The sequence below is a fragment of the Capricornis sumatraensis genome, chromosome 9 (assembly GCF_032405125.1).
Source record: "Capricornis sumatraensis isolate serow.1 chromosome 9, serow.2, whole genome shotgun sequence".
NCBI lineage: Eukaryota > Metazoa > Chordata > Mammalia > Artiodactyla > Bovidae > Capricornis > Capricornis sumatraensis.
This window is the reverse complement of record NC_091077.1, coordinates 41,471,361-41,543,449: the sequence shown is the minus strand read 5'-3', so window position 1 is coordinate 41,543,449 and position 72,089 is coordinate 41,471,361. Positions and strand designations below refer to the sequence as shown.

The window sequence follows — 72,089 nt, the reverse complement described above, 5'->3', positions numbered from 1 at the left end:
ATAAATAACTTCACCATTTACTTGATCTCTGTTGGCATCTCCAGGTTCTGTTGTTGATCCTCAGATATAGCTGATGTTAAGTCACATCCCTAGAATCCCGAGTGGCATAATAACTTGAGAATCCCTTATTCAGAGTGCTATAAGAACTTGAAGTCTCAGCTAAAGTTGCTTCAGTCGTGTCCAACTCTGTGCAACCCCTATACTGTAGCCTATCAGGTTCCTCTGTATGTGGAATTCTCCAGACAAGAATACTGGAGTGGGTTGTCATGCCCTCCTCCAGGGTATCTTCCATACCCAGGGACCTAAGCCACATCTCTTAAGTCTAATCTGCATTGTCAGGCGGGTTCTTTAACACTAGTGCCACCTGGGAAGCCACTTCAACCATAAGATTCCCTAAATGGAAAAAAAAGAGTAACTGTTACTGATAAATTATGTCTATTATGAAAATAACAGAAATAATTATTTTAATTTGATCTCGATATCCAGGAAACATTAACATTTATGCTTTAAGCATATCGGGAAAATATTTGGAAACAGTGAAATTGTAATACTGAATGACCAGTTAAACAGCTTTCATTTTTATTACCACATAACAAAGAACCATTTGGTTTACAACATGTCAGCAAAAAATAAATGCATTTGAAATCAGCGGGGAAAAATTGAAGAAAAAAGAATGACATTTGAAATTACATATATACATATGTATATATATATACACACATATGCATATATACAAATATAAATTATAAATTTGTCCAGACATAATTTTCTTATTCTCCAGATTAAACATAGTCCTTGAACATATGATAAAATAATTTACATTTCTGTATATTGATGAATGAGTTTATACCTAAGATGTGGGTACTCATGCCAAAATATTTGTTGACAATTTCACAGAGCAGAATCTATGAATTAATCTTCTCAGTGCTCCAATCACCTCTTTATTTCTCAGGCTATAGATAACTGGGTTGAGCATTGGGGTCAAGATGGTGTAGAAGACAGCCAGAGCCTTGTCCTCGGCTGGAGTACGAAAGGATCTTGGGCGGAGATAAGTGTAAGCAAAGGGCATATAGTAGAAAGTCACCACAGTAAGGTGGGTGCTGCAGGTCGAATAAGCTTTCTTCCTCCCTTTGGTTGAGTGCATGTGATAAACAGCAAAGAGAACACGACCATAGGAACATGCAATACCAATAAAAGGCAATAAAAGGAAGAAGATAGTACTCATAAACACTGTATACTCATAGATCCAGGTGTCCATGCAGGCCAGAGTCAACATGGCTGGGACATCACAGAAGAAATGATTGATGGCCCTGGATTTGCAATAAGGGATACGAAAGGCATATGTGGTATGTGCACAGGAATTAATAGAGCCCATTATCCAAGAGCCTATTATCATCAACAAACAGACCTTTCTGCTGATTTTGATGGGATAGTGAAGAGGGAAGCAAATGGCTACATAACGATCATAAGCCATAAACGTCAAGAGCAATGTTTCTGCGCCTCCTAAAGTCAAGAAGAAAAAGCTCTGAATCCCACATCCAATGAAGGAGATAGACTTGTCTGCAAAGAGAAAATTGTAGGCCATTTTGGGAACAATGGTGGAGATGTAATTTAGGTCAATGAAGGAGAGCTGACTAAGAAGGAAATACATGGGTGCGTGAAGATGGGTGTCCATAAAGATGAGAAGGATCATAAAGAAGTTGCCAAACAGAGCGATTAGAAAAATTAGAAAAATAAGAATGAAAAGAAATTTGCCAAATCTTGATGAGGGGAACAACCCCAGTAAGATAAAATCAGTTGATGTTTGATTATAATTTTCCATTGGTCATTCATATTATTTTTCCTAAAGGAAGACACAAAAGCAAATGAGTTAAGTTTAAAACTAAAAGATATTTTTTGTTATTATTTTAATCGACTCTGTATTACTTAAAATGTTACAGTTCTTAAAAATGAACTGATTTTATTAATTTTGCAAAACTAAAACCTTAATATTTTGAGCCAGAATTAAAATTTGAAAATGCAAACATTTTTGCTCAAAGTGTTTTCCAAATGTTCCAGAGTGTTTTCTATTAAATAATTTAAAAGAAATATATTGCAACATCATTAGGATAAATATGTTTGACTGACCTACACAAGCTAAACTAACATTAAAAATGATGTCATTTTTAAAGTATATGCATAGGAAATTAATGTAAGTGCATGCACTGTAGAATTCCATTATTAGTAAATATTTATGACAAGGAACTCTTTTTTCACATTTAAGTTAGGTAGCATTAGCTGAATTATCTTTTGTGAAATCTAGAATGAATCCATACGTCATGTAACATTTAAAGGAAGATTTCTTCTGTTTCCTTAGAAGAAATATGTTTCTGAATGCTGTGGTTAATGTATTAACAAAATCTATGCTTGAAAATCTATGCATCACACTCCTTATAGCTTTCAAGAGTGTGCTGAAACTCCCCGAAATGACATGTATTTTATGACTTTTATGTGTTAGAGAAACAATGTTCAATTTCACTTTGGCTTACTCTTTCAATTTTTACTTTTTATTTTCTTGTATCTAAAACTTTCCAACTGTAGATTAGTATACAAACTTAATCACATATATTTAAAATATCTCCCTATTAAATCCCAATTCATGATAACAACATATAGAAATGTTATAAATGAAAAGAAAGCAGATGAGTGCAAGGGCCAATAAGAGATGAAATAATTTAGGACCTTTGAAGGGACTGCACAGAGTAATGCTCAGTCACTTAAATGGATAAAAAGAAAAAGGAATCTTTCCACGGAGATGGAAAGAATTCTCCAGAGATGCAGTAAGTGGATTATTTTCACAGATTATGTAATGATCTAGTGGTGACTTCCCTGGTGGCTCAGACAGTAAAAGCACCTGCCTACAATGCGGGAGACCCAGGTTCAATCCCTTGGTCCAGAAGATTCCCCTGGAGAAGGAAATGGCAACCCATTCCAGTACTCTTGCCTGGAAAATCCCATCAACAGAGAAGCCTGGTAGGCAACAATCCATGGGGTCACAAAGAGTCAGACACAACTGAGCGACTTCCCTTCCTTCCTTCCTTCCTAGTCATAAAATAGTTTAAGAGCCAAATGTTACCAGATTTTATGGAAGTTTTTATATGAAAGATGAAGACATGCAACTGCACATACACGTACACAAACAGAGATGTGTATTCACACACATAAACAATAAGCTGTTGTTGGTGATTGTAAATTGTGTCTGACACTTTGCGACCCCATGGACTGTAGCCCACCAGGTTCCTCTGTCCATGTGATTTCCCAGGCAAGAATACTGGAATGGGTTGCCATTTCCTTCTCCAGGGGATTTTCCCCACTCAGTAATGGAACCCATGTCTCTTTCATTGGCAGGGAAATTCTTTATCACTGATCCACCAGAGAAGGCCCATAAGCAAGATACAATGAGGTAAAATGGTTGGAAAAATATAGAAGTGAGCATGTTTTATTTTTAAAAGGGCTTGCATCTCAAACATGTATGACACATTTTCATTCCACTACAAAAATTTCATTAGATGTGTAAAAGAAAGTATCTGGTAATAAGGTGTCTTGCAAATTTTAAAATAATAATTGATAAAATATTTAATAAAATGTTATAGACAAATTGAAAGTAATTTTAAAAAATTAAAAGAAAAACTGCAAGAAAATTACATTAATACTGTCACTTGAATTGATAGAAGTCTTAAAGAATTAATATAAGGGAAGAAATGCATGCTTATTGGAATTCATAGAAATATATACAGTTCAAAATAATAATACAGTTAATAATACCAAAAAACCTATTTTTATCAGAATTGATACATATGCAACACAATATTCAGAAAATATAAACATAGTACTTGAATATAAATGTGAACTGTTTTTTTGGAATTGCTTCCATGAAAATTCTAAATGTCTTTTGAAAATATTTTTGGACAATTTTCAATATTTCTATTAATGTGTGGTTCAACAGTGTCTCTATTCAATACTCTGTAAAAAACTATATGGGAAAACAATCTAAAAAAGAATCGATATTAAACTCAATATTCAAAAAGCTAAGATCATGGCATCCTGTCCAACATTCATGGCAAACAGATGAGAAAAATATGGCAACAGTGACAAACTTTATTTTTTTGGAATCCAAAATCACTGTGGACGGTGATTGCAGCCATGAAATTAAAAGAAAATTGGAAGAAAAACTATGACAGACTTAGACACATATTAAAAAACAGATACATCACTTTGTCAACAAAGGTCCATATAGTCAAAGCTATAGTTTTCCCAGTAGTTATGTATTGATGTGAGTATTGGACCATAAAGAAGGCTGAACGCGGAAAAATTCGTTCTTTTGAACGGTAGTACTGGAAAAATCAATCCTGCTTACTCATTGGAGGGACTGATGCTGAAGCTGAAGCTCCAATATGTTGGCCATCTGATGCAAAGAATCAATATACTGGCAAAGACCCTATTGCTGGGAAAGATTGAGGGCAGGAGGAGAAGTGGTCAACAAAGGATGAGTTGGTTGGATGGTATCATTGAACTCAATGGAATAAAGTTGAGCAAATTCTGGAAGATAGTGAAGGACAGGGATGCTTGGCATGCTACAGGCCCTCACAAAGAGTCAGACACAGCTCAGCTACTGAACAAAAACTATGTATATGGATAGCTGATTTACCATGCTGTACAGTAGAAATACAATATTGTAAATCAAGTATACTCTAATAAAGCTTTTTAAAAATAAAATTTAAAAAAGTGTCTTAAAGAAAATACTACTAATAAGAAAAACTATTTTATAGCAATACCAACTAAAATATTCTTAGGTTTTAAAATACTGTGTATTTTTTATATTTTAGCATATACTATATGATGGTGAAATAGTCAGCCTTGCCTTTCCAGACACAAAGTGGGATGTAACTATGCTGAAAGGATGGAAAAATAGAAAAAATCACTGAAGGTTGTTGTGTATGGAGGAGGGAAGGTCTCCATCCACAATGTTCACAGCAAAGAACCAAGAGAGAGTATTTAATATTAATAATTAAGCATTAGAGATAAGCATATTGATGAAAAAATATGAATAATAAGGGAAAGGTATCAAAATAATATATTTTCTTTGGACATCAGGATTGGGTCATGAAACCATTTTTTGTCCTGTAGACACTTAAGATCATGTTCTTGCTTTATTTGAATTATATATTCACTTGATAGAAAACTGATGGCATGATTAAAATTGAACACACAACTAAGATTGTATTCAATGGAGAAAGACAAAAAACTTTTCCTTTAAGAAGATAAAGGGCAAAGATGTCCGCTTTGACATTTCCAATTTACAGAGCATTACATAAGTTTATATGTGTAAAACTGTAAAAAGTTCACCAAAAAACCTGTTAGAACTAATGAAGAAATTCCACATGGTTGCAGAATATATTTCTATACACTAAATAATATATAATACTAAGAGGTATTCAAGAAAATAACTATATTTGCAGAATTTGAAAAAAGAATAAAAGCCCTAGGAACAGATTTAACAAAAGAGGTAAAAAAATGTGTTCATTGAAAATCACCAAAAGTGGCAAAATAAATTGAAAAGACAAATAAAATGAAAAGCATTCTATGCTTATGTGTTGGGAAACTGAATATAGTTAATATGACAGTACCTCTACAAGAAAACTACAGATGCAAAGAGATGTCTATCATAACTCAAATGATAGTTTTTAGGTAAAAATATAAAAATACATCCTAAAATTCTAATGAACTCTCAAGGACTTGGCTTAATGGAAAGAAATCTTAGAATCAAAGAACACAATGTCTCTAATTCAAAACCTATTGCAAAGCTACAGTAATGAAACAGTGTAGTATTAGCATAAGACAGATGTAAACCAACAAAATAATATAGAAATATCAGGAAAAAAAGCACTTTACATTATGTTGTCAGTGAATTTTACAAGGGTCTCACAGCCATTTCGTTAGGTTACCATTCGATCAAATATTGCTGGGACCATAGAATATTAATATGCAATCGATAAATTTGGGTCTATGTCCTATACCATGTAAGAATTGACTAAGATGGATCAAAGAGCTAAATATAGAATTAAAAGTATAAACTCTTAGATTAAACCATATAGGAAAAGACCATGCCGTTGAATCCATCTGTGTTTTCTTAGACGTAACAATAAAAACATGTGCAAGAATAACAATATTAGATAAATTGGACATTATTAAAAAAAAAAAAACTTTGGGGCATTGAAAAATGGAGGGAATAATCAACTCACCAAATGGAAAAAATATTTGCAAAACATGTATCGGGTAATAAATTTATATAAGAAATATATGAAGGACTATACAAACTAAATGACAACAGAAAAACATTTTAAATTGGGGAAAGCGCTTGAGTAAATATTTAAATATTTATTTATTTATTTAAATAAATAAATATTTACTTGTAAATATTTACTTGTAAATATTTATACAAATGGCCAATAAACACAGAAAAATATCCTTCACATCACGAATTATTAGGGAAATTCAAGTCAAAACTACAATGAGATACCACATCTCACCCTTAAGTAATAGCTTGTATTTTTTTTTCAAAAATTAAAAAAATAAAACAAGTATTGATAAGGCTGTGAAGAAATTAGAACAATTCAATCAATCCTGGTGAGAATGCAAAATGGTATAACGACTGCAGAAAGTTCTATTATAATTTTTCAACATAGTAAACAGAGAATTACCACTTGATTCAGTAATTGCACTTCTGAGTATACCTCCAAAATAACTAAAAGCAAAGTATAGAACAAGTATTTGTACACCCTTGTGTTTAAAAGCTTGTTCTGAAAAGCTAAGGGGTGTAAGCAAAACAAATGTCCACACCTACATACACACATGTATGCAAATATTTATATATGTTTTTATATATAAATAAATATGTATATACATGCATATTTATATACATATATACACATATACATTATATGTATGCATATATATTACATACGTGAAATTTTATTCAGTCTTCAAAAGAAAGGAAATTCTCCTAGATGCTAACAAATAGTCAAAAATAGAATTTAATGTAACTAAAATTATTTCATATTTGGAACTCTATGTTGTACAAAACCTACATCAGAGTCCTTAAAGCATGCAGAGAAATTGATCTCCCAATAATATATGGCCTGTGAAAACTTCCAAAGAAAATGCAATAGAGCAAATTTTTTTTCCTAAATGTAGTTTGGATTCATCAGGATATAGCAAGTTAGACTATACCAGAATATAAAATTTACATTAGTGATTTAATTATTGACAGCAAAAATATAATTTTTGAAATTATGATCACTACAATGTCATGTATTTCTTATAGGGCTTTCTTTGAAATTTTTCATGAGGTCATTAATATTATCAAAATCTAAAGGTAAAAAAGATAATAATAGTAAGGGCCAAATGTTTTTTCCTTAGGTAAAAACAATTCTAACTAGGCAATTTTTCCCTTTAATTTTGTCTTTATCTACTGGAGGAACAATAAATAATTCATTTCAACTTATCAAATATTTTCAATCTCTGATTTTTTAAATTTCTTTGAAAGCATTGCAATCCAAGCAAAGGGTATAATAGTGTATAATAGAGGAAAAAAAAAATAATAATTCTGACTTGTTTTTGCCGGGAAAAATAAAGCCTTAAATCTGGACAGTGACTTACATAAAAGAGAAGGCAAAAAGTGTAAACTTCTATTGATGAATTTCATAGGATGACACATGAAATGTGTCACAATATGTTCCAGGATTAAATTGTGTCTAATCTTGACCAAGATAATTTGATAACTTGAGCTTGAAATCACCATTGATGTTTTATAGATGATAAAATGAGATTCAAAGATTTGAAGTGTTTACATTAAAAAACATATTTGCAGCTGGTTTCCCATGCCTATGTGTCTATCTATCTAGTCATCTAAAGGCACCTTCTATCTTTCCTATCGTGTACCTCAAATATTAAATACTTGCAGTTAATGAATCCGAAATAAGTGTGGGTCTCTCTTTGTTCACAAGCACACACACAAACAAAAATAACTGAAGATAAGAAAGAATAAAAAAGAAAGTGAGGTCATTAAAAAATAAATTTTACACATTGGTAGAAGGTCAAGAATGAATGTGTTTTAAGACTGTCTCTTAGAGTACATATAAAGAAAGTTACTTCAATATTTTGTTTATTCATTTTAGCATATTCTATTTAATCATATAATGGTTTTAACATATTTTCACTCACCGTCACGACAAGCACACATTATATTACAAAAATGTTCTCTTAACATCTCTAAAAAAAAATCCAATTCATGTGTTAGCCCTAATACAAAATTGTCCCTATCTAGAATACGCTTGCAAAGGAACAATCATATTTTCGGCTGTTAACTGAGATTGCAGATCCACATATTCTATATGATGACTAACTTGAACTTGCTGCGCTGTGCTTACTCACTCAGTCATTCAGTCATGTCCAGCCTTTTTGCGACCCATGGACTGCAGCCTGCCAGGTTCCTCTTTCCATGGGATTCTCCACATAAGAATACTGGAGGGGTAGCCATGCCTTCCTCCAGGGGATCTACCCAACCTGGGGATCAGACCCAGGTCTCCCACATTGCAGGTAGATTCTTTACCATCTGAGCCACCAGGGAAGCCCATATGATAACTAAAATCATATACAAACATGCCTGTATTTCAAAATGAATTACATCTGACCATTTTTTCAAGTCAGTATGTATCCATTTCACTGCCGACCTTTACACCATGTTTATAATTAGAGATAAAAATAAAATACTAAAAATATTTCATTTTAGTGATCCATACATTTTATATAAAATACAATTTTTAAATCTATAGTTTTATTATTAAAAAGTAAAAAATCAAATCATGAAGATATGAAGTGAAATATTCAAGACATAGTAATCTAGTGTTAGAATTAAAAACACTTTGGAAGCATATCCTCTAGAATCTAGACAATACAAAATTTCCCACTGAAGCACAGATTTTAATACCCTGTACTCACTTTTGATCTAAACTAATCTCAAAGATCATTCTTGATTACAAAATAAAACTAGTATGAATCTTTATAGAGGTGTAGCTGGAGTGTAGATTCACCCAAGAAGTTTTTGAATTGACTTTGCTGAAAGTGCTATAAGAAATATGATTATAGTTTTAAAATTGTCTAAACCATAAGACCCTCTTCACCAGTTTTCACAGAAATACATATCACCTTTCTTGGGCTTCCCTGGTGGCTCAGATGCATAAAGCATATGCCTGTAATACAGGAGACCTGGATTGATCCCTGGGTCAGGAAGATTGCCTAGAGAGATGAATAGCTACCCACTTCGGTGAGCTACAGTCCATGGGGTCTCAAAGAGACGGATATGACTGAATGACTAATACTTTCACTTTCCTCTTAAGATCTTTGAAATATCCTAAAAGTCTGGATCTCCCCAACTTAACTTGACTTTCTGTTATTAAAAAGAAAAAAAATTGTGTTTCCATTATTTACCTAGAATGACAGCTTTGTAACATGGCTGTGAATAAGTGTTTGAGTAGCTCATTATATATATATGTTTTTTCTTTTTTTTTGAGAAAGAAAAGAAAGTGAAGTCACTCAGTCATATTCAACTCTTTGTGACCCCATGGACTGTAGCCTACCAGGGTGTTCCATCCATGGGATTTTCCAGGCAAGAGTACTGGAGTGGGTTGCCATTTCCTCCAGGGGGAAGATATATTTTATTATAGATTATAACACTTGTTTAAGCAAACTTCACTCCAATAAAATTTACTTTCAAGCGTTTCCTGGCTAATGAGATGCCTGGATGTATTTATTCTTTATTATAAACGAAAGATCTTAATTATGACTAAACTTCTCTTAAGCACTTGTTGAAGAGTCTTTCATCTTCTCCAATGAATAGTCAAAATACAATTACTACTAGTACCTTCTACGATCTCTGTATTTTCACAAAATCATTGGCTTGATTAACTGCTAACAGTGCAGTAAGGTTCTTTGAAAATTGTCCAGACAAATGTATAGGTTAACTTTCTTCTCCACAGCTGACACTTTAAATATCTCATGGAAACTCAGGAGTATCAATGGTTCTAAGAATTCTTTACCTAGAGATCAGTTGAAGGCTTTTTTTTTTTTTTTGGCATTCAGTTAACAATTTCCACTGAGAATGAAGGTTAACAAGATCAGGATGGCCATATGCCAAGGCTGGGGAAGAAGCTCTTTTAACTTCTTTAGATATTTCCACAAGTGGGTTAAAAGTCTAATCAGTGGAGACATAAATAAATATATTTATATTTTTCCAATATCTTTATGTATCTAAACTTTTAAAAATCATATATTATATATATATACTTAGTTCATAATTGGATGATAATAATATATTTGCATATATTAACTTAGGATTTTAATATGTTGATCAAAATGTAACAAATTAAATTTAATAATGAGTTAAGTATATAAGCAGAAATGTGTTGTGTATTACACACATCAGAGTTATCATTCATCGATTTGAAACATTACATATTTCAAATTATTTCCATTCTGTTTGAAAACACATTAACCTATAAAACAATTTTCACTTGTTAAACAATAAAAATGATGATACTTTGGTGCAATGATATTTAGAAACCAATCATTAATGTAACATTATTCCATATAATAATTTAAATGATCTGACATTACAGGTAGTTTAATAGTAAGTGAATTAGCTACATCTTTTACTTGGACAGTGGTAATATTGATTCAGCCTAAATGCTTACAAAATCATTTTAAGTATTTTTAATTTCAGAATTACAATGTGTCTCAGTAAAGATATTTTTATGTTTATGTTATTGAATTCTTTGGGCTTCATGAATCTGAATGTTCACTTCTCAGATTTGGGAAATTTTGGTCACTACTTTGTATTTTTTTATGGGTTTATTTCTGTACTTTTCATTCAGTTTTTTATTTTAATTTTTTAATTGAAGGATAATTTCTTTACAGAATCTTGTGGTTTTCTGCCATACATCAACAAGAATCAGCCATAGGTACACCCATGTCTCCTCCCTTCTGGACCTCCCCACCCTTCAGGCTGTCGCAGAGCCCCTGTTTGAGTTCCCTGAGTCATACAGCAAATTCCCAATAACTCTCTGTCTTACACATAGTATTGTAAATTTCTATGTTACTTTCTCCATACATCTCCCCTTTTCCCTCCTCTCCTCTCACCTTGCCCATAAATAGGTCTGTTTCTCCACTGCTGCCCTGAAAATAAGATCAGTACTTTTTAAAATATGCTTTCTGTTCACTTTTTCTTTCTCTGCTCCTCCTGAGATTACCATAATGTATATACTGGTTGCTTATGAAATCCTATAATTTCTGTAGTCTTTGGATGGCATCATCAATTCAATGGACATGAGTTTGAGCAAACACCAGGAGGCAGTGTTGCAGTCCATTGAGTTGCAAAGAGTTGGACATGATTGTGTGACTGAATAGCAACATACACTGGTAGTTAATGAAATTCTGTAAATTCTGTAGGTTTTTTTAAATCAAGTATTGCTTTTGCATTATTTGTGTTCTTCTGATTTCATAGTTTCAAATAATCTGTCTTTGAGCTCACCCATTCTTTCTTTGGGTTGATTAAGTCTGCTCTTTAGTCCTCATTGAAGTGTTGTTTTTTTTCTGGCTTATTCAGTTTTCTTCAGTTCTAGAATTGTTTGGTTCATTTATATGGTTTAAAACATTTTGTTGAACTTATCATTTTGTTCAAATACTGTTCTGAATTTGTTTAGTTCTCTGTGTTCTCATTCAGCTCTCTTAAACTTCTTATTCAAAAGCAAAGACATTACTTTGCCGACTAAGGTCCATCTAGTCAAGGCTATGGTTTTTCCTGTGGTCGTGTATGGGTGTGAGAGTTGGAGGGTGAAGAAGGCTGAGCACCGAAGAATTGATGCTTTTGAACTGTGGTGTTGGAGAAGACTCTTGAGAGTCCCTTGGACTGCAAGGAGATTCAACCAGTCCATTCTGAAGGAGATCAACCCTGGGATTCCTTGGAAGGAATGATGCTAAAGCTGAAGCTCCAGTACTTTGGCCACCTCATGAGAAGAGCTGACTCATTGGAAAAAACTCTGATGCTGAGAGGGATTTAGGGCAGGAGGAGAAGGGGACGACAGAGGATGAGATGGCTGGATGGCATCACGGACTCGATGGACGTGAGTCTGAGTGAACTCCGGGAGATGGTGATGGACAGGGGGGCCTGGCGTGCTGCGATTCATGGGATAGCCAAGAGTCAGACACGACTGAGCGACTGAACTGAAATGAACTGAACTGAACTGAAGCTTCTTTAAGATACATATTTTGAATTATCTGTCAGGTAGTTTTTAGATCTCCATTTCTTATGTGTCAATTGTTTGTGCTTCAATTTTTAGTTTTGTAGTGTCATGTGTCTCTGACCCTCATGAAACTGTTGGCCTTGAATTTGTATTTGCATAATTGAAGTAGTCACTATTGTCAGTATTTATAGATGTGATTTGACAGGGAAAGCCATTCACTAGTAAGCCTAACCAGATTTTGGGCAGGGCAGCATGCAGATATCAAGGGCAGATTGCTCACAGTTTCCACAGGTCAAGTGGATTTGATGTTTGGGTCTATATTAAAAATTTATGCTTCTCTCTCTCTCTCTTTTTTTTTTTCCCCCCACTGGAATACTCTAAAAAATAGTAGCTTATCTTTTCCATGTGCTTCATGGTACTGGGGAAGGAGTGAACAGTTGAACTATTTTTCCTATCTACTTCTGTGTGTCTTTTCCCCTTTCTGTGCTCCACTTGAGTGATATAATTTCTCATTTGGAGTTCCTAATTTCGAATACATGTTTCCATGAAGGGATTCAAGGTGTAATTTTCCACTGTCTTCCTGACACAATAATCATGTGTGAGTAGGTCAATATACCTCTGTGTTGAGTCAGAGCAATACTGAACTTGTCCCTCATAGCCCACCCAATATAGTATGAGTTGATTTTGAAATACCTCTTTATTCCCCAAGAATACATCAAAATCAGTGGGTACTGAGTGTCACATATCTCCCACAAAAGACACTGCAAAACCAGTAATACAGATTACCAGGTCAGTTTAGGGGCAGGGCTTTGATTGCTCTAGCTACATAAGGCAGTCACAATTTCCAGAAATTGACTTATCACACAACACTCTAAATGTCTATAATAAGAGTGGTTTTGCATTAGTATCAATTATGTAGAACTGACGACATTGTAAAATAGCTCTCAGAATCAGAAGCAGAGTAGCAAGAAGTATGTCCTCTGAAGTTCAGACAAGCATGGTTTTCCACAATAAGCTTACATGGAGGCCTGTGTGAGAGTCCACATTCCCTCAAGTGTTTCCACAACAGTCTTTAGTAAAGAAGAGACGATGATTGCATAATGGCTTAAATTAATTTACTGGTTTGGAATTTTACTGATAGTATTTAAGTAATCAAGCCAAGTGTATTTTCAATTTTTGAAGCTGTACAGTTTGAGAACCATAAATTCTTACTGTATAAGTATAATTTATTAATATAATACACAGTGAATATTTGCATCTCCTTCATATAATCCCTTGAAATTTTACAATGAAAAATCAGCAGTAATAAAAAGGTAATATAATATATTGTGTAGCAATTATATTTTAAAATGAATAATATTATAGAAAGACATATCAGATTTCTAAAAGTTTCATATAATTTCTGAAACAATATCTACACAAACACAATGTAAAGAATGCCTAGTATTTTTGACAACTTTTCTCAAGAAATTAATATCAAACTAGACCAATTAATATAATATTTCTATTTTTAAAAGTGAGAGAATAAAATCTTTTGGGATATTAGAATATCCTTATGTGAAATCCTTAGTTTAATACGAAAAATCTTATTTAGTATTGATTTGGGGAATATGTCAAAAAGTATTAAAATATAACACTTGGTCAGGTAAAATTATAAATCACTGTGAAAAACTACTTAGCTCTCTATTTAACTTTAATGACAATTAACAATTTTGCTGGAAAATTCAGACTGTCAAATATTTGTTAAAAAAACAAAAGCAAAATACTTAGCCCTTTTAATAGAGAAGGTTTATTTTTCTCAAGTAATCAGAGATCTAATGACATCTAAGCTGCCAGGGAAGACAAATTTCCCTAGGCAGGGGGAAAAAAAAGAGGGCTCAACTAAGAGAAAAATACTTCACACATGGTAAAGGCAAATATAAAGTAAAAGCAGGAAATCATTCACACACAAATAGGATATCAAAACCAGTAATCATGAGGAGAGTAAAAATAAAGCAAATGGGAACTGCATCTGAAATTATGAGACTAGTAACTTGTGTATATACAGGAACAAGGAAGGCTGCTCATGATTATAAAGGGATCAATCCACGAAAAAGATACAAAAATTGTAGGCGCTGCTCAATATATAAGGTAAATACTAATAGGCAGCATAAAAGCAGAAATTGATAGCAACACAGTAATAGTAGAAGGCATTAAAATCCCACTTACAGCAACAGATAGATCATCCAGACAGTAAATCAATCAGGAAACACAAGCCTTAAATGACATATTAGAACAATTATACTTAATTGATATTTATAGAATGTTCCATTTGAAAGCAGTTAAATATACTTTCTTTTCAAATGCATATGGAACATTCCCCAGGAGTGATCACATCTTGCATCAGAGATAAGACTCAGTAAATTTAAGAAAATTGAAATCATATCAAGCATCTTTTCTGACCATGATGCTATAAATTATTAGAAAATAATTATAAGAAAATACTATAAAAATACGAACACACAAAAGCTAAACAATATGTAACTAAACAACCAATGAATCACTAAAGACATCAAAGAAGGATTCAAAAAATACCTAGAAATGACAATAAAAATACAATGACTCAAAACCTATGAGATGCAGCAAAAAACAGTTATAAAAGGGAAGTTTATAACATTACAATCCTACATCAGGAAATAAGAAAAATTTCAAATAAACAATCTAAACTTACACTTAAAGAAATTAGAGAAAGAAGAAGAACAACAAAAACAAAACTCCAACGTTAAAAGAAGGAAATAAATCATAAAGGTCAGAGCAGGACATATTGCATACCACAGGAAACTCTACTTAATGCACTATGGTCACCTGAATGAGAAGGAAGTCTGAAAGGGTGGGGATGTATGTATATTTATGGCTGATTCATTTTGCTGTGTGCAGTAGAAATGAACACAACAATGTAAAGCAACATCTTCCTTATATAAATGGCACATGATTTCAAACTTGAGAACAATGAGCAATGTAACTATTCAGTCTAAGAACTTCATGTGAGGATAGTGGATTTTATATGGAAGATACAGTCAATAGTATATCTGATACAATTGAGAACATAACATTTTTAGGTAGAAATGTGTGCTGTTTGATACTGCATATGTAGGGATGTACCAGCCTAAAGGAGTTGTCGCTAAGTCATGTCTGATTCTTTGCGATCCCATGGACTGCAGCATGCCGAGCTTTCCTGTCCTTCACTATATCCTGGGGTTTCCTCAAGCTCATGCCTTGAAGTTTTCTCAAACTCAGTGATGCTAAAGGAGGTGAGTGCTTACCATACTAAGGAAAGAAACATCATCAATTTGTATCTTGGTTAGATAACTTCAAGAGGAATTTCCATCCAATCTGGATTTGGAGAGATAGAAGAGAGTGAGAGATTTAGGAAATTACATTCATAGTAAAACAATCATCTCCAGATTCTCCTAGATTGTGAGAATAGGTGAAAACGGCAGTTGAGATCCTCCCCAGAAGGCATAATTCCAGAGAATCTGGAAGATGCATAACCTTTGAGATGTCAAAAAGAGTGAGAAATTTTCTGATATTGTTTCTTATATTGTTTCCACTACTTTAGTTTATTACTGAATTGTAGGGATGGCTTTTCTATGCAGCTCTGAGTCACATCAGATCACCAGGCCCTAGAGACACATATACTTGTTCACTAACTTCACAAATTCACAGTAAGCTTCCTCCTTTCTCTCTGTTTCACTCTCCTTCTCCCTTTCCCTCAGTCTCTCTGCTTCTTTTCATCAATTGGACCAGGGTCAAAAAATTAATTGAGGACTAATCAAAGAATAAAAACCAAATAATTTTTACTTTTTCCACCTGTCAGGTATCTCCCCCATTGTACATAAAACAGTCTTCTAAAATATTGTCTTAGCTCAGAGATAATGACCCCAAGTTGTAGATAAATGAGAGATGACTGGGTTTTTGCTAAGCTAAATCCTTTTTTAACTTTTCTTAGATAGCAAATATTTCAATACCTATGAGAAAAATCAAATGCTTGCTTTCCCCCCTGACTTATACCTATAGCAAACATGCAAGCCTGAACTATGCATTATACTTTTTATTTGAAGAATTTAAGTTGGGAACAGGTACTCAATAAACTGGGATAAGTGCTAAACGTCTAAGGGAACACAGATACAACATAAATAAACTTACTAATTTTCAATTTCTAATGCTATAAATGGCAACAAGAAGAGCCAAAAATAGCTAATGCACAATGCTCTTGTTCTTGTCCAACAACTAAGTCATGTCCAAATCTTTGTGACCCCATGAACTGCAGCAGGCCAGGCTCCCTGTTCTTAATCATCTCCTGAAGTCTGTTCAAACTCATGTCCATTGAGTTGGTGATGCCATCCAACATTCTCATCCTCTGTCATTCCCTTCTCCTCTTGCTTTCAATCTTTCCCATCGTCAGAGTCTTTTCCAATGAGTAGCTTCTTTGAGTTACATGATCAAAGTATTGGAGTTTCAGCTTTAGCATCAGTCTTTCCAATGAGTATTCAGGACTGATTTCATTTAGGATTTATTGGTTTGATCATCTTGCAGTCCAAGACCCTCAAAGTCCTCCAGAACCACAACTGAAAGCATCAGTTCTTCAGTAGTCAGCCTTCTTTATTGTCCAACTCTCACATCCATACATGACTACTGGAAAAATCAAAGCTTTGACTGTATACACCTGTGTTAACAAAGTAATGTTTCTGCTTTTTAATATACTATCTAAGTTTATCATAGCTTCTTTTCCCAAAGAGCAATTGTTTTCCAATTTTGTGGCTGCAGTCACCATCTGCAGTGATTTTGCAGCCCAAGAAAGTAAAAGCTGTTACTGTTTCAAAGTTCTCCCCGTCTATTTGCTAAAAAGTCATGGTACCAGATGCCATGATCTTTGCTTTCTGAATGTTAAGATTTAAGCCAGCTTTCTCTTTCTCCTCTTTCATATTTCTCAAAAGGCGATTAGTTCTTCACTTTCTGCCACTAGTGTGGTATCCTGCATATCTGAGGTTGATATTTCTCCAGCAGTCTGGATCCCAGCTTGTGATTCTTCCAACCCCACATTTCACATGATGTACTCTGCATATAAGTTAAATAATCAATGTGACAATATACAATCATCTTGAGGTACTCATTCCCCAAATTGGAGCCTGCCCTTGTTCTACGTAAAGTTCTAACTTTTACTTCTTGTCCTGCATACAGATTTCTCAGGAGACAGGGAAAGTGGTCTGGTATTACCAGCTCTTTAAGATCCCCACCCCCCACTTTTTTCTGTGATCCACACAGTCAAAGGCTTTAGCATAGTCAGTGGAACAAAAGTAGATTTTTTTTTTTTTTAATTCTCTTGCTTTTTCTATGATCCAGCGCATGTTGGCAATTTGATCTCTGGTTCCTCAGACTTTTCTAAACCCAGCTTGTACATCTTCAAATTCTCAGTTCATGAACTGTTGAAGCCTCACTTGAAGATTTTGAGCATTATCTTGAGTGAAATTGTATGGCAGTTTGAACATTCTTTCACATTCTTTTTTTTTTTTAATATTTTATTTTATTTTATTTTATTTTTTTATTTTTTATGATTTTCTTTTTTTTTTTAATTTTAAAATCTTTAATTCTTACATGTGTTCCCAAACATGAAACCCCCTCCCACCTCCCTCCCCATAACATCTCTGTGGGTCATCCCCATGCACTAGCCCCAAGCATGCTATATCCTGCGTCAGACATAGACTGGCGATTCAATTCTTACATGATAGTATACATGATAGAATGCCATTCTCCCAAATCATCCCACCCTCTCCCTCTCTCTCTGAGTCCAAAAGTCCGTTATACACCGCTGTGTCTTTTTTCCTGTCTTGCATACAGGGTCGTCATTGCCATCTTTCTAAATTCCATATATATGTGTTAGTATACTGTATTGGTGTTTTTCTTTCTGGCTTACTTCACTCTGTATAATCGGCTCCAGTTTCATCCATCTCATCAGAACTGATTCAAATGAATTCTTTTTAACGGCTGAGTAATACTCCATTGTGTATATGTACCACCGCTTTCTTATCCATTCATCTGCTGATGGACATCTAGGTTGTTTCCATGTCCTGGCTATTATAAACAGTGCTGCGATGAACATTGGGGTACATGTGTCTCTTTCAATTCTGGTTTCCTCGGTGTGTATGCCCAGCAGTGGGATTGCTGGGTCATAAGGTAGTTCTATTTGCAATTTTTTAAGGAGTGTCCACACTGTTCTCCATAGTGGCTGTACTAGTTTGCATTCCCACCAACAGTGTAGGAGGGTTCCCTTTTCTCCACACCCTCTCCAGCATTTATTGCTTGCAGATTTTTGGATCGCAGCCATTCTGACTGGTGTGAAGTGGTACCTCATTGTGGTTTTGATTTGCATTTCTCTGATAATGAGTGATGTTGAGCATCTTTTCATGTGTTTGTTAGCCATCCGTATGTCTTCTTTGGAGAAATGTCTATTTAGTTCTTTGGCCCATTTTTTGATTGGGTCGTTTATTTTTCTGGAATTGAGCTGGATAAGTTGCTTGTATATTTTTGAGATTAGTTGTTTGTCAGTTGCTTCATTTGCTATTATTTTCTCCCATTCTGGAGGCTGTCTTTTCACCTTGCGTATATTTTCCTTTGTTGTGCAGAAGCTTTTAATTTTAATTAGATCCCATTTGTTTATTTTTGCTTTTATTTCCAGAATTCTGGGAGGTGGATCATAGAGGATCCTGCTGTGATTTATGTCTGAGAGTGTTTTGCCTATATTCTCCTCTAGGAGTTTTATAGTTTCTGGTCTTACATTTAGATCTTTAATCCATTTTGAGTTTATTTTTGTGTGCGGTGTTAGAAAGTGATCTAGTTTCATTCTTTTACAAGTGGTTGACCAGTTTTCCCAGCACCACTTGTTAAAGAGATTGTCTTTACTCCATTGTATATTCTTGCCTCCTTTGTCAAAGATAAGGTGTCCATATGTGTGTGGATTTATCTCTGGGCTTTCTATTTTGTTCCATTGATCTATATGTCTGTCTTTGTGCCAGTACCATATTGTTTTGATGACTGTGGCTTTGTAGTAGAGCCTGAAGTCAGGCAAGTTGATTCCTCCAGTTCCATTCTTCTTTCTCAAGATTGCTTTGGCTATTCGAGGTTTTTTGTATTTCCATACAAATCTTGAAATTATTTGTTCTAGTTCTGTGAAAAATATGGCTGGTAGCTTGATAGGGATTGCATTGAATTTGTAAATTGCTTTGGATAGTATACTCATTTTCACTATATTGATTGTTCCAACCCATGAACATGGTATATTTCTCCATCTATTAGTGTCCTCTTTTGGAATGAAAACTGACCTTTTCCAGTCTGATGGCCACTGCTGAATTTTCTAAATTTGCTGGCATATTGAGTGCAGCACTTTAACAGCATCAACTTTTAGAATTTGGAATTCCATCACCTTCACTTGCTTTGTTCATAGTGATGCTTCCTAAGGCCCACTTGACTTCACATTGCAGGATGTCTGGCTCTTGAAGAGTGACCACACCATCATGGTTATCTGGGTCTTTGGTGATGGAATTATAGCTGAGTTATTTAAAATCCTATTTTTAAGACCTTTCTTGTAGAGTTCTTCTTTGCTACCTCTTCTTAATCTCTTCTGCTTCTGTTAGGTCCTTGCTGTTTCTGTCCTTTTCTGCTCATATTTGCCTGAAATATTCCCTTGTTCTCTCCAATTTTCTTGAAGAGATCATTAGTCTTTCTTTTTCTACTATTTTCCTCTATTTCTTTGCATTGTTCACTTAAGGCTTTCTTATCTCGCCTAGCTATTTTCTAGATCTCTTCATTTGGTTGAGTATATCTTCTCCTTTCTTCTTTGCCTTTCACTTGTCTTCTTTTCTCAACTATTTGTAAGACCTCTTCAGATAACCACTTTGTCTTGCATTTCTTTTTCTTGGGGATGGTTTTGGTCACCACCACTGAATTGCCATGTGTGTATATATATATATATATATATGTATGTATATATATATATATATATATATATATATATATATATAGCCAAGTATATGTGTATATATATATATATATATATATATAATATATATACATAAGCATACTCATACAGAATTACTTTGTTGTATATTTGAAATGAGCGCAATATTGTAAATCAATTATATGTCAATAAAAAACAAGCAAAATTAAATCAGCCACCACTCCTTGCAAACACACAATTGTAAGAGGTGCTTTAATATTGTCATATTAGTTAGGATTTTTCCTGTGGGATGAAGCAAAGAATTGGATTTTATTCTGGAATTCTGGAAATCTTGGTTGAGGAAGGGAACAGTTCATAATACCACACTGGAAACAATGGTTGAAATAGGCCTCTGTGACCAATCAGAGAGTAGTAGTAATCAGACCAATAGTAATTCTCATTTCTGTAAACAGGATCTGAATTGTTGGTGAAAAAGCCTGCAAAATGGTCTGGCACAGTATTTTACACTTACATATGTAATCTTCTTTCTATTCATGAAATTCTATTCACTTATCCACAACAAAAGACAGCCCAAAGTGCCAGTGAGTCCTAAGCCATTACCTCTTGAGGAAACCACATAATCTCTGAGTAATTTGTACTCTTCTCTTTCACAGGCAGGTATGGTTTCTTGCTCTGGCTATAGATTCTGTATCCAGTATTATTTCTGGTATCTTATGGTATCCTCACAAATATTTCATCTTATCTGCTACCATCTATGACCCACTTAACTTGTACACTGGAAACTATTTAATTGGTTCTCTGCAGTGTATGTGTCCTGCTTCTCAAATAGTGCATAACCTACCATCATAAACCTTTCATATAGAATAGAGGTTTACTTATTGTTACACTCTCAGTTTTCTAATATGTTTGCCTCTGGTGAGTTTTGAACCACCAACCAAATGCTCAGTTTCTTCCTGGACCTAATTCTCAATCTTATGTTTCTTCAATACTTCCTCAAAGTCATACACATTGACTTAAGATCACTGAATCTTGTAGTCCTAGGTTGGCAGAAAATATCATTCATCTTATTTCTGTCCTGGTATTGCCTTCACAAAACTTATGTTTAGTCTCACTTTGGCTATCGCTCATGCTATATAGACATTAAGACTGATTCTACCATGTCTCTGAAGTATTTTTTGGACCACTGAATTTCCCAAAATATACTGATTTTTCAGATCAGTAAGGGTAGCTCTTTCTCTGTTGCTCTCAGTGGAGGATTCTGGTTGAAAGAATCAGATTGCAAATGCCAGATTAGAGTGTGAAAAATCAAAATTCAAATGAGTAATTTGAAACTCCTAATTTACTTTATTCATCATTTCATGAATTGGTCAGAATCCCACCAATAATATATAAAGGAGCTTCAGGATGTCATACAAAATTGAAACCTTTTATAGCAGAAGAAAGCTAGGTAAAGAAGTTTTTCAGGCAGAGTGGACTATTTCCATCAAGGTCAACATTCTTTTGGTAAGTGATGCTCTATTAGGCAGATGATTTTATTAATTCTTACCAGATACCTCCAGACTGACTGGTTAAGATTACGTTCCTTGGAGAGATTCAAACTGCAACTAGATTAGTTGACATGGGTTTAACCAACTGAATATATTTGGAGTCTGTTGCCTCTTCCCCGCCCCCCCCCCCCCACTTTCATGAGACTCTTAGCCTAACTTAGAAAGGTAATCAAAATTTAATACATTAGTGACATTTTTAGCTGCTGCTCTATAGATCATGCAGCTTGATTTATCTTGTATGTGTGTGTGTATGTATGTGTTTCCCTGGTGGCTCAGATGGTAAAGAATCTGTATGCAATGTGGGAGACCTGGGTTCTGTCTCCGGGTTGGAAAGATTCCCTGGAGGAGTTCATGGCAATCCACTCCAGTATTCTTGCCTGGAGAATCCTCATGGGCAGAGGAGTCTGGCAGGTTACAGTCCTTGGGGTCACAAAGAGTTGGACATGACTGAGTGACTAAGCACATGTGTGTTGTTTGGGAGTTTTGTTTGCTTGTTTGTTTCTGCTAAATCTCTATGGTATTCTCAGGTCACAACTTTAGGCTCATGATTTTTAGCCGGTTTTCTTTGTTCCTTTTTTGACATTCCATTCTTAGGGATATCATTTACTTGCAGTGAGCAGCTGTAAAAATACATTTCAAACACTTGAGAGAATGCAGAACACCATGGGGTCTACTAAAACTATTATAAGTAAAAAAACTGTCAATGTCTGAATTGTAGTTTGGAGTAAAAAAAATGGAGTTATTCAGTTTTCCTGGCTCACCCCCATGTATATAGGAGGTATTCATGACATTTATTTTTTTTCTTATTTTTGTGTTAAACAGACCTGTGTTACAGGGGACATCTTAGTCAAGAACCTAGAATAGTAGAGAAAGATAGCTTTTCTTGCCTACACTATTTACTGATTCTTTAGGATACAAGGTTCCCATCTTGCTTCTTAGCTAACTAAGTCCAGAAATATATAGTTTTTCCCCCTAGTCCATGATGTGTCAGGGTCAGCAATAGATTCATATCTCCTTATTTCTTCTATTATTCATAACCTGAAATTGACAAGGAGACTGTAATAGACATCTCCACTCAACTCTATTTTTCCTTAGACTGTTTTCAATGATAACTGACACACACACACCAAAAGAGAGAGACACTACCATCATTTTCCTTGTTTGCCTAATGCCATTCCCTTTCTATTCACTCAAACTCCTCTTCCTAGGACGTTATACATTTAGGGCAAAAGTAGCTAAAAATGTTGCATGTGCGCTTGCCTAGGTTCTCACACTCAAAAGGATCTTTGCTTGTTTTAATACTACATTGATGCTATTAAAAAAAGTACACCGCAGGGTCAAAGAAACTGGTACCTGAACAGAAGTATTTGAGTGTGTCTTACACAATAGCAGATAAGGGTGTAGCCTGTTAAAGAATGCTCTTTTCATAACCGGCTTTTAATAAACTTCCTTGGGTTGCTCATCTGTCAGTTGAGTCACTCAGTCCTGTCCGGTTCTTTGAGACACCATGGACTGCAGCATGCCAGGCTTCCCTGTCCATCACCAACTCCCGGAGCTTGCTCAAATTCAACCATCTAATCCTCTGTCATCTCCTTCTTCTTCTGCTTTTAATCTTTCCCAGGATCAGGCTCTTTTCCAATAAGTCAGTTCTTCACATCCTGTGGCCACACTATTGGAGCTTCAGCTTCAGCATCAGCCCTTCTGATGAATATTCAGGACTGATTTCTTTTCAGAAAGCCTGGTTGGATATCCTTGTAGTCTAAGGGTCTCTCAAAAGTCTTCTCCAAAACCACAGTTCAAAAGCATTAATTCTTCAGCTTTCCTTATAGTCTAACTCTCACATGACTACTATGAAAACTGTAGCTTTGACTAGACGGATCTTTGTTGGGAAAGTAATGTGTCTGCTTTTTAATATACTGTCTAGGTTTTTCATAGTTTCTTCCAAGGAGTGATTGTCTTTTAGTTTCATGGCTTCACTCACCATCTGTAGTAATTTTGGAGTCAAACAAAAATGAAGTCTGTCACTGTTTCCATTGTTTTGCTACCTATTTGCCATGAAGTAATGGGGCTGGATGCCATGATCTTAGTTTTCTGATTGTTGAGTTTTATGCCAACTTTTTCACTCTCTTCTTTCACTTTCATCAAGAGGCTCCTTAGTCCTTCTTCACTTTCTGCCATAAGGATGGTGGCATCTGCATATCTAAGATTATTGATATTTCTCCTGGCAATCTTGATTCCAGCTTGTACTTCTTCCAGCCCGGCATTTTGCACAATATACTCTGCATATAAGTTAAATAAGCAGGGTATACAGGGTATACAATATACAGCCTTAACATACTCCTTTCACAATTTGGAACCAGTCTGTTTTTCTATGTCTGGTTCTAACTTTTGCTTCTTGATCTGCATACAGATTTTTTCAGGAGGCAAGTAAGGTTGTCTGGTATTCCAATTGCTTTAAGTATTTTCCACAGTTGTTACTATCCACACAGTCAAAGGCTTTGGAGTAGTCAATAAAGAAGAAGTAGATATTTTTTCTGAAACTCTCTTGCTTTTTCAATGATCTAATGGATGTTGGCAATTTGATCTCTGGTTCCTCTGTCTTATCTCAATCCAGCTTAAACATCTGGAAGTTCACAGTTCATGTACTGTTGAAGCCTGGCTTGGAGAATTTTGAGCATTACTTTGACAATGTGTGAGATGAGTGCAATTGTGTAGTATTTTGAGTACCTGATTAAATATGTATTTAAAATTACAATTAAAACAATTTAAAAATCAAAATTATTTTTTACATAGGAAAATAAATGTGTTTGAAATTGATTAGGAAATATATACCATGAAGTAAAAGGGTAAGGCTTGAAATTATACATATACATATACATATACATATATATGTGTATGTATAACAAGATACTTCCACGCATATATATATATACATATTTACAAGATAATATTGTCTAGATATGAGTAAATTTTTTCTCTAGATTAATTTTGTCCTTGAATTTAATGATTAGAACAGTGATAAAACAGTATGTTAAATCACTGTTCACTGATGTGTATACACACACACACACACACACACACACATGACCTAGGTACTTATACGTAAAGATGTGGCTACATTTTCACAGAACCGATTCTCTTAGTTAATCTTCTCAGGGCTCCCATCACCTCCTTGTTTCTCAGGCTATAGATAATAGGGTTGAGCACTGGGGTGAGGATGGTATAGAAGACAGCCAGACCCTTGTCCTCTGTTGGAGTTCAAAGGAATCTTGGACGTAGATAAGTGTAAGCAAAGGGCATATAGTAAAAAGTTACCACAGTAAGATGAGTGCTACAGGTTAAATAAGCTTTCTTCCTCCCTTCAGCTGACTGCATGTGATAAACAGCAAAGAGAACATGACTATAGGAACCGGCAATACCAATGAAAGGCAACAGAAGGAAAAAGATGGCACTCACAAACACTGTGTACTCATAGTTCCAGGTGTCAATGCAGGCCAGAGTCAACATGGCTGGGACATCACAGAAGAAATGATTGATGGCCCTAGATTTGCAATAAGGATCTGGAAGACATATATGGTGTGGGCTCAGGAGTTGATAGAGCCTGTCATCCATGATCCTATTATCATCAACACACACACTCTTCTGCTGATTCTGATGGAATAGTGAAGAGGAAAGCAAATGGCTACATAACGATCCTAAGCCACAGATGTCAACAACAATGCTTCTGTACCTGCTAAAGTCATGAAGAAGAAGCTCTGCATTCCACATCCAATGAAGGAGATAGCTTATTTCCAAGCAGAAAATTGCAGGCCATTTTAGGGACAATGGTGGAGATGTAGTTAGGTCAATGAAGGAGAGCTAAGTAGGAAATACATTGGTGTGTGGAGATGGGTGTCCAGAAAGATGAGAAGGATCATAAAGAGGTTGCCAAACAGAGTTGTTAGGAAAATGAGAACAATGATAATAAAAAGAAACATGCCAAATCTTGAAGGGGGAAACAACCCCAATAAGATGAAATCAGTTGATGTTTGATTATAAGTTTCCATGGGTTATTCATATTATTTTTCCTAAAGGCAGACACAAAAGCAAGTGAGTTAAATATAAATGATAGCTATTTTTGTTACATTATTTTAAATGTTACAGTTCTTAAAAGATGGACTGATGTTACAAATTTTACAGAAAAGAAATCTTCCTTTTGAGTCACTGATTAAAATTTGAAAATGAAACATTTTTCACCTGTTTCCAAGAAATATTTAAAATTGCTTTTAAAATTATTTTTTACTATATCACTAGGATAAGTATGTTTTACTGACCTACACAAGCTAAATTAATATCAAAATAGGGCTTCCCTGGTGGCTCAGAAGTTAAAGCATCTGCCTCCAATGCAGGAGACCTGGGTTCAATCCCTGGGTTGGGAAGATCCCCTGGAGAAGGAAATGGTAACCCACTCCAGTATTCTTGCCTGGAGAATCCCATGCATGGAGAAGCTTGGTAGGCTACAGTCCACAGGGTCACAAAGAGTTGGACATGACTGAGTGACCACTCATTAAAGATATATGCATAGGATATCAGTATAAATGCAGACACTGAAGAATTCTGAGTAACTATGTAAGGCAATTAAGAAATTTTTCACTTAAGTCAAAAACATTAGTTGGTTCCTGCATAGCACTAAGTCACTTCAGCTGTGTCCAACTCTTTTGACCCCATGGACCATAGCCTGCCATGCTTTTCTGTCCATGGGATTCTCCAGACAAGAATACTGGCATGGGTAGCCATGCCCTCCTCTAGGGAATCTTCCCAACTGAGGGATCAAACCCATGTCTCTAACATCTCCTATATTGGTAAGAGGTTTCTTTATCACTAATGCCATGTGGGAAGTCATTAGTTGGTTCATCTGTTGGGAAGTCTAGAATGAATCCATGTCATGCAATGTGTAAGCATATTGAGTTTCTTCTGCCTCCTCTGAAAAGAGGAGTTTCTGAATGCCACGGTTAATGTAAACCCTATGCCTGAATATCTATCACATTCCTTATAGCTTTCAGCAATCGCTCAAGCTCTGACAAACAGCATGTGTTTTATATGTTTCCAGATCTCTAATTCTTCTGTGTTAGAGAAACACTGATGGTATTTTATCTTATGAATTTAATTTTTACATTTATTTTCTTGTATTAGAAATTCTTTCCAACTGTAGATTATTGTGCAAATGTAAGCACTTCTATTTAAAATATCTCTCTGCTAAATCCCAATCATCCTGATGATAGAAAATACAAATGCTATAAATTAAAAGAGAACAAGTGAGAATAAAGCACAATAAGAGATGAAATACTTCGGATCACCTAAAAGATGAAATTTGGGCAGAGAAATAATAATCGACTAAAAGGCAAGAAGAATAAGGAATCTTTTCTTGGAGGTCAGAAGGAGAATTCTCTAGAGACATTGTAAGTATGCCAGGTAATAAAGTCTCTGTCAAATTAAACAATAATAATTGATAAAATATTTAGTGAAAGTTTCATAAACAAAATTATATACATATATATGTATATAATCAGAATAAAAGAAAAAACAGCAAAAGAACATAAAAAGATTGTGCTTTGGAAAGGATATGAGGCTAAGAGAATTAGTAGAAGGAAAGCAATGCATACTTACAGCTATTCCTAGGAAGGTACATAATATAATAATGATGGAGTTAATTGAACCATAAAAAACCTATTCTTTTCAGAATTTATATATTTCAGCCAACATATTCAAACTATGTAAACAGATCACTTAAAAATAAATGAGGAATGTTTTATTAAAGGTGTTTCCTTGAGAATTCTATATGTCTTTTAAAATATTTTTGGAAAATTCACATTTTTGCCTGTGAATACATGGTTCGAAAAGAATTTTGACAGAGAAAATGCCAAAAAGAACTATTTGTATAGAAATGCTAGATACAATATCCTTAGGTTTTGCAATAATTTATATTTTTATATTTTAGCTGTATATACTAGATGACAATGGCCAATTGCTGTCAACTTTGCCACCCCAGACACAAAATGTAATAGAACTATGTTGAAATTATTGGGAAAAAAAAGATATTGGGGGTGGTTGTACAAGTCGTGTGTAATGTTCATTCATAGAGTCCACAGCTAAGAGTCAAGAGATGGCATTTGATTTAAACACTGGAAAATTAGTATATTGGTGAAAAATACATGGATCAATAAAGGAAAGGATTAAAATAATATAAATTATTTGCCTTGAGGATAAGAAGGGGTGATTTAAGTAACTGCTGTTTTGTTCTGTATGCTATTGAGATCATATTCTAGCTTTACTTGAATGAAATATTTAAGTGACACAAAGCTTATGGCACGATTAAAAATTGAAATCACAATTGACATGATATTCAATAGTGAAAGAGAAAGCTTTTGCTTCAACAGGCAAAAAGTTATACTTTGACACTTTTATTTTGCATAGTAGTGGAAATATAGTAATCTTAGTTCACAGGTGACACAATCTTATATTTGAAAAATTGTAAAGAGTCCATGAAAAATCTGTTATAACTAATAAATGCAGCAAAATAGCAGAATATAAAATAAGCTGCATTTCTATACTGTACTAATATATAATACTAAGAAGTATTTAAGAAAAGTTACATTTACAACTTCATGATAAAGAACAAAATGCTTGAGAATAAACCTAACAAAGGAGGCAAAACACCTTATTCACTAAAGGTTACCAAACATTGCTGAAAGAAGTTGAAAAGACAAATAAATAGAAAAGCATTTTGTGTTTATGGGTTGGAAAACTGAATATTGTTACGATGGTAATACTACTATAAGCAAGCTAAAAGTGCAATGAAATGCTCTGCCCAGGAACTGTCTCAGGCAGGCCCTGGGTTGCATGCATTTTCCAGGTTTAAGCCATTCAGGTTCAAGTTTTTGAGTACTCCCCAAAGGCACAGAGTTGGGCCTGCGTTTTATGCCCTTCCCAGGTCCGAGCAGCTCAGGTGACCAGGTGCTTGGCGAGCAGTCAGCCCCAGGTGAGTGGTACATCTTATCGCCTCCCCCCAGTCCCTGCTGCTCGGTTTTCTGGGTGTACAAGGGGCGCACCTTCTCAGGTGTGCCCTGTCTCTCTTCTGGGGAGCTGACCTCTGGCTTTGACCCTCCCGACAATGTCAACCATCCAGAATCTCAAGAACTCTTGGTTAGCAACAGAGCCTGTTTGCAGTTTGGTAGAGGATGCCTCTCTGGGGCCAGGATTGCCCCTTTCTGCTCTGGCTGTTCCCCCCACCCGCCGCCCCCCCCCGCTTGCTTGTCTCCAGCGGGGGATGGGCCAGTCCACAGCCTGTTAGCTCTCCCCTGCTATTTGCTCAGTCCCTTGTTCTGTGAGCGGGCCTGGGAGTGCCTCAGGTTAGGGCTTTTCGCAGGATACTTCTCTCTCTCCCTCTCTCTTTTTTTTTTCTCTCTCTCTCTCTGGCTAACCCACAGTCTGGGTTGCTATCTTCTGTTAGTTCCCTCAGATAGCCCTCAGGGCATTCTGGCCCAGTCCTTACCCTAAGCAAAGCAGCCCACGCCTCCCTGTTCAGCCCCTGCTTGCTGGTGTGGCCAAGAGCGCTGGGAGTTGCCATTAGGCGTATAATCTGTGGGTTTTAATTATTTATTTTTCCTTCCGGTTATGCTGCCCTCTGAGGTTCCAAGATTCCCCATAGATCCGCCAGTGAGAGTGTTTCCTGGTGCTTGGAAACTTCTCTTTTAAGACTCCCTTCTCGGGGATGGATCTCCTTCCCTACCTCTTTTGTCTCTCTTTTTATCTTTTATATTTTTTTCTACCTCCTTTGGAAGACAATGGGCTGCCTTTCTGGGCGCCTGATGTCCTCTGCCAGCATTCAGAAGTTGTTTTGTGGAATTTGCTCAGCGGTCAAATGTTCTTTCGATGAATTTGTGGGTGAGAAAGTGGTCTCCCCGTCCTATTACTCTTCCATCTTAGGACCACTCCCCTCAATGTCTTTTCTTATAGAATTTTTTCTGAATTTGGTATCAGTGTAGTTGTGACCTCATAGAATGAGATAATGAGTGATACCTCCTCCTCTGGTTTTTGGGAAGATATGGAAAATGACTGACATTAATTCTGTTATATATGAATGCTAAAATTAAACCAGTGACGTTATCTGGTTTACAGATTTTCTTTGTTGGGAAATCTTAATTACTAATTTAAACTCCTTACTAATTATAGGTCTAGCCAAATTTTCTACTCACTACTCAGACTTCATAGGGTGTGTGTTTTGGAAAACTGTACAATTTTTTCTTGTGATGAGATCTTTAAAAGTCTATTCTCTTCAGTTCAGTTCAGTCGCTTAGTCGTGTCTGACTCTTTGCGACCCCATGAATCGCAGCACGCCAGGCCTCCCTGTTCATCACCATCTCCTGGAGTTCATTCAGACTCACATCCATCGAGTCAGTGATGCCATCCAGCCATCTCATCCTCTGTCGTCCCCTTCTCCTCCTGCCCCCAATTCCTCCCAGCATCAGGGTCTTTTCCAATGAGTCAGCTCTTCGCATGAGGTGGCCAAAGTACTGGAGCTTCAGCTTTAGCACCATTCCTTCCAAAGAAATCCGAGGGCTGATCTCCTTCAGAATGGACTGGTTGGATCTCCTTGCAGTCCAAGGGACTCTCAAGAGTCTTCTCCAACACCACAGTTCAAAAGCATCAATTCTTTGGCTCTCAGCTTTCTTCACAGTCCAACTCTCACATCCATACATGACCACTGGAAAAACCATAGTCTTGACTAGATGGACCTTAGTCGGCAAAGTAATGTCTCTGCTTTTGAATATACTGTCCAGGTTGGTCATAACTTATCTTCCAAGGAGTAAGAGTCTTTTAATTTCATGGCTGCAGTCACCATCTGCAGTGATTTTGGAGCCCCCAAAAATAAAGTCTGACACTGTTTCCATGGTTTCCCCATCTATTAGTGCCTTTCAAACATACAACATAGCATTTTTAACTGTAATCACCATGCTGTTCATTATTTCCCCAGGACTTATTTATCTCATAAATTCAAGTTTCCATATTTTGCCACCTTCAACCTTTTCACTTATGACTTTTTATAAATTTTTAATAATTTACTATAAGGTTTGAAATATCATTTTATAGTTTCATAAAAATACAGAAATCATATGAATTTCTCTCTCACATACATCATATATGTATATATCTTTATATAATGCGATTTTATCATAAAAGATAATTTTTACAAAGTTGTATGATTTTAGTGGAAAAATAAAATTAACCTTTAGTCATCTTTGATGTTCTATAATTGGAGGTTTGGTGATTTTAATTGGCAACATAGAGAGACAGATACAGTTTTAGATACATGCATTTATAAAACAAATATCTGTAACAACTTTACTATTATCAATGTTTCAGAAATATCCATTTTTGCACACTTGAAGAGATAAAAACTCTCTAGAGATTTGAATAACAGATATCCTCTGAATATTTATTGTGGAAATAGACAACAATATACACTTTAAGCTTTTTCCCTATAACATTTTATGGAGAAAATTACTTCTGAGCATATTTTTCATTGCATCTAAGACATCTTTATTCCTGATACTGTAGATAATTGAGTTGAAAGATGGTGTGAGGATGGTATAGAATATTGCCAGCAATTTATCCTGACCTGGAGTGTGGTACTTTTTAGGTCTCATGTATGTGAAAATAAAAGGCCCATAGTACATTATGACCACAATCATGTGGAAGAAGCAGGTAGAAAATGACTTTTTCCTGGCCTCTCTTGATTTCATGTGGAGGACAGTAAGAAGAATTTGGACATAAGAAGCAAAGATTAGAGAGGAAGGGATAAACAGGAAAATGATGCCACTTGCATAAGCTGCTCGTTCATAGAGTGTTGTGTCCACACAAGACAACACCAACATGGCGGGGACTTCACAGAAAAAATGATCAATGGCTCTTGAGCCACAAAAGGGAAAGTGAAGTGCATAAGCTGTGTGAACTATGGAGTTGATTATCCCAATAAACCAGGCCCCTGCAGCCATGAGAACGCTGACATAGTCATTCATAAGAATGGGGTAGTGCGGTGGGTGACAGATGGCTACATAGCGATCGTAGGACATTGCTGCCAGGAGAAGGCACTCACCACCCAAGAGGGTGAGGGAGAGAAATATCTGGAAGCCACAGGTTGCAAATGAAATCGTTTTGCTGCCTGACAGAAAGTCAGTGATCATTTTGGGAACAATGTTGCTAGTATGCAAGATATCCATAAGAGAGAGATGACTGAGCAGGGAATACATTGGAGTATGGAGTCTTGATTCCCTGTGGATAAGGATAATCATCATTGTATTTTCTGTTATAGTTATAATAAAAACAATGAATATAAAGGAGAGGAAAATCAGACTTGTTTGGGAAGAAGAGAAGAGTCCCAAAAGAATGAAGTCACTGCTGGAAGTGTGATTCTCACATCCCATCTTGAAATTCTTGCTTTACCTAAAATAAATAAACAAACAAACAAATATAAATAAATCAGAGGTAGAGTGAAAAGAAAGAAAAATTAGCATAAATCTCAACCTCCTTTACATTTAACTGTATAATAAGATAAGCATATTCCTTTTTTGCTGTATTTTCCAAGTAAAGCCAAATGGACTCTCAGAAAGTTTTTCAATTGGGCATGTTTTACACAATGGGCATTTATTTGCTGAACAAGTTAATTATTTTATCCATTATGAAATAAACATAATTTGTATATACTTTATTTATATAAGAATAAACTTAATTATATATTTAATTCCCTGAAATGTTAACACTGTTTTGCTGACATTTTAAAAGTTTTAAAAGATCAGCATATGAATGGAATTTGCAGATGTATGCATGGTTCTTGCTGTTTCTACTGGTTTGATCTACAGCTCAGTAAAATTTGGTGTAGACAGATTCTGTTTGAAGGCAGTGGTGTTTCCCATGAACTGACTGATTATAATTTAGTCTCTAAAATCAGTGAATATTACTGCAACTCACATTTAATATACTGATATCCAAAGTTGTTAACATTTCCCACTACATAAAATCGTTTTGTGCTTCTGGTTTTGCTTTTTCCATTAACAGTTTACTTCAATGTAGTCATCCTGAATCAAAACAACACTTCATTTTAGTGTTAAGAAGAATAGACAGTGTCTATTCACACTAAGTTCCTGTTAGTTAGTACAATCATTGGACCATGGTAGCTTCCCAGATTCTTATTAAGGAAATTTTTGACATGTTTCTAACTTCTCGGATATGAAAGGTCTTCAATGAGACATCAGTCATATTTATGTTTTTAGACAGTTTGTTTTGTCTACACAAGTATGTTTATTATTTTTATTTCAGATATAGGATGTACTCCATTATATATTCCCTAACATATTTATTATCTTACTTCTGTCATATTTCCCCTACCCTTAGGAGGGGAATACTTTTTAGGTATTATTTTAAATTATAAAAGCAGTATGTTTCAGTCTTTCCTTATAGGAAATAGAAATAATTTGTATTCTTCATTCAGTGAATGTACTACACTCAAATCATTTTAATCATTTTGCATTTATCAAGATTCTCAAAATATAGTATGTATCAATGCATTTTGACTAGACTCATAATACTTTTTTTTCATTTTCCCAGTAGATCTCTTATTCTATAAATTAGGTTTGCATCCCTCTGATGATTAGTGATAAATATCTCTTCTGTTATATGTAGGCTATTTACATGCTTTTTTTGTAGAAGTGTCCATCCAAGTCCTGTGCCCATTTTCAAAATTAGTTTATTAATTTTAACTATTGAAATGTTGAAGTTCCTTATTTATCTTGGCTACTAACCCTTTATTAGATTTGTGGTTTGAAAATACTTTCATTCTATTGGTTGCCTTTTTATTCTGTTGTTTGTGGTATAGCTTTATGAGATGAAATAAACATACAGTTTACCTCACCAAAAAAAAAAAAAAGAAGATAATTGTTTATGCGCTCTTATAATTGGTCTTTAAAGTTTTGACCAAAAAATAAAGATAAAAACTTGATACATTTCTATAAAAGATTTTTTTAAATGTTTGGTATGAAAATCCTTTGCAATATTAATTCTGTGGAAAGCATTTATATTTTATACTATATGACTGCTATTTTATTTTGTAAAACTTTCCTAAAAACTTATAATATCAATAACTCATTTGACATGATATTTATAAGCTCTATCAAAAAATATTGAGTATCAGATTTGGTTTGATATGCATATATTTCAAAATATCTCATTGTTACTAATAATTCAACTGATTACAAATGAAATTTCATGGAAGAGGCAGTAATCAGACACTGAATTCCCTTAAACATCAATAAAACAAACTCATTACTCGTTTTTACTAAGCTGATATGGAATAAGTTGAGCTATTTCAAATCCTGAAAGATGATGCTGTAAAAGTACTGCACTCAATATGTCAGCAAATTTGGAAAACTCAGCAGTGGCCATAGGACTGGAAAAAATTAGTTTTCACTCCAATCCCAAAGAAAGGCAATGCCAAAGAATGCTCAAACTACCACATAATTGCACTCAGCTCACATGCTAGTAAAGTAATGTTCAAAATTCCCCAAGCCAGGCTTCAGCAATACATAAACCATGAACTTCTAGATTGAAGTTGGTTTTAGAAAAGGCAGAGGAACCAGAGATCAAATTGCCAATATCCACTGGATCATCAAAACAACAAGAGAGTCCCAGAAAAACATCTATTTCTGCTTTATTGACGTGAAAAACCCTTTGACTGTGTGGATCACAATAAACTGTGGAAGAGAAGGGAATACCAGACCACCTGACCTGCCTTTAAAGAAACGTGTATGCAGGTCAGGAAGCAACAGTTAGAACTGGACATGGAACAACGGACTGGTTCCAAACAGGAAAAGGAGTACATCAAGGCTGTATATTGTCACCCTGCTTATTTAACTTCTATGCAGAGTACATCATGAGAAACGCTGGGCTGGATGAAGCACAAGCTGGAATCAAGATTGCCAGGAGAAATATCAATAACCTCAGATATGCAGATGACTCCATCCTTATGACAGAAAGTGAAGAAGAACTAAAGAGCCTCTTGATGAAAGTGAAAGAGGCGAGTGAAAAAGTTGGCTTAAAGCTCAACATTCAGGAAACTAAGATCATGGCATCTGGTCCCATCACTTCATTGGAAATAAATGGGGAAACAGTGGAAACAGTGTCAGACCTTATTTTTTTGGGCTCCAAAATCACTGCAGATGGTGATTGCAGCCATAAAATTAAAAGATACTTTACTCCTTGGAAGGAAAGTTATGACCAACCTAGATAGCATATTCAAAAGCAGAGACATTACTTTGCCAACAAAGGTCCGACTAGTCAAGGCTATGGTTTTTCCAGTGGTCTTGTATGGATGTGAGAGTTGGACTATAAAGAAAGCTGAGCACCAAAGAATTGATGCTTTTGAACTGTGGTGTTGGAGAAGACTCTTGAGAGTCCCTTGGACTGCAAGGAGATCATCCTGAAGGAGGTCAATCCTGGGTGTTCATTGGAAGGACTGATGTTGAAGCTGAAACTCCAATACTTTGGCCAGCTTATGCGAAGAGCTGACCCATTGGAAAAGACCCTGATGCTGGGAAAGATTGAGGGCAGGAGGAGAAGGGGATGACAGAGGATGTGATGGTTGGATGGCATCACTGACTCATTGGACATGGGTTTGGGTGGACTCCCGGAGTTGGTGATGGACAGAAATGCCTGGTGTTCTGCGGTTCATGGTATCGGAAAGAGTCGGACATGACTGAGTGACTGAACTGAACTGAACTGATACGGCATATAGGTACAATAAATGTATAAGAGATATTACCTAACCTGGTGGTTTGTATGCTTTTGACTCAAATAATTATCTTAGCAATGTAACAACATAAGCTAAACATTTCCTAATGCTTTGAAGAGATAAAAAAGAGAATACAATTCAGATATATATATTTAAATATTTATTTTTATGTCTCATTATAGAGCAACGCACCTATCAGACATTAAAATATATCTGAAATCAATATCTTTTAAATAGGGACGATAACTGTACCTTGTCATATAGTTGATTTTAAGATTAAGTGAGTCACATTAAACAATATATTAAATAACACATACACATGGGCATATGCACACATGAGAAGCAAAACTTGGCATATAGTAAATACTCAAAAACAGTGATTATTGCTCTTACTATTATTTGTATAATTAGTATATAAATATTTCTATCAGTATATTAGTATTTATATAATCAGTATATTATTTGTTTATAATTTAAACATGCATTTAGCAATTATATTCTAAGTAAGCTGAGAGGACTTCCCTCTTGTGTCAGACTGTAAAGTGTCTGCCTACAATGCAGGAGACCTGGGTTTGATCCCTGGGTTGGGAAGATCCCCTGGAGAAGGAAATGGCAACCCACTCCAGTACTCTTGGCTGGAAAATCCCATGGATGGAGGAGACTGGTAGACTACAGTGCATGGGGTTGCAAAGGGTCAGACAGGACTGAACGACTTCACTCACTTCACTAAGATGAGAGAGAGAGAGAGAATCTCTAGGTTATGGGAGAATATGACCATGGAAATAAAAGCAAATTTCAATGCAATGAGTCAGAAGTACATTGGCACTCACTACTTATTAAAATGGATCCAGGAGGTTCTCTAGGAATATGATTCCAAATCAACATATTGAATGAGAATGTGTGAGTTGGCTTCCTCACACATTTACACACATACAGGAATATATGAGAAAGCAAAACAACGCTTTTTATTCTGAAATCAAATCTCTGATCTGTTCACTATTTCATTTTATAATAGTCAGGGGTGGTGTCATTATGCACTTCTTGCCCTTCAGACTTTTCAGAGCACTGCATTATGTCCCAAGGAGTTAACACGGGTGATCTTACTTCTACCTTTTTTGCTGCCTCTCCAGCAGCACTGAGACTCTCAAGTAAGCCCCCTGAAACAGTAAGTGGTAGCACCATGTATAAGTGCCTCAGTCAGAAATCAGAAAATTATTCCAACTTCTCTTTATGTTGTCCATCTTTCTTGTGCTAATCACCATCTCCTATCTTATGTAAATCCTCTCACACATTATTCCTCGTCATGGGCTGCATATCGTATATGGCCATGGTGGTTCTAAGGCAGTAATTCTACTCTTCTCTCTTAATTAAATAGACCTGTACAGGTTCAGCACCACTAACATAATATTGCAAACTTTTTAACTCTCCTTAAGTCCAGTGAAGTGTGGCCAATTAAGTAAAATTTTGACATCAGAAGAGTGTTTGAACTGGAGACATGTACCTTTCTTGTTTCTTCATCCTGCTAGTTAGAATTTGAATGTGATGATGCTTGGTTCTGCAGTCTTCCTGGAGAGTTGTACAGGAAACAAAGTCTAGTCAATCAAGAGCACACAACTGTGGGTCATCGTGCAATTTACAATTGATCATGAAAATATGAGGGTATTAATGTGAAATAACTGACCAAACTATTGAATAAATTGCTTTGGGAAGGGAAAATGCAGAAGGGTACTCTGGGGTAATTGTTATCTTTAAAATTCCTACCAGATCATAAACTTTGGACATAATCACAGTGTAATTCTAGTATGTTTGATTCAAAATACTTAGCATTTACTTTATGAGATAGAAATTGAAATTATTATAATATCTCAATGAACATTAAAGTAATTTTCTACCTCCACCTATACGCCCCCACATCACTATATTTTTTCCCTAGATCAAGTTATTCTTTCTGGAACACCATTTGAAGAAGTTAAACAACCTGTTGGTTTACCTTTGTGACAGAGAGAAAGAAAGGAAGAAGAGAAGAAAGAGTTAAGAAAGGAAAAAGAAAGAGAGAAAGAAATAGAAAGAAAAAATAAAATTTCTTGTCTTTAGTTCCCATTTCCCAGAAAGCTGAATTACTTACAGCTTACAACATAGGTTTTTTGTACTTTTGCCCACACCCATATTCTTTCTTCCACAAAACATTTCATTTCAAAAGGCTTTGTGACATTTCACTCTCTAGATCTTTCTTCTGTGGAGACTTCCTTGCCCTCTTTAAATCTTTCTTGCTTGCTTTTCTTTCTTACTTAGAAATAGACAGCACCATCAGGATACTATGTTTGAGCCATAGCTTTACTGTCTAAGTTTATTTGTACTCTTTACACACTGAACAAAATCTATGCATTCCTTCTTATCCTGGTCCCCGAAGTCTCTCATGGCCCACATCTTACCCCATTTAATTTTGCCAGTTTCATAGCACCCAGAACAGGAAATTCTTGGTGAGTCTTTTCACATCTAACACATTAGCCTCACTGGTGTCTCAAAAGCTACCATCAGCTCCCTTCTGGATGATGCCTGGTCTTTGCTCACACCTTCAGCAGTCTGTTTCAATGTCATCTCTTCCAGAGTGACTCAGAGACATAGAATGATACCTCAATCCAGAAATTTGCTACAAAATAGCTGAGGGTTTATAGGGAGATCGAGAACAGATTTGGGAGAAGCAAGGAGAAACAGGGAGGACAGGAACCACCTTGAGTCCTGTAGTTTGTGGTTTCTGAGAAGGAAAACAGCTAACCTTTGATAAGGCAGCATAGAAAGTCATATCTCCATGGGACAGTCAAAGAAGGAAACAAAGGAAACATGATGAAATACTTTGTATGGAGGGAGGTGGAGTCATTGAGACAGAGCAGGTTTTCCCAAGAAGAGTTGGTGTAAAGGATAAACATTTGAAGAAGAAGGGGGGATACTACCTTCTCTGATCCCTTTCCCATCAATCCCTCTTTTCTTTGCATATTTTATTTCTACTCTTGGAGGCTTGAGAGTACACTGTCTTTTAATGTTTCTGTGTAAGGCCTGTCACTTACACTAGGTAGAAGCTCCAGGACAGGTCAGTTGGATGAACATCACTTGCTGCTGCATTGAGAGTCTCCTGGGAGTTTGGGTGTCAATAGATAAACCTGATTATTCCACAGACTTCCTATTTCAGGGAGCAGACTTAAAAGATGAACTCACATCCCCTAAGTGATTCTGCTTACTTTTATTAGACTCTTGAGTCAATTAAAGGATCACCAAATAAACTGACTCTATAAAGGAAGGGAGCAAAAACATTCAGTCAATATATTTGCTTTACAAATAATTATTTTGGCAGCTAAAACTTGTTCAGCATTTTCAAATTTCAGACAAGATTTCAATCGTTTTGAATTTATTAGCATGTTACAATTATTATTTAATCATCACAAACTGACTGGGACCCAAAGGCATTAAACAACATTTCCAAGGTTATGCAGATTAATCAAAAATACTCAAATTATCTAATTCATGCAGCTTCCTCTACATAAGAAAGCACACAAATCAGTAACCTGGGGTGTCACTATTTTGCGATTATCACTAATCATTTAATGCTTCACTTCATGTATCTCCCAGCAAATAAAAAAAAAAAAAAGACAGAAAAATCCTACCTTACTTATTTGGTGCAGTTCCTAAGAATTATCTGAGAGGCTGATATCCCAGTGTACTGGGAGATCTAACTTCATAAGGCCCCTGAACAGATCTAACCTCCTAATTACGTGCACTATTATTTCTGTTGATAATAACTAAAATTGAACCTTCTTCATGATGCTTGATAGTAATTAAAATGAGAATAAATGCAAAATGTAAAGCAAATTGAATTAACAATCTAATTAATGAATAAAATATACTTGTTTATTGATAATATAATAGTTATATTATCGTGGTAACTTGCATTTTTTCCATCTCAATGAGCTTTTAACAAGTCCATTTAATGTGTCTTAGGGTTTATTAAATAAAATATTTACTGAAATTATCCTTTGATCAAGAATGACTAAGTTTAGGGGAAATTAACAAGGCTTAAAGTACTATTAAATGTCTGGATTCCATTAGAGAATCTGACATTCAGGACCAAGACAAATTCACCAACAAGCCTTTCTTCTAAATCTCTAGGAGCCACCTACAATTTGAAACCTCAAACTGGTTTTGTCCCATATGATCTTTGATATTGTCTTCTTTAGATCATATGTCTCTTTAATTCATGTGAGATAGAGAAAACAATTCTGACAAAAATGCTATTCACAAAGAGTAAAATTTGAAAAGTAGGACTGAGATCATCAATACTGACAAAAGCTCATTTAAACATGTCATTTTAAACTATTTTGTATAGTTTACATTTAATTGCTTTGTTTTTGGACAGCAAATACACACATGCATTTATAAATATAAACATATATATATATGAGAGAGAGAGAGATGTACTCTTGCTGTTATTCAGTCACTAAGTCATGTCTGACTCTTTTCAGCTCCATGGACTGCAGCACACGAGGCTTCCCTCTCCTTCACCATCTCCCAGTGTTTGCTCAAAGTCATGTCCTTTGAGTTGATGATGCCATCCAACTATCTCATCCTCTGTTGCCCCCTTTTCATGCTACCTTCCATCTTTCCCAGCAACAGGATCTTTTCTAATAAGTCGGCTCTTCATATCAAGTGGCCAAAGTATTGGAGCTTCAGCATTAGTCCTTCCAATAAATATTCAGGGTTGATTTTATTTAGGATAGACTGGTTTGATCTCCTTGCTGTTAAGAGATTCTAAAAAGTCTTCTCTAGCACCATAATTTTAAAGAATCAATCCTATGGCGTTCAGCCTTCCTTATGGTCCAACTCACACATCCATACATGACTATTGGAAAAACCATAGTTTTGACAATAAGGAACTTTTTTGGCAAAGTAATGTCTCTGTTTTTTAATATACTGTCTAGGTTTGTCATATCTTTTCTCTTTTTTAATATAAATTTATTTATTTTAATTGGAGGTTAATTACTTTACAAGACTGTATTGGTTTGGCCATACATCAACATGAATCTGCCATACGTATACACGTGTTCCCCATCCTGAAACTCCCTCCCTCCTCCCTTCCTGTACCATCCCTCTGGGTCGTCTCAGTGCACCAGCCCCAAGCATCCAGTATCATGCATTGAACCTGGACTGGTGATTCGTTTCATATATGATATTATACATGTTTCAATATCTTTTTCTACAAGGAGCAAGTGTCTTTTAATTTTGTGGCTGCAGTCACTATCCACAGGGATTTTGGAGCCCAATAAAATAAAATCTGATAGTGTTTGCACTTTTTTCCCCATCTATTTGCCATGAGGTGATGGGGCCAGATGCCACAATATTAGTTTTTATTTGCAACTATTTGCTTTGTAGAATCAATGGCCTCTTTAAATATACCAAATATCTTAGCTGAAAATTATTGTAAGTATATAGTTGGAACATAAAGAAGGCTGAGTGCCAAAGAATCATTGCTTTTGAATTGTGCTGGAGAAGACTTTTGAGAGTCCCATGGACTCCAAGTAGATCAAACCAATTAATACTAAAGGAAATCCATCCTGAATGTTTATTGGAAGGATTGATGCTGAAGTCAAAGTTCCAATAGCTTGACCACCTGATGGGAAGACCTGACTCATTTGAAAATATCCCAGTGTTGGGAATGATTGAAGGCAAAAAGTGAAGAGCATGGTAGAAGATGAGATGGTTAGATTGCATCACTTGACTCAGTGGACGTGAATTTGAGCAAATTTTAGGAGATAGTGAAGGACAGGGGAGGCTGTGTGCTACAGTCCATGAGCTACATATGATCACACACACAAAAAATGATCAATTGCAGCTTTATTCACAACAGTTCCAGACTGAAAAAAAAAAAAAAAACAAAATTTGGACACAACTTAGCAACTGAAGAACATCAACTCATTTAGCAGGAGAAGGTAAGAAATATACCATATACACCCAAATATTAAATTTTTGTGTGACCAATTTTTCCTTCATCTTTGGGTAAAGAGCACCAACTAGAAAAATGTTTCAAATTTTCAATGGCTTGATTCCACCAGTAGAATTAAAGTATTTTGTTGTAATGAATAATTCAAATACACAAACAAATATAGTTTTAAGCCTAATGGAAGTGGTGGAAGAGATTCCTTATAAACATATCCAGTTTAAATAGAAAATATTCAATACTGAAGAATTAACTGAAAACCAAAATGTCAGAAAATATAAAATATAAGTGACCCAATATAATTTTATTTAAGAATTCCAAATATTTTGATGAATATTTTGTGTTGTCTATCAGTAAACAAGCAAGTTCTGTTTACTTTAGAAGTATCTGTATGTTTCTTGTTTGTTTTCAAAATATAAACAGATCATTCACAAAGGAAGATATAAAAATAAGTAATAAAGTAATGCAAAAGTCCAGAGCATCATTACACATGAAGAGGGATAGTAACACCCACAATTTTACCAGTTTGAAGCAACTGCTACTCATGTTCTTTTTGGTGGGAGTTTAAAATCAAATATCCAGTTTAAAAACAGAGTAGTAAAAAATTAATCATGCATCTACCAAAAGAAATAAAAACATATTACACACACACAGAACTGATTATTAGCAGCTTTAGTACAAAAGTTCCAGGCTGAAAAAACAAACAAAACACAGATGTCTATCAACAAACTGGTGTGTAAATAAATGATTATATATATTCTGACAAGAAGCAATTTAAAGAAAAAAAAAACTTACTGATACAGGTAAAAATATGATAGATTCTTTACATCATATTAAGTTGAAAGACCCAACATAGAAGAAAAGCACTGTATATTTTCATTGGTATGAAAGTCTAGTGTAGATTAACAGAAATAGGAGTCAGACCAGTGTTTGTATCTAAGTTGAGGGATTTCATCAGAAAACAGCATGAGGAACATTTCTGGTCTGGTGAATGTTTTATCTCTTGCTATGGCACATTAGTTAAGGTACAGATACTGTTGAAACTGGTTGAAAGACACTCTTCTCATGTGAATATTCTGTTTATGAATTATACCTCAATTAAAAGAAATCAACAAACTTCAACATTGACTACTTAGTTCATTTTTTGAACATATATTTATTGTGAACTGTGGTTTTGAAACATTTCAGTCAGGATTTGTGATTAACAGACTTTTAAAAATCTACAGCTTGATTTCTTGATGACAGTTTACCAAATAATTTGAAGCTGGAAGCCTTTGTTATTTCAAAGTAAAATAGAAATAGCAGAGATATAATGTGTATGCAATTTCACTTCATGAAATCTTGTACAATTACTCTGTGTCAAATTTATAAACATTATTTTACTTTTGTGTAGATCCTAATTTTACAAATCTTCCTGTTGAACAACATTGATTGTCATTTACACATATGCAGTTTTATTAATTCACTTTCCTAACAATGACTAAAATAAGCCCCACACCCCCAAAAAACAGTACTGCAGGTCCTTGCAGAACATTGCTTTCCCATGGAAAAGACAGGCTTGATGAAAGCTCTTGATTGGCTGATGGACACTAGATGAGCTCTGTTTTCTTGTCCCTGGATAGACAAGAACAAATGTGGCTGTTGTTGGATTTGGTTCAGAACCACTATTTATGTATAAACTGCAAGCAGAAGGACACAGCCAGGAATCACTACTGGGACAATCTACCCACATATCAGTCACTGACAGGCCTGTGCATAGACACATTTTCCTGGGACAATAGCACCACTATCCTTTGACCAGTGATCTGTCCATCAGGGCAATCTCTTCTGTCCAGTAAACCCCTGTAAGGAGATTTGGTGTGAATATCAAGAACTGTATGAGTAGGGTTGCCCCTCAAGATGCTACTGCTGTGGTCCATGAGAAAAATCCTTAATGCCAGAAATTATTTTAATTCCAGACTGAGGAAAATCTAGCTAATCCCACAGTTTTATAGGCAATATAAAACTAGAAATATACCTTGAGGAAAGCAAAATTGAAAAAGACACATGTGTCCCACTGTTCTTTGTAGCGCTATTTAGAATAGCTAGAACATGGAAGTGACCTAGATGTCCATCGACAGATGAATGGATACAGAAGTTGTGGTACATATATACAATGGAATATTACTCAGCCATAAAAAGGAACATATTTGAGTCAGGTCTAATGAGGTGGATGAACCCAAAACCTGTTATACAGAGTGAAGTAAGTCAGAAAAAGAAAGATAAATACCATATTCTAATGCACATATACAGAATCTAGAAAAATGGTACTGAAGAATTTTTTGCAGGGCAGCAGTGGAGAAACAGACATAGAGAATAGACTTGTGGACCTGGGAAGAAAGAAGGAGAGGGTGAGATGTATGGACAGAGTAACATGGAAACTTACACTACCATATGTAAAATAGATAGCCAGTAAAAATTTGCTGTATGGCTCAGGAAACTCAAATAGAGGCTCTGTATCAACCTAGAGGGGTGAGATGGGGAGGGAGATGGGAGGGAGGTTTAAAAGTAAGGGGATATATGTAACCCTATGAGTGATTGATTCATGTTGAGGTTTGACAGAAAATAATGAAATTCTGTAAAGCAATTACCTTTCAATAAAAAATAATTTAAAAAATTCATAAACAAGGACAAAATATTTGTACAAAACTCATCTCATAGAAATTAGAATAACCAACTCTCAGTACATAAGAGTAAAAACAATTCCATTAGAAAATGGACCAAAAACTTGAAGAGACCCACCACTGAAAAGGATGTACAGATAGCAAATAAACACATGAAATGGTGTTCAATGTCATTAGACAAGGACTGCAAATTGAAACCACAATGGGATATCATCACTTGGGGATGACACATAGAGAAACCTATGGGCAGAGGCCAGACCATCATTCTAAGCTCTGCTTAGAGCACACTGGGTCTACTGTTGCCACTCACCAATGGACTGTCAGAACTGCTAAAATATACTCTGTGACAACACAAAATGATGGTAGGAAACAAACTGAATCACTCATAGGTTGCTGGTGGGAACAAAATGATACAGCTATGTGAAAATTGAATGGACAGCTTATTTAAAAAATTAGCGTGTGATACCATACACAAGGCTGTTGCATTCCATTTATCCCATGAAGGCTGGTGGTTATAAACACTCAATAGCCTCAAACTAGCAACAATCCAGATGAGCTTCAATGCATCCATTGTTAAACTGTGGTACAATCCATCCATCCAGTGGAAACTAATCAGCAATAGAAATCTCAGTGAATCTTGAGATTATCATGAGTAAAGAAAACGGCAGTCCCCAAAGGTTGCATTCCGTTAATATAAATTATTGAAATTATCTATAGATACATTGAGTTGGCCAAAATTTTCCTTCAGGTTTTTCCACATCATGGTATGGACAAACCCAAATGAATTTTGCGCCACTGAATAGATAATAGGTATAAGAGACATCACTACATAGAAATGGAGAACATCTTAGTGGCTGCCAATATTTAAGGAAAGAGTGAGTGTGGACAGGTGGTGTGTGTCACCAAAAAAAAGGCAAAATGAGGAATTTTGCAGTGACTCAGTAACATGGCTATATCCAGTCAATATACCAGTTACGTTATTGTACTTTGGTCTACTGGGATGTTACCAGGAGGGGAAACTTAATGAAGGATACAAGGGTTTTCTCTGGGACATTTCTGTATTATTTGTCAAAACAACTTGTGAAAAATACAATGAACTCAAAATTAAAATTTTTCTTTATATAAAAAAGGAACATCAAGAGACTTTTCCATGTATGTGCTTATATTCTAAAACTATCTTCTGACATAAGAAACACAAGGTTGCATTTTAATGGGAAGAACTTCAGACACAGAAACACTAAACAAGTTCTATGATCACCCAGGAAATGATGAACGCAGACTTGAAAATAGCTATCTCTGAATGTCTAAGTTGTCTCTAATGTTAAAGGAACCTCCAAGAAGGGAGCACAATGGAGAGAGGATAACAGGTCCCAGTTCCCCTCGAAAGTGACCACTTCCCCAGCCCCTTGGACTTTTTATGATCCTATGACTCATCCAAAAATCTAGCACAAGTTAGAAAGGGATGAGAGCCGCAGTCATTTATTTTCACAATTTTTTTTTTCTCACAACATTGGGTTAGAAAGAAAGAAGTCATGAGCTTATAGATTTGTGTTACTCTATATACAGATGACACCATCCTTATGGCAGAAAGTGAAGAGGAATTAAAAAGCCTCTTGATGAAAGTGAAAGCAGAGAGTGAAAAAGTTGGCTTAAAGCTCAACATTCAGAAAACGAAGATCACAGAATCTGGTCCCATCACTTCATGGCAAATAGATGGGGAAACAGTGGAAACAGCATCAGACTTTATTTTTTTGGGCTCCAAAATCACTGCAGATGGTGATTGCAGCCATGAAATTAGAAGACGCTTACTCCTTGGAAGAAAAGTTATGACCAACCTAGATAGCATATTCAAAAGCAGAGACATTACTTTGCCAACAAAGGTCTGTCTAGTCAAGGCTATGGTTTTTCCAGTGGTCATGTATGGATGTGAGAGTTGGACCGTGAAGAAAGCTGAGCACTGAGGAATTGATGCTTTTGAACTGTGGTGTTGGAGAAGACTCTTGAAAGTCCCTTGGACTGGAAGGAGATCCAACCAGTCCATTCTGAAGGAGATCAGCCCTGGGATTTCTTTGGAAGGAATGATGCTAAAGCTGAAACTCCAGTACTTTGGCCACCTCATGCGAAGAGTTGACTCATTGGAAAAGACTCTGATGCTGGGAGGGAGTGGGGACAGGAGGAGAAGGGGACGACAGAGGATGAGATGGATGGATGGCTTCACTGACTCGATGGACGTTGAATCTGAGTGAACTCCGGGAGTCGGTGATGGACAGGGAGGCCTGGCATGCTGCCATTCATGGGGTCACAAAGAGTCGGACACGACTGAGCGACTGAACTGAACTGTACTGATCGTGTCTGTTCTTTGAATCAAAATGGGATCCAAGTTCCAACTGTAAGTTATCCATGTGGTCCAGCATCAGAAAAAGTTGACCACTGTTGCTGAGGGTCAGGGAATGGTAGAAATGCAGGAAACAGGCATGTACTTGACTGTGGAAGGTTCATGTTCCAGGGCTCCCATCTGGGTACCTGAGGATTTTCTATGTAGATAACATGTGGGGAGTCCACGGCAGTTCCTCAAATAGGACATGAGAGGGAGAGATACACATGGGAGACATGAGGACATTGCCCAGCCCTCCTCCTGAATCTTTGCTTATAACTTAGATTGGCCCAGGGAGTCATGTCTATTCTAAACAAAGCCAGGAGCAAAGTCCTTTATTTCTCTGGGGACAAAGAGAAGAAATAAGGGATAGGGGCAGTAGACGCTCACAGCATCAAGTCGTCTGTGCTGTCTGGAACCTGGGGGCCAGGACTAGTCATATCACGCTGCCCTTCTCTGGAGACAGTTCCTTGTTTAGGCCAGCTGATGCCACTACGAAAGAAATCCAAAGATGAATATATATATATATAAGAGACAAACCTGAAGAGTCCTTGTTCTCCAGCCTATGTCTAAAGATTCCATGAAGGGCTTCTCCATAAGGGCATGGCACAGGTTCATCCCTTGGTCTTTGGTTGGCTTCATGAATGGTCCAGTATAAGTCATGCCTGCTTGTGAGCATCTGGAAACATTTTCTCTTGCCCTTAGTTATTTCCCTTTCCTTGAGATTCCTGGCAATTATTTTTGATGCTATGCGATTATTCTTTTTTAACACTTCACCTTCAAGGAGTTCCCATTCTTGTAGGAAACTCCTAATTTCATGGTTGCTCCAAGGTTTAACATTCTTGTCTATAAAGGAGAGAGGAATGCAAATATGCCTTGGCATAATTCACATGCAAACCTGAGGATTTTTCAGAGACATTCCCTCTACTCTGATAGATTCAACCATGACTTTAGGTAGTTAGGAAGTGATGAAAGGGATTCATAGTACTGTTCTGAGTCCTAATGTCCAAGCCATACAGTCATTGGAACAGGTGAGGAAGCATCTGCCAGTCTGACATTATTCAACATGCATAATTTAATTTCAGAGCATATTGACAGGGTTTTGGTGATTAATTTACTGCCTGGGAGGGCTCTGCTGATAAGGGGCTCAGTTTCCACCCCACAGTGGGATTTTCCAGTCCTCAGGGCTGGTGGCAGGAACAGAGAGTCCCAGGACTCTGGGAAGCCCTGTCATCCCTGGGGCATAGAATATTGGAAAGCTGAAGGAGGTGAGATAGAAAATTTTCTCTAATTAAACATGACTGAGAACATCATAGATGAGGGCATTTCAGCTCCTTGGGTTTCTTGTAGCTTCTCTACATCCTGGGGGTGGCTAGTAATTTCAGTCTGAATTATCACCATCTTAAAAAAAAAAAAAAGCATGAATATTGACATAGTAAGTGATCTCTTAACAACTTTCCTGTGATGTCTTAAATAATTAGCCAATCACAGCACGGACTGAAACTGTTAGCAATCTTAAATCTTAAGAACAAATCTAGAAAACATTTTACAATAACAGAGAACATAAGTTGCAAACTATTAACCAATGAGTTATTTTAAAACACAGCAGAGTGCTCTTTTTTCACCCCAGCATTGAACCAAAAAAAAAAAAAAAAAACCAGAGGAACTACAGAACTGATGGTTTTCAGTCATGGGACAATAGGAACATAGAATAGTGTTTTGAAACGAAAAAACAAGTGAAGGAGATCTACAAGGGCCAGATAAAGGTTCTCAGCAGGAAGGTCTCCTGTCTGAAGATACGTGAACACAGTGTGGGTGGGAAGTGCCTGGACTAGGTCAGAATCACTGGAAAGGAGTAGCCTGGAAAATTGTTGGGGATGCAAGTCAGGCAGAATATATGTCACCAGCAACCAGAGTGAAAACAAAATCCTTAATCCAAGGATTTCTATACATATACTGCACAGAAATGGTATTGCCTCAGTTCAGTTCAGTTCAGTCACTCAGTCGTGTCCGACTCTTTGCGACCCCACGAATCGCAGCACTCTAGGCCTCCCTGTCCATCACCTCAGTAGTGGGGCCAAATTATCCAGACTGCAGTCTATTCTGGCCCCAGCTAACAAAAGGCTTAAAGCAATCCTCCAAAGTCTCAACTGTTTTGAAGTACCTTCTCTGCACCAGAACAGAGGCCAACGTTAAGCTAGCTAAAGGAACATAGAATATCTAGCACCCGAAAATGCACAGTGTAGATCTTCCACTTAGAATTACCTGACGTGCAACAAAACAGTCATTCATCAATAGTAGAAAATTAATCCATAGACTCAAAATGATCAGATGAAAGTATTAGCAGAGACAGATGAACAACAGCCGCTAGAAATGGACTCCCTGTGGTCAAGCAGGCAGAGGGAGCAGTAGCATAAGGAGACGACAGCAAGATGTTAGCAGCCTAGAGATGAGAAGTACTCTACCTGAGATGAAATATCAGAAGAGACACATAGTCTCGTTAAAACCAAAACTTTGTAAGAGAGATCCGTCAAGCAGATCAGAACTACTGTGAAGGTCGTGGAGCCAGGGGCCACAGTGCTGGGTTCTCATTCCTAGCTCTGAAATTACAACTGTGGATCCCTTTTCAGGGGAGCTGCCAAGCAGTGTCTCAGGGCCTCATCTGTGAGATGAATATGGTCATAACACCTTCCACAGTCTCACTATGAGAACTAGATAAGTGAATATTTGCAGAGAAAAGAAAGGTGGCCTGCATACTCTCTAATGGTTGTAAATATTCTCATGAAACTAATTGAAAAACGAATAACCCAGCAGCAATACACTCACAAATACACAAGAATCAGGTTTCCTTCAATTTACCTCCATTTGTACTCTCTTCTCTGCAGCCACAGGGCCTAATCTAGGAAGTGAATAAAGTTGGCACTTACTCTGTCTTGATGGAATTCAGGTGAGTAGGTGGTCACTTGAAAAGTGTCTGCTCTTCTCTGGTTGTGGCAGTCTCTGAAGCCCTTGGGAGGTCCAGCATCACCTTGGGTGTGTTGAGTATGTACACACCTTATATACCTTGGGTGTGGCTGAGTCATACCCTCCCAATATACTTCTTTTGCATTAACTGAAGATAAAATAATTTAATATTTTCATTTCCACTTCAAAAATTCCTTTAATGAAGCAGAGAATGCTCTTTGGATAACTGAGATTAGATTCAGGTCAGTTTAGTTCAGTGCGTTTCCACAATAGGTTTTGCTAAAGAAGAGCCAATGGTGAATAAGGACTTATTCACCCAGTTAATTAATTAATTGATTTAGGGATTTTAGTGATAGTACTTAATATTCAAATAATGTATATTTCTAAGTTTTAAAGGTATATAGTTAGAGAACAATATTTTTACAAAAATGAGATCTAGAATACACAGAGTATATTTGTATTTATATATTTGTGTGTTCTAATTCATATTATTCAGTGAAATTTTGCAGTGGTGAATAAGCACTCTTGGATAAACTAGTAATTAACAGATAATTTCAAAGACAGAAACTAATTATAACAATATGTTTTTCAATTTTGTCTTGCAATAAGAATGTATTTATTCTGTTTTAAAACACAGATACATGAAAGAGAGAGCTTAATTTTAAAATTAGATACAAATTCATCTTATCTACTTACAGGAAATTTAAGCATAAAGAACAGAAGTGTCTAAGTCTAAATATTTTAAGTAGAACAGGTACAAAGAAACATGGGATATTACAGGCCATCTAGGAGATAAAACATAAAAATCAGCATATGCCAGGGTGTAAAATATCACTGAGAGTAGCTCTGAATTTTAGCATCTTTATCACTATCATTTACATTCACCTGACTTGTCATTCACTACAATTACATGTTTTCAAATTATTTCTTTATGCTACAACCTCTTTTGTATTCACAAAGTCATGCAAGGTTGTTTACTTAGATATATTTTTCACTCAGTAATTCAGTTCAGTTCAGTTGCTCAGTTGTGTATGACTCTTTGCCACTCCATGGACTGCAGCAGGCCAGGTTTCCCTGTAGACGATGCCATCCAGCCATCTCATCCTCTCTCATCCTCTTCTCCCACCTTCAATTTTCCCAGCATCAGGGTCTTTTCCAATGAGTTAGTTCTTTGCATTGCGTGGCCAAAATATTGGACTTTCAGTTTCATCATCAGTCCTTCAAATAAATATTCAGAACTGATTTCCTTTAAGATTGACAGGTTGGATCTCCTTGCAGTCCAAGGGACTCTTAAGAAGCTTCTTGAACACGACAGTTCAAAAGCATCATTTTTCAGCTCTCAGGGTCCAAATCTCACATCTGTACATGACTACTGGAAAAACCATAACTTTGACTAGACAGACCTTTGTTGGCAAAGTAATGTCTCTGCTTTTTAATATGTTGTCTAAGTTGGTCATAGCTTTTCTTCCAAGAAACAAACATCTTTCAATTTCATGGTTGCAGTCACCATCTGCAGTGGTTTTACAGCCCCACCCAAAATAAAGTCTCTCACTGTTTCCATTGTTTCCCCATCTTTTGCCACGAAGAGATGGGATTCAAGGGCATGATCTTAGTTTTTGGAATGTTGGATTTTAAGCCAATGTTTTCACTCTCCTCTTTCATATTCATCAAGAGTCTCTTAAATTATTCTTTTCTTTCTGCCATAAATGTGGTGTCATCTTCATATCTGAGCTTATTGATATTTCTCCCAGAAATCATGATTCCAGCTTGTGCTTCATTCAGCCCGGCATTTCACATGATGTACTCTGCATGATGTTCAAGCTGGTTTTAGAAAAGGCAGAGGAACCAGAGATCAAATGGCCAACATCCGCTGGATCATTGAAACAGCAAGAGATTTCCAGAAAAAAACATCTATTTATGCTTTATTGACGATGCCAAAGCCTTTGACTGTGTGGATCACAATGAACTGTGGAAACTTCTGAAAGAGATGGGAATACCAGAGCACCTGACTTGCCTCCTGAGAAATCTATATGCAGGTCAGGAAGCAACAGTTAGAACTGGACATAGAACAACAGACTGGTTCCAAATAGGAAAAGGAGTATGTCAAGGCTGTATATTGTCACCCTGCTTATTTAACTTCTATGCAGAGTACATCATGAGAAATGCTGGGCTGGAAGAAGCACAAGCTGGAATCAAGATTGCTGGGAGAAATATCAACAACTTCAGTTATGCAGATGACACCACCCTTATGGCAGAAACTGAAGAAGAACTAAAGAGCCTCTTGATGAAAGTGAAAGAGGAGAGTGAAAAAGTTGGCTTAAAGCTCAACATTCAGAAAACTAAGATCACAGAATTTGGTCCCATCACTTCATGGCAAATAGATGGGGAAACAGTGGAAACAATGTCAGATTTTATTTTGGGGGGCTCCAAAATCACTGCAGATGGTGATTGCAGCCATGAAATTAAAAGACGCTTACTCCTTGGAAGGAAAGTTATGACCAACCTAGATAGCATATTAAAAAACAGAGACATTACTTTGAAAACAAAGGTCTGTCTAGTCAAGGCTATGGTTTTTCCAGTGGTCATGTATGGATGTGAGAGTTAGACCATGAAGAAAGCTGAGCACTGAAGAATTGATGCTTTTGAACTGTGGTGTTGGAGAAGACTCTTTACAGTCCCTTGGACTGCAAGGAGATCCAACCAGCCCATTTTAAAGGAGCTCAGTCCTGGGTGTTCATTGGAAGGAATGATGCTAAAGCTGAAACTCCAACACTCTGGCCACCTCATGCAAAGAGTTGAAAAGACCCTGATGCTGGGAGGGATTGGGGGCAGGAGGAGAAGGGGATGACAGAGGATGAGATGGCCAGATGGCATCACCAACTCGATGGACATGAGTCTTTCTAAACTTCGAGAGTTGGTGATGGACAAGGAGTCCTGGCGTGCTGCGATTCATGGGGTTGCAAACAGTCGGACACGACTGAGTGATTGAACTGAACTGAACTGAATCATAGTGATAACACACAGCCTTGACATATTCCTTTTCCTATTCGGAACCAGTCTATTGTTTCATTTCCAGTTCTAGCTGTTGCTTCTTGACCTACAAACATTTCTCAGGAGGCAGGTCAGGTGGTCTGGTATTCTCATCTATTGAAGAATTTTCCACAGTTTATTGTGATCCACACAGTCAAAGGCTTTGATGTAGTCAATAAAGCAGAAGTAGATCATCTTCTGGAACTGTCTTACTTTTCCAATGATCCAATAGATGTTGGCAATTTGATTTCTGATTTCTCTGCCTTTTCTAAATCCAGTGTAAACATCTGAAAGTTCATGGTTCACATACTGTTGAAGTTTGCCTTGGAGAATTTTGAGCCTTACTCTGCCAGCGTGTGAGATGAGTGCAATTCTATGGTAGTTTGAACAATCTTTGGCACTGTCTTTCTTTAGGATTGGAATGAAAACTGACCTTTCCAGTCCTGTGGCCAATGCTGAGTTTTCTAAATTTGCTGGCATATTGAGTGCAGCACTTTCACAGCATCATCTTTTAGGATTTGAAATAACTCAATTGAAATTCCATCACCTCCATATGCTTTGTTCGTAGTGATGCTTCCTAAAGATCACTTGACTTCACATTCCAGGATGTCTAACTCTAGGTGAGTGATCACACCATTATGATTATCTGGTTCATGAATATCTTTTTTGTATAGTTCTTCTGTGTATTCTTATCACTTCTTAAAATCTTCTGCTTCTGTTAGATCCATACCATTTCTGTCCTTTATTGCCTCCATATTTGCATGCAACATTCCCTTGGTATCTCTAATATTCTTGAAGTGATCTCTAGCCTTTCCCATTTTATTGGTTTCCTCTATTTCATTTTGTTCCTCTACTTCTTTGCATTGATATAAAATAAAAACAAATAAATAAAATATGTAAATTAAGAGTGTAAGTCTCTTCAATCATATAGTTTGCTTAAAAGTATATAAAAAAAGGATAACTATCACTAAATGTATGGTTAATGATTGGATTATTTCTAGATGCTATCATTCAAATGCATATAGAATTTATGGATATAAATGATCAAAATATATATCCACCAACAGGTAACAATAGCCAATATTGTTTGCCTTCACTATTTATTTGATTTTATATTTTGATATGAAATCTAGACAAATAATTTTTAGGATTTATTAGAAATTGTGAATTCTTTTAGGGTCAAAGAATGAGTAGGAAGCAGTATTAAGATTATAACAGTACCGTGTAATCATCCTTCATTCATAAACAAAGAATTAAAATAGCAAGAAATAAGGAAAGCTGTCCTCTATAAACTTTATTGAGGATTGGATCCCTAAGTGTTCTGTTATTGTTCAAATATAACATGAGCACATCCAAAGCATACTAAGTATAATTTGGCTCTATCTCTTCCAAAAACTTCATATCATTTTTCTTTCAGAAATCACATTTATGAATCAGGTCCAAAACTACATTCTGTTGGTCATTTCATACTGTACAATTTTTGCTGAACAGTATTCTAAAAGGTGCAATCACACGCTTGATGCCAAACTTCATTTAAAACCTTCTTTTTCCTAGCTTAACCAACTCTTATATATATTACATCACTCATTTCTTAAAGTGATCACTGATTACTTTAAGTCCTGAATGATTTCAATTCAAACAGTAGTCAACATTGCCAAAGAGGTTCACACAATAGAATCAGCTTCCATGTTATTATACAGTGAAAAGATGTCTACTCTTAGAGATTATAATTTATGGTACCTATGCTGTTTTAAAGGAGAAGGCAATGGCACCTTACTCCAGTACTCTTGCCTGGAAAATCCCATGGACAGAGGAGCCTGGTGGGCTTCAGTCCATGGGGTCGCTAAGAGTTGGACACAAGTGAAGCAACTTAGCTGCAGCAGCAGCAACATGCTGTTTTAAAATATTCTTTTATTGGCTTCACTATTTCCCATGTGCAGAGGATATATCACAGGCTATGGATACAATGAATCCTCACTTCTTTAATGAATATTGTTTATTATTCAACTTTCTTTTTTTCTATGCATATTTTATTTCAATTATAGCCACATAAATCTCATATCTGAAGTACTATTTGAGTTCATATGAAATTTTATTGTATGCTTTATCATAGAATATCATAATTATTTTCAATCATAATTCAGTATATGGTATAGATGTGTGTAATCTCATGCATTATTCACCATAAATCCAGAAGAGTAGTTTTTAAACAATCTCAGCATCTGTCTTTATCAATTTTACTATATTTTACTATCATTTCACAATCATTCACACTCAGAATTATATGATAACAAATGTTAGATTTAAACAAATCTTCATGTCTTTAAAAATGTTTATAACAGTTTAGATAGCTAATATATATATATATTTTAATTTATGATAAATTACTTATATAGCTTGTTAAACTAACTTCAGTCAAATAAAGTTTTCTTTCTGAGTTTTCTGGCTAATGGCATGTCTGGCTGCATTCATTGCTTAGTATAAGCAGAAATACTTAATTCTGAATAAGTTTCTCTAAGCAGTTGCTGAAGTGTCCCTTCTCTTCGGTGGCAAATAGAAATAAAAATACAATTACTACTTTATTTTATTATATCTGCACTTTCTCACACTCACTGGCTTGATTAGCTGAATGCAGCCTAAACGTCTTCATGGGAGCAAAGTCATTGTCTGAGTAAAATTCTTTGAAAAAATTATAAGCAAATGTATTAATATTTATATCTCTACAGCTGACACTTTAAATGCTTTCAGTGAAACTCAGGGGTCACAGTGATTTGATTCTAGGCCTTCCTTACCTGAAATTCAATTTAATTCTTTCTTCCTTTTTTTTTTACATCCACTTAGGCACTTAGGAATATCCACTGAGACTTAGATAATATCAGTTAAATTACTAATAGCCCAAGATGGCCATAGGCCAAGGTTGGGTAGGAGTTCACATAACCTCTATAGAAATTTTCCCTGGGGTGTTTAGTATCAGTCATTGGAGAAAGACACCAATTATTTATTCAGATACCTCCAATATTATAATGTCTCTAAATTTTTAGATCATATATTTTATATATTGTTATTCAGTAAATGCACAGTAATGATACGATGTTGGGAAAGATTGAAGGCAAGAGGAGAAGGTGATGACAAAGGATGAGATGGTTAGATGGCATCACCGAATCAATGGACATGAGTTTGGGTAAACTCCAGGAGTTGGTGATGGACAGGGAAGCCTGGCATGCTGCGGTTTATGAGGTTTCAAAGAGTTGGACAGGACTGAGTGACTGCACTGAACTGAACTGATATGTCTGCATATATTAATTTATTTTCTATTATGATTATATTGGCCCCAAATTTAATGAATAAAATGAGATGTGTTTAATTTAATAAGAACATGTTAGTAAAAATTCTTAAAATATCACACTTGTGAGAGTAATTTTTAGTTTATTTTCAGTTCAGTTTAGTTGAGTTGCTCAGTCATGTCTGACTCCTTGTGACCCAATTAACCATAACACACCTGGCCTCCCTGTCCATCACCAACTCCCAAGTCCACCCAAACCCAGGCCCAGTGAGTCAGTGAGACCATTCAACTATCTCATCCTCTGTCGTCCCCTTCTCTTCCTGCTCTCAATCTTTCCCAGCATCAGGGTTTTTGCAAATGAGTCAGCTCTTCTCATGAGGTGGCCAAAGTATTGGAGTTTCAGCTTCAATGTCAGTCCTACCAATGAACACCCAGGACTGAGCTCTTTAAGGATGGACTGGCTGGATCTCCTTGCAGTCCAAGGGACTCTAAAGAGTCTTCTCCAACACCACAGTTCAAAAGCATCAATTCTTCAGCACTCAGCTGTCTTTATAGTCCAACTCTCACATCCACACATGACCACTGGAAAAACCATAGCCTTGACTAGATGGACCTTTGTTGGCAAAGTAATGTCTCTGTTTTTTTAATATGCTATCTAGGTTGGTCATAGGTTTCCTTCCAAGGAGTAAGCGTTTTTTAATTTCATGGCTGCAATCACCATCTGCAGCAATTTTGGAGCCCCCCAAAATAAAGTCAGCCACGGTTTCCACTGTTTCCCCATCTATTTCCCATGAAGTGATGAGACCGGATGCTATGATCTTAGTTTCCTGAATGTTGAGCTTTAAGCCAACTTTTTCACTCTCCTCTTTCACTTTCATCAAGAGGCTCTTTAGTTCTTCTTCACTTTCTGCCATAAAGGTGGTGTCATCTGCATTATTTTAGGTTATATAATTTATTTAAAATTGCCATTCTTTTGGTAAAACCCACTCAATGATAAAAAATGTTATATAATAATTATAACTGTATTATAATTAAATTACTAAACTTTTCATGTAATAAACTATATAATGAAAATAATGTTACTTTGTTGCAATGATATCAAGAAAATATTCAACAACAAATTTTATTGCAGATTATAATTTGTGTTCTTATATTGCCAATGCTGCTACTGCTACTAAGTCACTTCAGTTGTGTCCAACTCTGTGTGACCCCATAGATGGCAGCCCACCAGGCTCCCCGTCCCTGGGATTCTCCAGGCAAGAACACTGGAGTGGGTTGCCATTTCCTTCTCCAATGCATGGAAGTGAAAATTAAAAGTGAAGTCGCTCAGTTGTGTCCGACTCTTAGCGACCCCATGGACTGCAGCCCACCAGGCTCCTCTGTCCATGGGATATGCCAGGCAAGAGTACTGAAGTGGGGTGCCATTGCCTTCTCCAGGATATTGCCAATAGTTTTTAGTAAATTAATTAATTGCAAATTTTACTTGACAAGGAGTAATATTGATTCGACTTAGATTTTAATAATATTTGATTTGTGATTTAGAATGTGTCTGGGGGAAGATTTCCTTATGTTTAACTTATTTTGAGTTCTTTGAGCTTCATGGATTTGGATTTTCACTTCCCTCTCCAGATTTACAGTTTCTTTGCTATTTTCATTTATTACATTAAATAACTTTCTATTTCCTTTCTTTTTCTTTCCTCCTTTTAGGATTCCCATGATGCATATATTAGTGACATACAATCCCACAAGTGCTATAAGTTTTTTTCCACTCTTTTTTACAGTGTTTTTTTTGTTGTTGTTGTTGTTGTTATTGTTCTTTTTTGTAATCTCAAATAATCTCTATTTAATCCCATAGATATTCCTTTTGGTTGATCTAGTCTGCTATTCAGTCTCTATTTTTTTTTTTTTTTCAGTTCAATCACTGTGTTCTTCAGTTCTAGGGTTAGAATTTCCATTTGGTTCTCTTTTACAGTTTCAAATTTTGTTGAACTTTTCCTTGCTGTTCCAATATTGATTGTCTGATTCTGCATAGTTGTCTATGTTCTCTGTTATCTCACTAAGCTTTTTTAAAATAAATATTATGGATTAGTAATCAAGCGTTTTTCAAATGGAGCTTGTGTAGTCTTTTCAGGTTTTGGAAGTTTCCAGGAGAGGGCCAAGTGACAGATACAGTAGTGCTAGCTTGTAATTTTATATAATTCTAACTCTTTTTCCCCAAATTCCTCCTCATTAGAGCTCAGGAGAGAGTAAGAGCAGAAATCACTTGTGCCTACTAGACTGTTGCCGCACTGCCTGTTCTCTACATCATTTCATCCCTGCAGTGGTGCATTCCTCTGTCTTGAAACCACAATAAAGAAAGATCCAGCAGCACTGGCTGTGAGAAAGATGGGATCAATATATACGCATTATTACATGCAGTATTGCTTATTTCACTGCGTAAGAAACAACTGAGCTATGCATTTCAAAATCAAGCTGTTTCTATATTTAGAACTCATGTTAATGGAAATTGAGTATTATTTATTAAATAACTTAATATGTGTTATTCTTATAACAATATTAACTAAATGATTGTAAATAAATTGGCTGTTGTCGTTGCTTAGTCACTAAGTCTTGTCCAGTTCTTTGTGGTCCCGTAGCCTATAGCTCGCCAGGCTCCTATATCCATGGAATTTCCCAGACAAGAACACTGGGAGGGGTTGCCATTTCTTCTGCTGTCTAGATTGGTCATACTTTCCTTCCAAGGAGTAAGTGTCTTTTAATTTCATGGCTGCAGTCACCATCTTCAGTGATTTTGGAGCCCAAAAAATAAAACAGGACACTGTTTCTTCATCTATTTGCCATGAAGTGATGGGGCGGGATGCCATGATCTTAGTCTTCTGAATGCTGAGCTTTAAGCCAATTTTTTCACTCTCCTCTTTCACTTTCATCAAGAGGCTCTTTAGTTCTTCTTCAGTTTCTGCCATAAGGGTGGTGTCATCTGCGTATCTGAGGTTATTGATATTTCTCCTGGCAATTTTGATTTCAGTTTGTGCTTCATCCAGCCCAGCATTTCTCATGATGTACTCTGCATATAGGTTAAATAAGCAAGGTGACAGACAACATACAGCCTTGACTTACTCCTTTCCAAATTTCGAACCAGTCTGTTGTTCCATGTCCAGTTCTAACTGTTGCTTCATAACCTGCATACAGGTTTCTCAAGAGGCAGGTTAGGTGGTCTGGTATTCACATCTCTTCAAGATTTTTCAAGAGTTTGTTATGGTCCATTCAGCCAAAGGCTTTGGCCTAGTCAATAAAACAGAAATAGATGTTTTATGGAACTTTCTTGCTTTTTTGATGATCTAATGGATAGTGGCAATTTGATCTCTGGTTCCTCTGATTTTTCTAAAACCAGCTTGAACATATGGAAGTTCATAGTTCATGTTCTATTGAAGCCTGGCTGGGAGAATTTTGATCATTACTTTACCAGCATGTGAGATGAATACAACTGGGCAGTAGTTTGAGCATTCTTTGGCATTGCCTTTCTTTGGGACTGGAATGAAAACTTACTTTTCCAGTCCTGTGGCCACTGCTGAATTTTACAAACTTGCTGGCATATTGAGTGTAGCACCTTTCCAGCATCATCATTTAGGATTTGAAACAGTTCAACAGGAATTACATCACCTCCACTAGCTTTGTTTGTAGTGATGCTTCCTAAAGCCCGCTTGACTTCACATTCCAGGATGTCTGGTGCTAGGTGAATAATCACACCATCGTGGTTATCTGGGCCATGAAAATCTTTTTTGTATAGTTTTTCTGTGTATTCTTGCCACCTCTTCTTAATGTCTTCTACTTCTTTCAGGTCCATATCATTTCTGTCCTTGATTGTGCCCATCTTTGCATGAAATGTTCCCTTGGTATCTCTAATTTTCTTGAAGAGATCGCTAGTGGTCTCATTCTATTGTTTTCCTCTATTTCTTTGCATTGATCACTGAGGAAAGCTTTATCTCTCTTTGCTATTCTTTGGAACTCTGCATTCAAATGAGTATATTTTTCCTTTTCTCCTTTGTCTTTTGGTTCTCTTCTTTTCACAGCTATTTGTAAGGCCTCCCCAGACAACCATTTTGCCTTTTTGCATTTCTTTTCTTTGGAGATGGTCTTGATCCCTGCCTTCTGTGCAATATCACAAACCTCCTTCAATAGTTCTTCAGGAACTCTGTCTACCAGATCTAATCCCCTGAATCTATTTCTCACTTCCACTGTATAATCATAAGGGATTTGATTTAGGTCTTACCTGAATGGTCTAGTGGTTTTCCCTTCTTTCTTCATTTTAAGTCTGAATTTGGTAATAAGTATTCATAGTCTGTGCCACAGTCAGTTCCTGGTCTTGCTTTTGCTGACAGTTTAGAGCTTCTCCATTCTTGGCTGCAAAGAATATAATCAACCTGATTTTGTTGTTAACCATCTGGTGATGTCCATGTGTAGAGTCTTCTCTTGTGTTTTTGAAGAGGGTTTTTGCTATGACCAGTGCATTCTGTTTGGAAAACTCTACTAGCCTTTGCCCTGCTTCATTCTATACTCCAAGGCCAAATTTGCCTTTTACTTCAGTTATTTCTTGACTTCCTACTCTTGCATCAAGTTCCCTATAGTGAAAAGGACATCTTTTTGGTTGTTAGTTCTAGAAGGTCTTATAGGTCTTCATAGAATCATTCAGCTTCAGCTTCTTCAGGATTACTGGTGAGGGCATAGATTCCTGTGATATTGAATCGTTTGCCTTGGAAATGGACAGAGACTCTTCTGTCATTTTTAAGATTGCATCTGAGTACTGAATTTCGGACTTTTTTTTTTTTTTTTTTTACTGTGAAGGCTACGCCATTTCTTCTAAGGGATTCTTGCCCACAGTAGTAGATACAATGGTCATTTGAGTTAAATTCACTTTTCCAGTCCATTTTAGTTCACTGATTTCTAAAGTGTCAGTGTTCACTCTTGCCACCTCCTGTTTGACCACTTCCAATTTGCCTTGATTCATGGACCTAACAGTCAAGGTTCCTATGCAATATTGCTCTTTACAGCATCGGACTTTACTTCCATCACCAATCACATCCACACTGGGTGTTGCTTTTGTTTTGGCTTGGTCTCTTCATTCTTTCATTGCATTGATCACCAGGAGTATATTGGGCACCTACCGACCTGGGAGTTCATCTTTCAGTGTCATATTTTTTTTTTGCCTTTTCACACTGTTCATGGGGTTCTCAAGGCAAGAGTAATGAAGTGTGAAGTGAATTGAAGAAATATCTTACCATGTGCTTAACACATATTTCTATACATCTTAGAAAAATATATATTCAAATTTTTAACTCATGTTTTAATTTGGCTTTGTCACCTTTGCTATCTTTGTTGTTGAACTTTAGGAGTTATTTATACATTCTGGATATTTATTCTTCATAATATATATTTAAAATTATATTATTTTTTCTCTTTAGTCTACTGAGAATGTTTTTTGATGCATAAAGTTTTTTAATTTGATTTACTTAATTAAAAAATGTTTTTTCCTTTCTTGTATGTATTTTCGTTTTCACATCCACAAAAAATTTGCTAGCTCAATGTAATAAAATTTTTCCTCTCTGTTTCTTCCAAGTGTTTCATAGGCTTCAGTTCAGTTTAGTTCAGTCGCTCAGTCATGTCTGACTGTTTGTGACCCCGCGGACTGCAGCACTCCAGGCCTCCCTGTCCATCACCAACTCTCGGAGTTTACCCAAACTCACATCCATTGAGTCAATGATGCTATCCAACCATCTCATCCCCTGTCCTCCCCTTCTCCTCCTGCCTTCCATCTTTCCCAGTGTCAATGTCTTTCTGAATGAGTCAATTCTTCACATCAAGTGGCCAAAGTATTGGAGTTGCAGCTTCAACATCAGTCATTCCACAGAAAGAAAAGCACCAATACAGTATACTAACATGTATATATGGAATTTAGAAAGATGGCAATGATGACCCTGTATGCAAGACAGCAAAAAAGACACAGATGTGTATAGCGGACTTTTGGACTCAGAGGGAGAGGGAGAGGGTGGGATGATTTGGGAGAATGGCATTGAAACATGTATACTATCATGTAAGAATCGAATCACCAGTCTATGTCCGATGCAGGATACAAAATGCTTGGGGCTGGTGCAGGGGATGACGCGGAGGGATGGGGGAGGGAGGTGGGAGGGGGGTTCATGTTTGGGATCGCATGTACACCCGTGGTGGATTCATGTCAAGGTATGGCAAAACCAATACAGTATTATAAAGTAAAATAAAGTAAAAATAAAAAGTTAAAAAAAAAAAAGAATATTCAGGACTGATTTCCTTTAGAATGGACTGGTTGGGCCCCCTTGTGAACCAAGGGACTCTCAAGAGTCTTCTCCAACACCACAGTTCAAAAGCATCAATTCTGCACTCAGCTTTCTTTATACTCCAACTCTCAGAGCCAGAAATGACCACTGGAAAAACCATAGCCTTGACTAGAAGGACCTTTGCTGACAAAGTAATGTCTCTGCTTTTTAATATGCTATCTGGATTTATCATAACTTTCCTTCCAAGGAGTAAGCGTCTTTTAATTTCATGGCTGCAATCACCATTTGCAGTGACTTTGGAGCCCCAAAAATAAAATAGGCCACTGTTTCCACTGTTTCTCCATCTATTTGCCATGAAGTGATGGGACGGGATGCCATGAACTTAGTCTTCTGAATTTTTTTTTTTTTTTGCCTGATACTCTTTATTTTTTAATATAAATTTATTTATTTTAATTGGAAGCTAATTACTTCACAATATTGTATTGGTTTTGCCATACATCAACATGAATCTGCAACGGGTGTACACGTGTTCCCCATCCTGAACCCTCCTCCCACCTCCCTCCCCATACCATCCCTCTGGGTCATCCCAGGACACCAGCCCCGAGCATCCTGTATCATGCATCATACCTGGACTAGCGACTCATTTCACATATGATATTATACATGTTTCAATGCCATTCTCCCAAAGCATCCCACCCTGCCCTCTCCCACAGAGTCCAAATACTGTTCTATACATCTGTGTCTCTTTTGCTGTCTTGCATAAAGGGTTATCATTACTATCTTTCTAAATTCCATATATATGCATTAGTATACTGTGTTTTGGTGTTTTTCTTCCTGGCTTTCTTTAAGCCAACTTTTTCACTCTCCTCTTTCACTTTCATCAGGAGGCTCTTTAGTTTTTCTTCAGTTTCTGCCATAAGGGTGGTGTCACCTGCATATCTGAGGTTATTGATATTTCTCTCGGCAATCTTGATTCCAACTAGTGCTTCATTCATCCCAGCATTTCTCATGATGCACTCTGCATGTAAGTTAAATAAGCACAATGACAATATACAGCCTTGAATTGCTCCTTTTCCTATTTGGAACCATTCTGTTGTTTCTTGCCCAGTTCTAACTGTTGCTTCATGACCTGCATACAGATTTCTCAAAAGGCAGATAAAGTGGTCTGGTATTCCTATCTTTTTCAGAATTTTTCAGTTTATTGTGACTCACACAATCAAAGGCTTTGGCATGGTCAATAAAGCAAAAATAGTTGTCTTTCTGCAACTCCCTTGCTTTTTCAGTGGTCCAGTAGATGTTGGCAATTTGATCTCTGGTTCTGCTGCCTTTTCTAAATCCAGCTTGAACATCTGGAATTTCGCAGTTCATGTATTGTTGAAGCCTATCTTGGCGAATTTTGAGCATTACTTTACTAGTGTGTGAGATGATTGCAATTGTGCGGTATTTTGAGCATTCTTTGGGATTGCTTTTCTTAGTAATTGGAATGAAAACTGACTTTTTCCAATCCTGTGGCCACTGCTGAGTTTCCCAAATTTGCTGACATATTGAGTGTAGCACTTTCAAAGCATCTTGAAATAGCTCATCTGGAATTCCATCACGTCCCCTAACTTTGTTTATAGTGATGCTTCCTGAGGCTCACCTGACTTCACATTCCAGGATGTCTGGCTTTCTAGGTGAGTGATCACAGCATCGTGATTTTCTGGGTCATGAAGATCATTTTTGTACATTTCTTCTGTGTATTCTTACCACCTCTTTAATATCTTCTGCTTCTGTTAGGTGCATAAAATTTCTGTCTTTGATTGAGCCCATCTTTGCATGAAATATTCCCTTGCTATTTCTAATTTTCTTGGAGAGATCTCTAGTCTTTCCCACTCTGTTGTATTCCTCTATTTCTTTGCACTGATCCCTGAGGAAGGCTCTCTTATCTCTCCTTGCTATTCTTTGGAACTCTGCATTCAAATGAGTATATCTCTCCTTTTCTCCTTTGCTTTTTGTTTCTCTTCTTTCACAGCTTTTTGTAAGGCCTCCTCAGACAGCCATTTTGCTTCTTGAATTTTTTTTTTTTTTTTACTTGGGGATGTTCTTGCTCCCTGTCTCCTGTACAAAGTTACGAACCTCCGTCCATAATTCTTCAGGTACTCTTTCTATGAGATCTAGTCCCTTAAAACTATTTCTCACTTCTACTGTATAATCATTAGGGATTTGAATTAGGTCATACTTGAATGGTTTAGGCTTAGTGCTTATTTTACGCTTTTAGTCAATTTTGAGTTAGTTTTTGAATGTTGTTTTGGGTACGGTTCCACATTACTCTTTTGTATGCTAAAATTCAGTCTTTTTATCATGATTCATTGAAAATAATGTCCTTTTCTTACTGAATAGTCTTGGGAGCCTAGCTGAAATTCATATGAACCTCCATGGGAGGAGTCATTTCTTTATGCCTTCCCTGTTTTGTTTAATCCATTTATTTATCTCTTTGCATGTAAGCTACTTTAATTATTTATAATTTTTTGAAATAAGAAAGAATGAATTTTCCAACTTTTAAAAAATTGTTTTGCTATTTGGAGATTAAATTCCATTGAGAATCAACATTAATTTTAAAATATTCTTTCCTATTTTGCAGAAAAAGTCATGGGGATTTTGATAAGGAATTCATTGACTCTGTCAATACTTCTGGATATTCTTATTACTATAAGAATATTATTACCCTAATCCATGAACGTGGAGTATAAAATACTTCTTTTTACTTTCTTTAATTTATTTCAGCAGTGTTTGATAGAGTTCACTGTATAAGTGTCCATACTCTTGGTTGGGATTTTCCAAAGTATTTTTTATGTTATGGTAAATGGAATTGTTTTCTAAATTTTCTTTTAAAATATTTATTGCTAAGGTAAAGAACACAACTAACTTTTATTGTTTATTTTGTATCTTACAGCTTTGCTGACCCTATTTCTTAGTTCTAATTGTGTGTTGACCATCTGGTGATGTCCATGTGTAGAGTCTTCTCTTGTGTTGCTGGAAGAGTGCTGCGATTCATGGGGTCACAAAGATTTCCTGGTTTACAGATTTTCTTCATTGGGAAATCTTAATTACTGATTTAAGGTCCTTACTAATTATAGGTCTAGTCAAATTTTCTATCCACTATTTGGTCTTTGTAAACTGTGTGTTTTGGAAAATTGTACAATATTTTTTTGTGATGAGATCTTTTAAAAGGCTACTCTCTTAGTACTTTTCAATTATACAATATGATATTTTTTTGTAATCACCATGCTGTTCATTAACTGTAATCACCATGCTATTCATTATATCCCCAGGAGTTATTTATCACTTAATTTCAAGTTTCCATATTTTACACACCTTCACCCTTTTCACTTATGAATTTTTATAATTTTCCTATAACTTACTATAAGGTTTGAAATATTGTATAATTTTATATAAACACAGAAATAATATGGATTTCTCTCCCATATACATTATATATGTGTGTATATATATATCCATAAATAATATGACTATCATAAAAAGTAATTTTTACAAATTTGTATGATTTTAATGGGAGAATAAAATTAACCTTTAGTCATCATCGACTTTCTATAATTGATGCTTTGGTGATTATAATTGGCAACATAGAGAGACAGATACAGTTTTAGATATATGTATTTATAAAGCAAATATCTGTGACAACTGTACTATTATAGGTGTTTCAGGAATGTCCATCTTTGAACACCTGAAGAGATAAGGCTTTCTAAAGATTTGAATAACAGATGTCCTCTAAATATTTAGTATGGAAATAGAAAACCATATATACTTCAAACATTTTCCCTATAACATTTTATGGAAAAAATTACTTCTGAGCATACTTTTCATTGCCTCTAAAACATCTTTATTTCTAATACTGTAGATAATTGGGTTAAAAGTAGGTGTGAGGATGGTATAGAAAATTGCCAGGGATTTATCCTGGCCTGGAGTGTGGTGCTTTTTAGGTCTCATGTATGTGAAAATAAAAGGCCCATAGTACATTATGACCACAATCATGTGGAAGAAGCAGGTAGAAAATGACTTTTTCCTGGCCTCTTTTGATTTCATGTGGAGGACAGTAAGGAGAATTTGGACATAAGATGCAAAGATTAGAGAGAAAGGGACAAGCAGAAAAATGATGCCACTTGCATAAACTCCTTGTTCATAGTGTGTTGTGTCCACACAGGACAACACCAACATGGCGGGGACTTCACAGAAAAAATGATCAATGGCTCTTGAGCCACAAAAAGGAAAGTGAAGTGCATAAGCTGTGTGAACTATGGAGTTGATTATCCCAATAAACCAGGCCCCTGCAGCCATGAGAACGCTGACATAGTCATTCATAAGAATGGGGTAGCGCAGTGGGTGACAGATGGCTACATAGCGATCGTAGGACATTGCTGCCAGGAGAAGGCACTCACCACCCAAGAGGGTGAGGGAGAGAAATATCTGGAAGCCACAGGCTACAAATGAAATCGTTTTGCTGCCTGACAGAAAGTCAGTGATCATTTTGGGAACAATGTTGCTAGTATGCAAGATATCCATAAAAGAGAGATGACTGAGCAGGAAATACATTGGAGTATGGAGTCTTGATTCCCTGTGGATAAGGATAATCATCATTGTATTTTCTGTTATAGTTATAATAAAAACAATGAATATAAAGGAGAGGAAAATCAGACTTGTTTGGGAAGAAGAGAAGAGTCCCAAAAGAATGAAGTCACTGCTGGAAGTGTGATTCTCATATCCCATCATGAAATCCTTGCTTTACCTAAAATAAATAACAAACAAAAAAATATAAATAAATAAGAGGTAGAGTGAAAAGAAAGAAAAATTAGCATAAATCTCAATCTCCTTTATATTTAACTGTATAAGATAAGCTTATTCCTTTTTTGCTATATTTTCCAAGTAAAGCCAATGGACTCTCAGATAGTTTTTTAATTGGACATGTTTTACACAGTTGGTATTTTTTGCTGAACAAGTTAAATAATTTATTCATTATGAAATAAACATAATTTACCTATACTTTATTTATATAAGAATAAACTTATTATATATTTAATTCCCTGAAATGTTAACATTTTTTCTCTGTAATTATAAAAGTTTTAAAGGGTTAGCATATGAATGGGGTTTGCAGATGTATGCATATGTACATGGTTTTGCTGTTCCTACTGGTTTGACCTGCAGCTCAGTAAAATTTGGTGTAAACATAGATTCAGATTGAGGACAGTGGTGTTTCTTGAGAACTGGCTGATTATAATTTAGTCTGTAAAATCAGTGAATATTACTGCAATTCATATTTAATATATCAATATCCAAAGTTGTTGACTTTTTCCCACGCATAGAATAATTTTGTCCTTCTGGTTTTTCTTTTTCCATTAATAGCTTACTTAAATATAGGCATCCTTAATCAAAACAAGACTTCATTTTAGTGTTATGAATGAACAGTTTTAACTTATACTAAATTCCTATTAGTTAATAGAGTCCTTGGATGATTATAGCTTCCCAGATTCTTATTAAGGAAATTATTGAGTTATGTTTCTATGATCTCTGATATGAAAGGCCTTCAATGAGGCATCAATTATATTTATGTTTTCAGACAGCTTGTTTTGTCTGCACAAGTATGTTTATTATTTTGGTGTCAGATATTGGATGCACTCCATTATATATATATCCCCTAATGCATTTATTATCTTACTTCTATCATATTTCCCCTACCTAACTTTAGGAGGTAGGGGAAATAGGAGTTGCCAAAAATGAGGCACTTAAAATTTTTGCAAGCATTTATTGTAAAACTTAGCTTAACTCGTCATTCGGGCACCTGAATATTCTCCCATGAAACTGGAAAGATGGGAAAAAAGTATCTGTGACTTACAAGGTCTTGAATGAAAGCTGTTCTTGAATCCAAAGAGAAATACTCTAGTGGTGAACCTCCTTACTCAAAGCTAAAAAATGGAGTAAACACACGTTACATATCATACAGTCTTTTGCATATATACAACTCTTACTCAAGGTAAAGTCTTTCCATGCCATTTAGGATCAAATTTTCCTGGTTTACTAATACTAAATGACAGAAAAGAGATGCAGCATGTAGTTTACATCCCTGTATCTTCTAAATGCTTGGAAGCTAAATAGAAAATGATATAATGTTTAGATAGCATTTTAAATTATAAAAGCAGCATGTCTCAGTCTTTCCTTATAAGAAATATAAATAATTTGTATTCTTAATTCAGTGAATGTACTACTTCAAATAATTTTCATCATTTTGCATTTAAGATTCTCAAAATACACTATATATCCATGCATTTTAACTTGACTCATAATACATTTTTCTTTACTATTAGATCTCTTATTATATAAATTAGGTTTATAGACTATTTAGATTTAAGTAGAAGCCAATTACTAATCTTAATATTATAATATATGTTATATAATATATATTATATATAATATATATATATACTTAATATAGTATAGTTAAAACTACATATTTATAAGAAAATTGTTTGTGTGCTCCTATAATTGGTCTTTAAAGTTTTGACCAAAAGGCAAAGAAAAGATAAAAACATGATATCATTTCTAAAAAAGGTTTATTTTAAAAAGTGTTTGACATGAAAACCCTGGCATTATTAATTCCGTGGAAAATATGTATATTTATACTACTTAACACTACTATTTTTATTTGTAAAACTTTCCTATAAACTTATAATATCAATGACCCACTTGACATTTATATGTTCTATCGTAAAATATTGAGTATCAGATTTGGTTGATGTACAAATGATTCAAAATATCTCATTGTTACTAATAATTCAGCTAACTACAATGAAATTTCATGGAAGAGGCAATAATCAGACAGCTAATTCCCTTAAACATGAATAGAAAAAAATCACTACTCTCTTTTAATAAGCTGATAGGTAATATGGTACAATGAATGTACAATAGATATTACCTAACCTGGTGGTATGTATGCTTTTGACTCAAGTAATTGTATTAGCAAAGTGGAAATATAAACTAAACATGGCCTAATACTTTGAAGAGATAAAAAAGAAAATATAATTTTGATATATATCTTTAAGTATTTAATTTTATGTCTCATCATAGTACAAAGCATCAATCAGATATTAAATGATATCTGAAATCAATTTCTTTTAAGTAAGGATGATAATGGTACCTTATCATTGAGTTGTTTTAAGATTAAATGAGTCACATTAAACAATACGTTAAATAACACATGCACACACATGGAACAAAGTCTGGCTAGAGTAAATACTCAGAAAATAATGATTATTGTTCCTGTTATAATTGTTTATGTAATTAGTATAATAGCATTTCTATCATTAGTATATTAGTATTTCTATAATTAGTTTATAAATTCTTTATTATTTAAATGTGCATTTAGCATTTATATTCTAAGTAAACTGAGAGAGAGAGAATCTCCAGGTTATGGGAGAATATGGCCAAGGGAATAAAAGTAAATTTCAATGAGGTGAATCAGAAGTATATTGGCACTCACTACTTATAAAATTGATCCAGGAGGCTCTCTGGGAATGATTCCAATTTAACATATTGAATGAGAATGTGTGAGTTGGCTTTCTCACACATTTACACACATACAGGAATATGTGAGAAAGTAAAACAGCTATTTTTATTCTGAAATCAAATCAGCTTAGCTGTTCACCATTTCATTTTATAATAGTCAGGAGTGGTGTCATTAGACACTTCTTGCCCTTCAGACTTTTCAGAGCTTTGCATTATGTCCCAAGGAATTAATACGGGATGATCTTACTTCTATCTCTTTTTGCTGCCTCTCCAGCAACATTGAAACTCCCAAGTAAGCCCCCTGAAACAGTGGGTGATAGCACCATGTATAACTGCCCCAACCAGAAATCAGAAAATTATTTTGACTTCTTTTTATGTCTGGCATCTTTCATGTGCAAATCACCATCTCCATCTCCTATTTTATGTAAATCCTCTCACACATTATTTCTTCTCATGGGCTGCATACCTTATGTGGCCATGGTGGTTCTAAGGCATCCATTCTACTCTTCTCTTTTAATTAAATAGACCTGTACAGGTTCAGCACAACTAGCATAATATTGCAAACTTTTTTAACTCTCCTTAAATCCAGTAAAGTATGGCCAATTAAGTAAATTTTTGACAACAGAAGTGTTTGAACTGGAGGTACGTGCCTTTCTTTCCCTTCATCCTGCTAGTTAGAATGTGAATGTGATGATGCTTGGTCCTGCAGTCTTCCTGGAAGAGTCGTACAGGGAACAAAGTCCAGGAAATAAAGAGCACAAAGCTGTGGGTCATGCAATCTACTGCCTCCAATTCGATTTTCTGCCTCCAGCTATAGCCACATCAATATATTTTGCCCTAGATCAACTTATTCTTTCTGGAGCACCATTCTAAGAATGCAATCTGTTGGTTGACATTTCATACCAGAGAGAAAGAAAGGTAGGAAAGAAGGAAGGAAAAAGAAAGAGACAAAGAAAGAAAAAGAAAAAAATAAAATCCCCCATCTTTTTTCCCCATTTCCCATAAAACTGAATTATTTATATTTATACAACATAGTTTTTCTTGTACTTTTGTTCATACCCATATTCTTTCTACCACAAAGCATTTCATCTCAAAAGGCTTTATGACATGTCACTCTCTAAGATTTTATGTTAAATCTGTCTTCTGTGGAGACTTCCTTGCTCTCTTTAAATCTTTCTTGCTTGCTTTTTTTCTTACTCAGAAATAGAGAGCACTGTCAGGATACTATGTTTGAGCCATAGCTTTACTGTCTAAGTTAACTTGTACTCTTTGCACACTGAACATAATCTATGTATTCCTTCTTATCCTGGTCCCCTAAGTCGTCTCATGGCCTACATCTTACCCCTTTCCCTTTACTAGCTTCATACTACCCAGAACAGGAAATTCTTGCTGAGTCTTTTCACATCTAACACATTAGCTTCACTGGTGCCTCAGAAGCTACCGTCAATCCTTTCCTGGATGGTGCCTGGTCTTTGCTCATACCACTCAGGAGTCTGTTTATTTATTATCTCTTCCAGAGTGACTCAGAAGCATAGAATGATACCTCAATCCACGCACTGGCTACAAAATAACTGAGGGGTTATAGGAGATGAACAGATTTGGGAGGAGCAAGGAAAAACAGGGGGGACACATACCACCTTGAAGTCTTGTAATGTGTGGCTTCTTAGAGAAAAACAGAAAACCTTTGTAAGGCAGCATGGAAAACTATGTCTCCATGGGACTGCCAAAGAAGGAAATGAAGGAAACATGATGAAATACTTTGTGTGGAGGGGTCACTGAGACAGAGCAAGTGTTCCTCTGGGTACAGAAGAAAAGTTGGTATAGGATAAACATTTGATGAAGAAGGGGGATATTGCTTCTCTTACCCCTTTCCCATCATTACCTCTTCTCTTTGCATAATTTATTTTATTTCTCCTCTTAGAGGCTTGAGAGTAGACTGTCTCTTACTGTTTCTGTGTATGACTTTGACTATAAGGAATTTTTTTGGCAAACTGATGTCTCAGGTAGAAGCTTCAGGACAGGCCACTTGGTGGACATCATTTCCTGCTACATTGACAGTCTCCTGGGAGTTTGGGTGTCAGTAGATAAACCTGATTATTCCACAGACTATTACAGGGAGCAGATTGCAAAGATGAACTCACTTCCCCTAAGTGATTCTGCTTATTTTCATTTTTAACAGATTCATGAGTTGAGTAAAGGATCACCAAATAAACTGATTGCGTAA

At 35.9% G+C, this 72,089-nt stretch overlaps 3 protein-coding genes and 1 pseudogene across 3 annotated transcripts; all 4 read right to left on the bottom strand.

The window, feature by feature from the left end:
* Positions 1–865: 865 nt before the first annotated feature.
* LOC138086027 (olfactory receptor 2L2-like) lies at positions 866–1,822 on the bottom strand. Its single transcript, XM_068980765.1, has one exon. It carries the CDS (start codon positions 1,820–1,822, stop codon positions 866–868), a length of 957 nt encoding a protein of 318 aa, XP_068836866.1.
* A 23,170-nt stretch (positions 1,823–24,992) lies between these two features.
* LOC138086094 (olfactory receptor 2L8-like) lies at positions 24,993–25,924 on the bottom strand (annotated as a pseudogene).
* Positions 25,925–31,396: 5,472 nt separating this feature from the next.
* On the bottom strand, positions 31,397–32,341 carry LOC138086661 (olfactory receptor 2AJ1-like). Its single transcript, XM_068981507.1, has one exon. The coding sequence runs from the start codon at positions 32,339–32,341 to the stop codon at positions 31,397–31,399; it is 945 nt and encodes a 314-aa protein (XP_068837608.1).
* A 33,789-nt stretch (positions 32,342–66,130) lies between these two features.
* On the bottom strand, positions 66,131–67,078 carry LOC138086634 (olfactory receptor 2AJ1-like). Its single transcript, XM_068981474.1, has one exon. It carries the CDS (start codon positions 67,076–67,078, stop codon positions 66,131–66,133), a length of 948 nt encoding a protein of 315 aa, XP_068837575.1.
* Between the last annotated feature and the right edge of the window lie 5,011 nt (positions 67,079–72,089).

Bases quoted from the DNA above. Each gene is read 5' to 3' on its own strand.
- LOC138086027 (XM_068980765.1), bottom strand. From the start codon at position 1,822: ATGGAAAATTATAATCAAACATCAACTGATTTTATCTTACTGGGGTTG.
- LOC138086661 (XM_068981507.1), bottom strand. From the start codon at position 32,341: ATGGGATGTGAGAATCACACTTCCAGCAGTGACTTCATTCTTTTGGGA.
- LOC138086634 (XM_068981474.1), bottom strand. From the start codon at position 67,078: ATGATGGGATATGAGAATCACACTTCCAGCAGTGACTTCATTCTTTTG.